The sequence below is a fragment of the Leptodactylus fuscus genome, chromosome 1 (assembly GCF_031893055.1).
Source record: "Leptodactylus fuscus isolate aLepFus1 chromosome 1, aLepFus1.hap2, whole genome shotgun sequence".
NCBI classification, from domain to species: domain Eukaryota; kingdom Metazoa; phylum Chordata; class Amphibia; order Anura; family Leptodactylidae; genus Leptodactylus; species Leptodactylus fuscus.
Genome location: NC_134265.1, coordinates 363,080,811 through 363,152,899, shown reverse-complemented (window position 1 = coordinate 363,152,899; position 72,089 = coordinate 363,080,811). Strand labels below are relative to the sequence as shown.

Sequence of the window (72,089 nt, the reverse complement as noted above, 5' to 3'; positions counted from 1 at the left end):
GGTGCGCGGAGTCCATGCATCCCGGCGGCTCTACTGTCTTGTGCACTAATAGTGTTTTCAGTACTAAGACAATAGAGTTTCAAGGAGATGTCATTGACTTCTAGAATCAGAGATGATTATGATGCTGAGAGTTCTGGGCCTGACCAGGAAATATGTCCAACATCCCATCTGTATCTCAGACCAAACCTGCCTTTGTGAAGCTGATGTAAGGTTTGTAGGGACAGCTCAGCTTCTCAATATCATCCAAATTGTGGGAATTATGGTAAATGATCGACTGACTTGTCTTCTGTTCTAAAAATAAGTCCCGGACTCACATGTCTTACTTCCTTCCTGCATCCTTCTCTTCTTTGCCTCCGTTCTCACCTTCACCCTACCTTCTTTCCTCCTCGTATTCACCCTTCTCTATTTTCTTCTCTCCCTTACCTTATTTCTTCATCCCTCACTTCCTTCCATTATTTTGCTTCCCCCCTTCCTGCTCCTCCATTACTTCTTACCCTCCAACTCTCCCTTTCCTCATCTTGGCTTATATTCTTGTGTCTTTGTTCCTTCCTTGGTTGTCAGTCTTGTTTCTGTCCCTGGTAAACACTGAGATGTTCCTGGGCTATGAATTAACCATTTATGATCCTTGTATCTTCATACAGGTGAAATTCTCATCGAAGTCAGACGTGGAGGTCTCTCCTGGCAAAGCCATACGAGTGGTGGCATCAGTGGTCAAAGCAGATCTTATTGTGCCGTACCAGGCCAGGGTCGGGACCCTCTTTGGGGCTGAGACCGAAGTTACTGGCACCTGGAATGGAGCTACACATTATAATCTGATGGTCAAACAGAAGGATTATAACAAATAGCAGATCCTCCATGTAATGTGAGAGCAGATATAGGAGCTGGCCATAGAGAGGAGATTCTGCTCCATTAAATAATAAGACTTGGCTTAGATTAGAAAATGCAATAATTATTATATTAGACTATTATTATATCGCTTCTGCACTGAATCTAATATGCATACAATGCAGTAATAGTAAAAGTTGGATTATATTATTATTATTTTGTTTAATTCAGCCAGGAATCTAATAGGGTGATGGATTTCTCTGGAGAACCTTTCATCAGAAGAAGACTATCTAAGGGAACCTCATTAAGTAGCAGAGATGGTACAAACCCTCTGATAGTCCTTCATCCAGGTGATACAGATATTTCTACTCCATATGTGAGGCCATCTATAGACAGAACTAGATATAGGGTAGAGCCAGATTATCCAAAGCTTTATAATATCTGCAGGGATGTAGTGACCTGGTGCTCTGTGGTCCTGGTGTTATATCAGTAATGTCCGCTTGTTCAATGATCTGATCATTATATAATGTATACAAATTATCTGCCATCGCTAAACTTACAATAATCTAATAAAATGTTCCCATTCTCTGAGCCTTGTGTTCTTCAATATCTGTGGAAATTCCAAAATATATAACACATATCTTCTATAACGTATTACAGCCTCAGTTATATATCACATCAGCAGTAACATAACGCATCTTCTGAAAAATATCATCTCGGTAACATATTATATGCTCTGTAACATATCACATCTCTAGTAACTTATCACATATTATCTATTCAGTAAAATTTCACATCTTTCATAAGATAATACATTATTAGTAATGTCACATCCTTGGCATAATATCACATTGTAAATAACGTATCCCATCTCTGTAACCTATGATGTCTATAGTGCCATATCACATCGTAGGTAACTTAGGATTATGATTCTGTACAGAGGGACACAGGAATAGAATTTTGGGTGGGAGGGGGGAAGGTTATTGGTACATACAAGTAAACAATTTGCAATGTTCTTCTAAGTTCAGAGAGTGTCTTTTATGGCTGTCTCAGGTCAGTGATTCCTGTAAGATGCCATGAACCCATGTGACAGATTCAACCCTTCCTGGAGTGTGTGAAACAGAGTCATGAGCTTGTACTCATAAATCCTCCTGTCTTTCTTAGACTTCAAATTTCCTCTTAAAACCAAAATTTTCATGCCATTGGTGATATTATGATCTTTATTGCTGAAATGTTTTGACACAGGAGGGTCCATTCTTCATTCTCTAATTGTGTGGTAATGTGAGTTCATCCACATTCTGAGCTTCTGTCTGGTCTCTCCAACATACAGATTTTCAGTGGAACATTTGGTGCACATTATTACATACACTACATTAGGTGTGTTACAGGTGAAGGTACCTGGGATCTTGTATTCCCTGTTAGAATTGGGGATCTTTATCTTGTCGGCAGCACCGCACCTCTAATAAGGCGAGGTGAGTAGAGATGAGCGAACAGTAAAATATTTGTTATTCGTTTCGAATAGCCCCTCAATATTGGACTATTCAAATGAATATCGAACCCCATTATAGTCTATGGGGAAAAAATACTCATTTCAGGGGATCCCACTCTTCAACTCAGGAGAGTCACCAAGTCCACTATGACACCCCAGGAAATGATGCCAACACCTCTGCAATGCAACGGGGACAGCAGGGGAAGCATGTCTGGGGGCATCTAACAAGCCCAAGTCACTGTATTATGTTGCGATCCCTGTCAGCTTGCGTTATGCGCGAGCGGACTTTTTCCCATAGGAATGCATTGACCAGCATTGATTGGTGTGAATTCCCCCTTATAGTGTGATGTACAGATGATAAGGATTAGGTCCAACAACGAGACACAGCTAAAAAAAACACTGGAAAAAAATAGTGCTGAATCACAGTTTGTTTTTTTCCACAGTATTTTTTTTTGAGTTTTTGATGCATTCCCTGCACTTTCTCCCCTACTAATTATATGCGGGAATGCTGGTGATTGCGCAGCTAGAATTCCCCCGCCATAGTGTAAGCGCACACATCTTACAATTTGCAGCATCTTCCACATGTTCTTTTTCCTGCAATGTGAGGATACAGTATATTGATGAGATCTCATTGAGTTCGCTGGTTCTGTAAAACACTGTGTTTCTGCAATGTAGGGTTCTGCCTAAAAATAAAAAAAAAAGGCTACTTTTTTGTTGCAGATTTTGCTGAGGTTTTCTGAGCCAAAGCCAGGAGTGGATTGAGTAGGAGGTAGAAGTGTAAGAGATTCCTTTATATTTCCCATTTCTATTGTGTATTGGAGCCTCAGCGTATAGCGAACCTTTCATGTCCTCAGAGATGGGTGGTATTATATACCACTAGAAAGACCACAGGGCACTGAATTGTACTGCTCCTATTAACCACTTCTTGACATCCACCATACTAGTACAGTGGATGTTGGGAAGTGCTTAATAATACCGCAGATGCCGAGTGTTGAACTTTGGCGGCCGCCATAGCTGCCTTTGTTCTGCCTGAGGTGGACGATCAAAAGACGACACTCCCTCCCCCTTCAGTATTCAGTCCTGGGGGTGTGTGTGTGGGGGTAGTTGTGTCTTTTGATCGGCCGCCTCAGGCAGCAGAGAGGCTAGGTTCACTACTACTTGTCAGTGGTCAGTATGTGCGGGCAGGTTTTGCACCTTTTCTGTCCACATGGGAATGTTCCTGTGTTAGTTGGAGGTGACAGTGAGCTGCTGACAACCCTATTCCTGAGGTTTGGTGTCTGTAGCACAGGAGAGGGGGGTCTGGAAATATGGAAGTTAGACGGTTGTCTTTTTGTAGTAGTGGATGTAATTTGCGTGTGATTCCTCTCAGCGTCTCCAGGTGGGGGTTGTATGTGATGACCAGGGGCACCCGATTGTTCTCCTGTTTGGTGTCGTATCTTAATAACTCCGATCTTGGTATTCTGGTGGCCCTGGTGATTTGGTTATCAGTTGTTCTTGGATGGTAACCCTGCCTCAAGAATGTGTTTTTTGAGGCCTCCAAGTTGTTCGTCTCCATCTGCAAGGTCTGAACATATGCGATGGTATCTGATGGCCTGGAGTTCTTTATGTGTTTGGGATGAAAGCTATCCCATCTTAGGTAGGTTGGGTGGTCAATCGGCTTCCGATACAGCGATGTCCCCATTTTGTTGTCCTGTATCTTGATTACGGCATCCAGGAAGTTAATTTCAGAGAAGGAGTGATTGAGTGTCAGGTTGATGGTGGGATGGAACTGGTGGAATTGTTCATGGAAGGTTTTCAGCTGTTGTTCAGACTCAGTCCAAATGATTAGGATATCGTCAATGAAACGGTAGTAGGCCAGAGGCCTAATGGTGAAGGAGGATAAGAAGTCACTCTCAAGCTTGGCCATGAAGAGATTGGTGAGTAAGGTGGATCCCTGAGACAGGATGGCTCCTACTTCAGAGGTGTCTACTGTCACTGTAAATGAGAACGCATTTTGTCAAAAGACAGAACCACCAATTATAAAATGGTATAAATTTATGAATTATATCAATAAAATGACATCACAAAAATAGAAAATGGAACAAATAAGGAAAGGGGGAGGCCAATGTTACCCTAACTCATCACATATGGAGAAATAGAAACATTAATATGATACAAGGACATAGGTGGTGGTATAATGTATTTATATGCTAACAAGTTGTTAAGGTTGGCGGGGTTTATTAAAAAAACAAAAAAAACAAACATAAACCGTGCGGAGCCCTACTGGACTCTGAACTGCTGAAACAACCTGGTGTGAATACGGTCTGGCAGTTAGCGTCACTGCCAGCCCACTATACCAACCGGGTGTAGTCTGTTAAATCACAGAGAAACCCTGTGCAGATCAGAGCAGCCGCTATAAGAAACAAAACTGTGTAGCCAGAACTCCTGGACTAGACAGAGACCAACTAACCAGTGTGTGTAACCAGCTCCACACAACACACAAGGCAGCTTGCTGCCCAACTAACAGTGGCTTTACTGACTTGGGGATAATTTCTAGCTAAGGCCAACTAAGATTGTTCAGGCTGGAACCCACGCACACGCACACGCACACACACACACACACACACACACACACACACACACACACATATATTTGAAAATGAGGTTTGATCTTAGGGGGCATTCACACTACATAACGCCAGTGTGTATCACAGCTGTACACGCCGGCGTTACAGCAGGGCTGCCGAACACTTCCCATTCATTTCTATGGGAGCCGGCATGCGAGCGCTCCCCATAGAAATGAATGGGCTGCTTCTTTCACTGCGAGCAGTCCCATTGAAGTAAATGGGAAGTGCCGGCGTGTACTGGGTATCCAGTATCCAGATCCATGACAGGTTCCTAACACATTGGCTGCACCTGTGATATGTCTGGAACACTTTGTTTTAGTGTCGCACATCAAGAACCTACAACCGCCCTTATTCACCTGATACAGTGAAGGTAGCGCAGCCCTAAATCATGGTTGTCACCCCTTCATCTGTAGGGTCAGCAGAGATCCTTGAGGTTGGGTGCATGATCATGTGATGATGGAACGCTATGGTAATGTCTCATGTGTCAAAAATGGATAAGACGGTGCAGGATATCCCCGATATTCTCTCATCATAGGATTATTATAAGAGGTCACTTGGTTTAGTCCCCGGCCATATCTGGACCATGGTGCGGACATTACTTTTTGGGTTTTCAGAGAAACCCTTCTTATCACCAAAAGAAAGATTATTCATCTTCTATCCAGTAACTTAGTGTTCCGAGCCCCCGATGGGAAAAACCAGATGGACTTTTACCCCTATTGAGAATCTAGTAGTGAACACAATGGGAGCGCCGGAAATTGCCAAAGTTCACTCTCCAGCGCTCCTACTGAAAGGAATGGAACGGATCCCATTATGTATGGGAGTAACGCCCCTTCTGATTGGATAATCAGATAATTCCCCTTCTATCTTATAGGGAATAGATACTCCATGTTTGTGGCATAACCTTCGTATCGTCACCATTTTCACCTTAGAATCATTTCTTACGATTGATATAATTGTAGAATCTTTTTTATAAAAGCAAATATAAAACGAGAACGGTAAAATTATAACTTTATTGTAGAAGTGAACAAATCCAGGACACGGCTTGTGAGCGTCTCCCCGGAGTAACCAGGTTATTACCTTACTCCACCTGTGTTACACAGTCTGTATGGAGAGGAATAGGAGACATAAGATATATAAACCTCCCCGTCACAGCCATGATAGGAGACGTCACTGCACCATGGACCGTCTGTGCTGCTGTCACTGATGGCTGCCACTGACAGCACACCACACCTGACCATGGCTCCACCTTCTGCTCTTGGCCAGAGACTCTTCTGGATGGTTCTCTTCACTCGGATCAGTCAATGTGATGCTCGGAGATCGGGATGTAAACTGATCACTTATAAATACATCTTTGACTATGAGTATTACCAGGACGGAGACGTCATCATTGGGGGAATCTTCACTGCACATTCTCAGGTCACAAATATACAGTATAAAATGATGGACGTGACGGCGCACAGACCTCATCAATTCTGCTCGTTGTAAGTGGTCGCACCGTCCGGTGTGTAATGTGGCGAAATATCACAACGTCAATCTCATTCCCCCGGTAAATAATAAGAGTTGGGTCAGTAAAATGTTTCAACTAAACCAGAGAAGGTGGCTGTCTATGGAAATAAGGTGTCACATCCAATGGAGATGGATCAGTTCTGGATCTTTGCATTGCCCGATCCCTGATTTTCTTATATGGAGATCTAAGATCCAGGAGAGTAAAATGATAATATTCTGCTTTCCAGGCTCAGGGCGGGTTCCTATTGTTTCATCTATTATTGAATCTGATAGATATTTTACAATCAGGAAGGTTCTCCACATTATCTCATCTTCTCGCCTTCTCCAAATGGAATAATTTTTAAGTCGACAATTAGAGGATTTTTGGTGCTGCTTTAATTTTCCACGTTATTATTTATATTTCAAAAAGTCCTAAAAATCTTATAATTCCATCTCTGGCTACTAAGTCTAAAATCATTTGTGACTTTCTGCTTCCTATAGGATGACCACAATGGTCTGGAGCTAGGGTTGAGCGATCGAGATCGTGAGGAACATGATCTGAAATCGGATGTTAAAATCGATCCTGAAATCTCAAGATCGTCTCAACCTTATCTGGAGCAGATCTATTGACTTCTATGGTAGAGTCTAGGACCTAGGGGCGAGTATATAAGCTGTGGACTGATATGTCTTCTGCAAGTATACATGATAGATGTGATCATCAGTGTGCTGTAAGTGAGGTGACTGCTGTAAAGCATATTTTAGGCATAGAGGTCAGAGCCAGAACTGTAAGATTTTTTGGAATTGTTCTTAAATATAACATGGAAGATTTTTAAAAGTTTTATCAAAAATTCCTTAAAAATATGTTTCACCTAAAACTTGATTAAAAAAATAGGCCATTTTCTGGTCACACATTCCCTTTAAATACAGTACGGCAAGAAACCTTAGCTTGTCTTGTTCAATGGCTTTTGGTGCAGGGAATGCTAAGTGTCAGTAAGATGTAGAGGCTTCCCGATCCTCCTGGAATAAACACAAACTCTTCACTAGCTCCTCCTCCTTGTTCGTCTGTCCGGCCCAACCTACACTGACCTCATTGTTCTCTGCTGAGACATGGAGCTAGGGAGGTGATGGCCCCGAGCCTATGGATTATGTATGGTCCTCCCTGACTCCGCCATTAATACATGCTGTCCTTCTCCAGGACAATCATCTAGTTAAAATGCATCCTACAGATATCTGATCGGTTTACAAGATGCTGAGATCACAGACGAAACGTCTGCTTCTTGGCACAGACGGACATAATGATGTTATAGCATCTTGGCTCTGCTGCCGGGACCCAGATGTCTTATGCGTGGTCACTGCACACAGGGCACATAGTGTAGAATATTCTTCATGTTAAGAACCTGATGCAAGAAATAACTCTGTAAGTCCCGGGCAACTAGAATCCTCAAGCGCTGAGGCAAAAACAGTCCTTGGTGTGCTACACTCTTCTAACCGGAGTAGACCCAGGCCCCGGAGTTCTTCACCAGAGCTCCTGATGGTGGAGTTGGATATATCATACCTATAATACATAGTGTATGACACTGTCAGGACTCCTAGGACTATATATATCTATAATACATAGTGTATGACACTGTCAGGGCTCCTAGGACTATATATATCTATAATACATAGTGTATGACACTGTCAGGGCTCCTAGGACTATATATACCTATAATACATAGTGTATGACACTGTCAGGACTCTTAGGGCTATATATCTATAATACATAGTGTATGACACTGTCAGGGCTCCTAGGACTATATATACATAATACATAGTGTATGACACTGTCAGGGCTCCTAGGACTATATATATCTATAATTCATAGTGTATGACACTGTCAGGGCTCCTAGGACTATATATCTATAATACATAGTGTATGACACTGTCAGGACTCCTAGGACTATATATATATATATATATATATATATATCATAGTGTATGACACTGTCAGGACTCCTAGGACTATATATATATATATATATATATATATATATATATATATATATATATATATCATAGTGTATGACACTGTCAGGACTCCTAGGACTATATATATCTATAATACATAGTGTATGACACTGTCAGGGCTCCTAGGACTATATATACCTATAATACATAGTGTATGACACTGTCAGGACTCTTAGGGCTATATATCTATAATACATAGTGTATGACACTGTCAGGGCTCCTAGGACTATATATATCTATAATTCATAGTGTATGACACTGTCAGGGCTCCTAGGACTATATATCTATAATACATAGTGTATGACACTGTCAGGACTCCTAGGACTATATATATATATATATATATATATATATATATATATATATATATATCATAGTGTATGACACTGTCAGGACTCCTAGGACTATATATATATATAATATATATATATATATATATATATATATATATCATAGTGTATGACACTGTCAGGACTCCTAGGACTATATATATCTATAATACATAGTGTATGACACTGTCAGGGCTCCTAGGACTATATTAATAAAATCAAATAAAAAATGCTTTATTGGCATGTCCGAATAGTTATTTGGCATTGCCAAAGCTAGTAAAGTGGGCGGGGGTGGTGGTGGTGGGGCGTTGGGTTGGGTGGGTGGTGGGTATGGGGGGGGAGTTTGGGTTATAACAGTCCATGGAGTCTCATCTTCCTCTTCGTTGGTGGCTGCTATATGGGGGGGGGGGGATGGAGGTGGGGTGGGGCGGGGCGGTTGGTTTGGGGTATAACAGTCCGTGGAGTCTCGTGTTCCTCTTAGTTGGTGACTGCTGTATGGGGGGTGGGGGGTGTTTTTGGATAAATATAACAGTCCGTGGAGTCTCATCTTCCTCTTGTTTGGTGACAGCTGGTCACGTATTGGGCAGCGATCTCCACAGTGGCCTCTTCTTCTCCCAGTAGGATGTAGAGTTTCCTCTTCTCGTCTGCAGATATGAAGTCTGGGATGTGGGCAGAGAGTCTTTGGTAGTAGACGGCCCTCACAGCTGAGTATTTGGTGCAGTGTAGCAGGAAGTGGGTCTGGTCTTCTAGGGCCCCCTGGTCACAGTGCTGGCACAGTCTCTTCTCCCGTGGCTTGTACGTCTGCCTGTATCGTCCCGTCTCTATCTCTAGGTTGTGGGCGCTCAGTCTGTACCGGCTCAGGGTCTGTCTGTGCTTGGGGTGGCGTATTCTCTCCAGGTAGGTGGCCATGGTGTAGTCCCTTTGTAGGGATTGGTACACGGTGAGTTTCTTGGAGTTATTTATTTCGTTTCTCCATTCTTCAATGTACTGCTCTCTGTTTGCCTCTGTGGTCGCCTTTATTTCGGCCTTGGTTATCGTCTGTTGGTGTTTTTGGTTTGGTGGTTGGCTGTTGTTTGGTTGTTGAATGTCTGGTTTGCTCAGGTGGCTTAGCCATGCTTGGTGGTGGTAGGAGTCGGACTTGCTCACCTGGATGTGTGCCTGGAAAGCTAGCGCCCTCTTCTGTATGGTGAGCCATAGGGGGAGTCTGCCTAGCTCTGCCCTGCAGGCTATGTTGGTGGTGTTGCGATGGACATGGAGCAGGTATTTGCAGAACTCCAGGTGGAAATTCTCTGTTGGGCTGGAATCCCACTTTAACTGGTCTGGGTAGGTGGCTGGGCCCCAGACCTCACTGCCATAGAGAAGGATCGGGGAGATGACTGCGTCAAATCTCTTCAGCCAGACCTTCACCGGTGGTTTGAGGTGGTACAGTTGTCTTCTGATGGCGTAGAAGGTTCTGCAGGCTTTTGCTTTCAGGGTTTCTATTGCTGCTTTGAAGCTTCCTGATTGGCTGAGCTCCAGCCCCAGGTAGGTGTAGCTGTTGGTTTTCTCCAGTGTGGAGCCATTCAGTGTGAATTGTGAGGTGGTGGAGGCTTTATTGTGGCCCTTCTTCTGGAATACCATGACTTTGGTCTTCTTCTGGTTGATGGGTAGGGCCCATGTGGTGCTGAGTTTTTCCAGCACTGACAGGCTTTCTTGGAGGTCTTTCTCGGTGGGGGCCAGGAGTAGGAGGTCATCGGCATACAGCAGGAACTTCACCTCTCGATTGTTCAGGGTGAGGCCTGGGGTTGATGAGGTCTCCAGGGCTGTAGCCAGTTCATTGATGTAGATGTTGAAGAGCGTTGGGCTCAGGCTACAGCCTTGTCTGACCCCTCGGGCCTGTTGGAAGTATGCGGTCCTTTTCCCATTCACCTTCACACTGCACTGGTTTCCGGTGTAGGAGCTCTTGATGACGTCGTACGTTCTTCCTCCTATTCCACTCTCTAGGAGTTTTAGAAGTAGGCCTGGGTGCCATACTGAGTCGAACGCCTTCTTAAAGTCCACGAAGCAGGCGAATATCTTGCCTCTTCTGGTGTTGTGGACGTGCATCTTAATGAGGCTGTGCAGGGTGTAGATTGGAAGATTATAAAGATAATCTGTTTTCCCTTAGCCCAAACAGCAGCACAAGATGGGGTATTCCTGCCCCTGTGTGCTGTTAGGACAGGTGGAACTTTTAATTAGCTAACAGTTTTTCCCCCTATAAGAGGCCAGAGCGACCTCCTCCCCCCTGTGTTAGTCAAAAAGTATAAAAGGCAATATAACAATACAAACATTACCATAAACAATGGGAGGGAGCCTTGTGCTGCTGTTTGGGCTAAGGGAAAACAGATTATCTTTATAATCTTCCATTCCCCCTACGCCAAACAGCAGCACAAGATGGGGATCTAGCAAGTAAAATCCCAACTAGGGTGGGAGATCTTGGCAAGCAGATGCCAAGACAGAATGTCCGAAGGCTGTGGCCTCTGAGCTGCGCCAGTCCAATCTGCAGTGTCTGGTGAACATCAGATGAAAACTCCAGGAAGCAGCGGAACATATCTGCTCTAAGGAGAGCGAGCGTCTCTCTGACCGGGAAGTTGGTCCAATTCCGGTACTGGTAGGTCTTGAGCGCGAAGAGAGCAAGCGATGGCCTCCCTGATCAATCTTGACAGGGTGGCTTTAACACCTTTGTTACGGCCGTAGGTATTGATGAGCAGGTTCTTCGAAAGGAAGCTGTACAATCCAAATATATGTGCAGATATATGCGACCCTAGGACAAAATCCCTGGATGAACCCAAGTTGAACCCTATGAGGGAAAAAGGTAATGAATGGCTCCGAGGCAGCCAAAGCTTGTAATTCTCCAATCCTTTTGGCAGAGGTAATTGCCAACAAGAAGGTTACCTTGTAGGAGAGATATCTCCAGTCCACTTCTGTTAAGAGTTCAAACGGGGGAGAACAAAGCCCCTGAAGAACCGCAGCCAAGTCCCATTGCGGGACAGGGGGCTGCATCTGAGGGCGGAGCCTAGAGGCCCCTTTAAGGAATTACTTTAATAGAGGATCTTGTTATAACCAGGTCCCTAGAAGAGCGGAAAGTGCTGAAACATGAACCTTCAGGGTAGCTGGAGTTAGCCCCTTATCCAGGTCACTCTGTAGGAACTCCAAGACCGATTCGATAGCAGAGTTATTAAGCTGCCTATCCGAGATCCTTTGGTAACTCCTGTTAGTTGAATCCGCTCTTGAATGGGCCAACGTTCTTAGAACGGCCTGGGATAATCGTCTATCTCCGTATACGATGCGGTCAACCTCCAGGCCATGAGGTTGAACCTGTCCAGGTCCTGGCAGAGCTGTCAGTTCAGAATTACCAGGTTTTGGACTTGTGGAAGCCTCCAGTAGGTCCCTTGACTCATTAGGATGAGGTGGGTAAACCATGCCCTTTTTTGGCCAGAACGGCATGATCACTATTGCCGAAGTCTGGTCCTGCCTGAGTTTCGCCAATACCTTCGGAATCATCAGAATAGGAGGAAAAACGTATGCCAGTTTGAACCTCCAAGGTATTGACAGGGCATCTACCGCCAAAGGATTGTCTTCCCGGTAGAGGGAGCAAAACCTCGTCACTTTGGCGTTGTATTGGGTGGCCATCAGGTCCACCTCGGGGAGACCCCACATCTCAGTGAGATGATGAAAGATGTCCGGATTTAGGGACCATTCGCCTGTCATCACCAGGCCTCTGCTTAGCTGATCCGCAAGGATGTTCAGCCCACCTTGAATATGAACCGCTGATAGTTGTGAAAGATTCCTCTCCACCAGGAGAATATTAGATTTGTCACCTGCAGAAGCGAGGGGGATCTGGTTCCCCCCTTGTTTGCTGATATATCGGACTGCTGTTAAGTTGTCTGTTTCACTCTCACAGCTTTCCCTTGCAGGTGGGGTGCAAACATTAGAAGCACACGGTGCACCGCAGTGAGCTCTCGCCAGTTGGACAAATGAGCCTTCTCTAAGCTGGTTCCAGGTCCCACGTACCGGGATCTCCCCCAGAAGCACTCCCCATCTTGTGAGGGAGGCATCTGTGGTCAACAGGGTCCAGGATGTCTGGACCGTGGATTTCCCGTCTCTGAGCTGGGACCACCAAGCCAGTGATCGACGGGTTCTGATGGATAACTGGATAGGCTTCTGTAGCCCCGAAGGACTGTGGTTCCCGACTCTCAGGATCTCACACTGTAAGGGGCGCATGTGCCATAGGGCCCACAGAACTGCCTTGATGGCTGCGGACATGAGACCTAGGACCTTCATGGCGGTCCTGATAGTAACCTTCCGGGTTGTGGATAGGTGATGAGCCGCTTGACCAATCTTCTCCTTCCAAGGAGGAGGCAGGGAGATCATCATGCTGAGAGAATCCAAGATAAACCCAGAAATTGAATCGGGGTAGATGGAACCACTACCAACTTCTGCCAGTTTATTAGCCAGCCCAGCTCATTTAGGAAAGCCACAGTGGATTCCAACTGTGTGGCAAGCACCTCCTTTGACCGGGCTTTTAGGAGCCATTCGTCTAGTTATGGGACAATAAGATCCCTTGGAGGCGCAGGGCGGCTACGACCGGGGCCACTACCTTTGTGAAGGTGTGGGGGGCCAAGGATTTGCCGAATGGGAGAGCTGTCTAGATAAAGTTGCTTGATGCCCTTGAGAGGGAGGGTCCTTACGTATTTGTCTGGCTTGAACAAGTTGAAGGACCGATGGATCTTGGATAAGCCGTGATCAGGCGGACATATGATGAGACCAAATAGCCTACCCAGCCGATCTAGATGTGCTCTCCTCAGAGAGGGAGGCATAGGTAGTCAACAGGGTCTGGCGTTAGATGGACCATGGCCACTCTCCACCAGAGAGGGATGCATCAGTGGTCAACAGGGTCCAGGTAAACTGGACCGTGGACTCTACATTTAATTTCATGTTCCTCCTATGGAATGCTTCTCTAGATGTGCTCTCCACCAGAGAGGGAGACATAGGTAGTCAACAGGGTCCGGCCTTAGCTGGACCGTGGACACTCTCCACCAGAGAGGGATACATCAGTGGGCAACAGGGTCCAGATAAATTGGACCGTGGACTCTACATTCAATTTCATGTTCCTCCTATGGAACGCTTATCTGGATGTTCTCTCCACCAGAGAGGGAGACATAGGTAGTCAACAGGGTCCGGCCTTAGCTGGACCGTGGCCACTCTCCACCAGAGAGGGATGCATCAGTGGGCAACAGGGTCCAGATAAATTGGACCGTGGACTCTACATTCAATTTCATGTTCCTCCTATGGAACGCTTATCTGGATGTTCTCTCCACCAGAGAGGGAGACATAGGTAGTCAACAGGGTCCGGCCTTAGCTGGACCGTGGACACTCTCCACCAGAGAGGGATGCATCAGTGGTCAACAGGGTCCAGATAAATTGGACCGTGGACTCTACATTCAATTTCATGTTCCTCCTATGGAACGCTTATCTGGATGTTCTCTCCACCAGAGAGGGAGACATAGGTAGTCAACAGGGTCCGGCCTTAGCTGGACCGTGGACACTCTCCACCAGAGAGGGATGCATCAGTGGGCAACAGGGTCCAGATAAATTGGACCGTGGACTCTACATTCAATTTCATGTTCCTCCTATGGAACGCTTATCTGGATGTTCTCTCCACCAGAGAGGGAGACATAGGTAGTCAACAGGGTCCGGCCTTAGCTGGACCGTGGACACTCTCCACCAGAGAGGGATGCATCAGTGGTCAACAGGGTCCAGATAAATTGGACCGTGGACTCTACATTCAATTTCATGTTCCTCCTATGGAACGCTTATCTGGATGTGCTCTCCACCAGAGAGGGAGACATAGGTAGTCAACAGGTTCCAGCCTTAGCTGGACCGTGGACACTCTGCACCAGAGAGGGATGCATCAGTGGGCAACAGGGTCCAGGTAAACTGGACCATGAACTCTTCATCCAATTCCACTTTATTCCTATGGAACTTTTCTCTAGATTCGCCCCACTAGTGAGAGAGGGGCGTTTATAGTCAACAGGGTCCAGCGCTAGCTGGACCATGGACATCCCGTCCTTAAGATGGAACACCACCTGGATGAAAGACAAATTTTGAGGAATAACTAAATTGGCTTGACCCAGACTGCTGAGTTTTTTGTCAGCTGGATGACACAGCCTCCTCCATCCAATTCCTCATTGCCCGTATGGGAATCTCCTGTAGATGCGCTCTAAAATGAAGCCCCTCCAGGCCCCACGGGTTGTGATTCCAGGCCTCAGACTTACCTTCTGCAGGCCGCATGCGCTATATGGCCCAAGGGACTGCAACTGCAGACCCTGACATAAGATCCAGTAACCTTTGGCAGTTAGGATGGAAACCCGCTGTATTACCTATAAATAACGCACTGCTGATATGATCTTTTCCCACCTAGAGGAGGGAGATTTTCAAGCAGACAGAGTCTAGCATGAAGTTTAGAGACTTTCTCCATGTGAATGGACCATGAGAACCACAAGTACCTTATTAACTTTTTTTTTTTTTTTTTTTTTTTTTTTTTTTTAATATCACAAATGCAAAGTGCAACTGGGATTGAACCCAGGATACTGTGGATTCAGGCATACAAGTCTGTAACCCTACAGCTTGAGCCACTAGGGCTTCTATTTCTAAGTAAGACCTCTTATGAAAACTGGGAGAGGGAACCTTACCAGAAATCTGCATGTACTCCTTCACCCAGGAGATGACAACAATAAATGAAGGGCTCCTAGCTGGAGGACCCCGTACTGACAGCAGTGCAGACATGCATAACCTTACAACAAATTGCCTTAGAGCATCCACCATCATGTGAGCAATAAGCAAATATGCACCTAATAAGTAATGATAGTACATAGGTATATAAACCCTTCTTTTAGGTTCACAGCATATAGTCCCCGCTTAGGAATTAAATGCACATTGAAGAACCGCAAGAAATACAAAAAATATTTGGTTGGATCTTACCATAATGGCGGTGAATCGACTTCGATATTGTGAAGTTGACAGAGTGCCCATAGCAATAGAAATTAGTGCTTTTAGTCTCTGCAGTGAACACAGAGGGAAAGCTGAAAGAGGACACGGCTTACCTTACTGCAGGGCAATAAATGAACTGCAGCTGAAAAAGTCAGTAACCTGCACAAGGCAGGTAAGACAAAAGACTGCAGTATAAACCTAGAGCTTTCACTCAGAAAGAAGGGAAAGAGAAGAAAGGATCTAAGACACCTTATTCTAAACCATAGAGGAGGCCACAGCCTCCTCCACCTGTCCAGTCGCACAGGACAGAAAAAAACACAGGGGGGAGGAGGTCGCTCTGGCCTCTTATAGGGGGAAAAACTGTTAGCTAATTAAAAGTTCCAACTGTCCTAACAGCACACAGGGGCAGGAATACCCCATCTTGTGTTGCTGTTTGGCGTAGGGGGAAATGGTCTGTGGTGCGGTGGTTTGGCATGAACCCTGCTTGGCTCTTGCTGAGGACCCCGTGTTGTGTGAGGAAGGTGAAGATTCTGTTATTGATGATGCTGTTGTACAGTTTCCCCAGCTATGTGCTGCTGACGCAGATCCCTCTGTAGTTGTTGGGGTCATATTGGTCCCCATTCTTGTAGATGGGGGTTATGAGCCCTTTGTTCCAGTCTTCGGGGAAGTGTCCGCGTGTATTGCTGGAGGGTTGTATTTGATCATCTCTGGTAGGATGCCGTCAGGGCCACTGGCCTTTTTGCCTTTCAGCAGGGCAATTCTTTCTTGTATATCTTTTATGGTGATTGGCGAGTCCAGAGGGTTCTGGAAGTCTTTGATGACTTTCTCCATGTCCCTCAGTTTGGTGATTATTTGTTGCTGTTCTGGAGTTAGGTCTTCTTCTGGGATGTTTTTGTAGAGACCTCTGAAGTAGTTGAGCCAGATATTGCCATTTTGGATGTGGAGAGAGTTTTTCTTGGGCTTTGTGCCCATGTGGTGCCAGGTCTCCCAGAATGAGCTGTCCTGGAGGGAGTCCTCTAGTTGTTCTATTTTGTGGGAGAGGTACCTCTGTTTCTTCTCTCTGAGGGTGCCCTTGTATTGCTTGCATAGATTGTTGTAGGCTTCCCTCACCTCATATCTATAATACATAGTGTATGACACTGTCAGGGCTCCTAGGACTATATATATCTATAATACATAGTGTATGACACTGTCAGGGCTCCTAGGACTATATATCTATAATACATAGTGAATGACACTGTCATGGCTCCTAGGACTATATATCTATAATACATAGTGTATGACACTGTCAGGGCTCCTAGGACTATATATATCTATAATACATAGTGTATGACACTGTCAGGGCTCCTAGGACTACATATATCTATAATACACAGTGTATGACACTGTCAGGGCTCCTAAGACTATATATCTATAATACATAGTGTATGACACTGTCAGGGCTCCTAGGACTATATATCTATAATACATAGTGTATGACACTGTCAGGACTCCTAGGACTATATATATATATATATATATATATATATATATATATATATATATATATATATATATATATATATAATACATAGTGTATGACACTGTCATGGCTCCTAGGACTATATATATATATATAATGCATAGTGTATGACACGGTCAGGGCTCCTAGGACTATATATATCTATAATACATAGTGTATGACACTGTCAGGGCTCCTAGGACTATATATATCTATAATACATAGTGTATGACACTGTCAGGGCTCCTAGGACTATATATATCTATAATGCATAGTGTATGACACGGTCAGGGCTCCTAGGACTATATATATCTATAATACATAGTGTATGACACTGTCAGGGCTCCTAGGACTATATATATCTATAATACATAGCGTATGACACTGTCAGGGCTCCTAGGACTATATATATCTATAATACATAGTGTATGAAACTGTCAGGACTCCTAGGACTATATATCTATAATACATAGTGTATGACACTGTCAGGGCTCCTAGGACTATATATATCTATAATACATAGTGTATGACACGGTCAGGGCTCCTAGGACTATATATATCTATAATACATAGTGTATGACACTGTCAGGGCTCCTAGGACTATATATATATCTATAATACATAGTGTATGACACTGTCAGGACTCCTAGGACTATATATATATCTATAATACATAGTGTATGACACTGTCAGGGCTCCTAGGACTATATATATCTATAATACATAGTGTATGACACTGTCAGGACTCCTAGGACTATATATATCTATAATACATAGTGTATGACACTGTCAGGGCTCCTAGGACTATATATATATATCTATAATACATAGTGTATGACACTGTCAGGGCTCCTAGGACTATATATATATATATATATATATATATATATATATATATATATATATATATATATCTATAATACATAGTGTATGACACTGTCAGGGCTCCTAGGACTATATACATCTATAATACATAGTGTATGACACTGTCAGGGCTCCTAGGACTATATATATCTATAATACATAGTGTATGACACTGTCAGGGCTCCTAGGACTATATATCTATAATACATAGTGTATGACACTGTCAGGGCTTCTAGGACTATATATATCTATAATACATAGTGTATGACACTGTCATGGCTCCTAGGACTATATATATCTATAATACATAGTGTATGACACTGTCAGGGCTCCTAGGACTATATATATCTATAATACATAGTGTATGACACTGTCAGGGCTCCTAAGACTATATATCTATAATACATAGTGTATGACACTGTCAGGGCTCCTAGGACTATATATATCTATAATACATAGTGTATGACACTGTCATGGCTCCTAGGTCTATATATCTATAATACATAGTGTATGACACTGTCAGGGCTTCTAGGACTATATATATATCTATAATACATAGTGTATGACACTGTCAGGGCTCCTAGGACTATATATATCTATAATACATAGTGTATGACACTGTCAGGGCTCCTAGGACTATATATATCTATAATACATAGTGTATGACACTTTCAGGGCTCCTAACACTATATATCTATAATACATAGTGTATGACACTGTCAGGGCTCCTAGGACTATATATATATATATATATATATATATATATATATATATATATATATATACATATATATATATATATATATATATATATATATATATATATATATATAATATATATAATACATAGTGTATGACACTGTCATGGCTCCCAGGACTATATATATCTATAATACATAGTGTATGACACTGTCAGGGCTCCTAGGACTATATATATCTATAATACATAGTGTATGACACTGTCATGGCTCCTAGGACTATATATCTATAATACATAGTGTATGACACTGTCAGGGCTCCTAGGACTATATATATCTAGAATACATAGTGTATGACACTGTCAGGGCTCCTAGGACTATATATATCTATAATACATAGTGTATGACACTGTCAGGACTCCTAGGACTATATATATATATATATATATATATATATATATATATATATATATATATATATATATATATATATATAATACATAGTGTATGACACTGTCATGGCTCCTAGGACTATATATATCTATGATACATAGTGTATGACACTGTCATGGCTCCTAGGACTATATATATATATATATATATATATATATATATATATATATATATATATTACATAGATACTTTGGTCATTTGAATTTAGTTCTATCATCCATTCGCAGAAGCCATTTTAGTTCGTCTGAGGAGGCAGAACAGTGGTTTCCCAGAGAACGCTGCTCCTATTATTGTTTACATGTCTGATGTTGCGCTGCTCACTATATTTATATCTCTTTAATATATATGAGGAACTGTTGCAGTAACCATAATGATTGCTATCAAGAATAAATTGTGGGGAGTTGGTAGAGGGCGCTATTCAAAGTATGTATTGGGGCCCACAGGACTTACGTTGTGTTACGTAAATGCAATTGAAGTAAGTTATGATCATTTGCCGCGGAAAATATAAAGTGACCTGCAGGTTTAATATGCAAATTATTGATGTGGATTTTACTATGATTGTATTTGAACCACATTCCTGCCTGTTTGCCGGTATGTCAGTTTGTCTTTCTGTTTCTCTGCCTGTCTGTCTTTCTGTCTGTCTTTCTGCCTGTCTGTCTCTCTGCCTGTCTGTCTGTATTTCTGCCTTTCTGCTTGTCTGCCTGTATGTCAGCTTATATTTCTGCCTGTCTGTCTCTCTGCCTGTCTGCCTTTCTGCTTATCTGCCTGTCTGTCTCTCTGTCTGCCTGTCTGTCTGTCTTTCTGCTTATCTGCCTGTCTGTCTCTCTGTCTGCCTGTCTATCTCTCTGCCTGTCTGTCTGCTTACCTGCCTGTCTGTCTCTCTGTCTGTCTTTCTTTCTGCCTTTCTGCTTGTCTTTCTGTATGTCAGTTTGTATTTCTGCCTGTCTATCTATCTGTCTGTCTGTCTCTCTGTCTGTTTGTCTCTCTGCCTTTCTGCTTATCTGCCTGTCTGTCTTTCTGCCTTTCTGCTTATCTGCCTGTCTGTCTCTCTGTCTGCCTGTCTGTCTCTCTGCCTGTCTGTCTGTCTTTCTGCCTTTCTGCTTATCTGCCTGTCTGTCTTTCTGCTTATCTGCCTGTCTGTCTCTCTGCCTGTCTGTTTGTCTCTCTGCCTTTCTGCTTATCTGCCTGTATGTCAGTTTGTATTTCTGCCTGTCTATCTGTCTGTCTATATGCCATTCTTCAGAGCCTGCAGGTCGCTCCTTTGCATTCTTAGACTCCTGTATGGCATTACTCCAGTATATACAATATGTTCCTGGCTGATGTGGAATCTTCTTCTCCCGCAGTGTAAGTATCAGAGAATATCAGCAGCTGATGGCTTTTATTTTTGTCATTGATGAGATTAACAGGAGCCCCGATATCCTTCCTAATGTCACCCTGGGGTATCATGTGTTTGACTCCTGTGGACATATAAATAAAGTTATTAAAGATGTTCTACGTATAATGTCCGGGATATGGAGCGCCATAGAGATTCCTAACTATTCTTATAAAAGTGATGGTGCACTGGCCGGTTACATCGGAGATCTCCATCCACTTACTACGAACCCAATGGCCCAATTACTCAGCATTTTCGGCTACACCCAGGTAAGTCACTTCTCTGGATTTTTAAGAATATCTGCACTGAAACCTGCCCCTATAGAGACTGTGTGCCAGATTATAGCAGTACAGTGACCCGCTGTACCGATGGGACTAATCCAGATAGTCGGTCCCCACATTGGCAAAAAATGAGCATCAAAAACAACCATGGGCAGATGATCCATTCAGGATCAACTAAGGATAGGCCATAAATAAAAAAAATATCCTGGACAACCCCGTTAAAGGGAATTTGTCACGACTAGTGGTGGTCAATCCTCATGTACGTGTGTTTAAGGGGTTGACCAGTAAGTTTAGATTAATTTACCTGATCTGGTGGACTTTTGATGATGGACCCGAGGGTTCCAGCCTAGATATGACCCAGTTGACGTGATTGGAACCAGTTTCTGCCTCCCAGGTTGCTCCGTCCACTCCCTCCACCACTGATCTCACAGGTAATTACCGATGCTATGGGGGATGATGTCATAGTTAATCTGATGCTAGCCCCAATAGCACATCTAACCTGTGAGATCAGGAGTGAAGGGAGATGTGGAGCCACCTCGAGGGTAATTCTTATCTTGTGACCCAGGTGTCGAATCCAGTCTGCAACCCCGGATTCATCATTAAGTGCCTCACAAATCAGATTGAATCTAAGCTCCCCAGACACCCCCTTTTTGGTGCATACATTTTTGTGATCCTCAATAAGATGAAAAAGAATCAGAAATTTTTGAAACAAACTTGGCATGTGTGTATTCACCCTAAATAGACATGGCCCCATCTCATGGCCCCATCTCATTATACTCGCATTCTGGAATGTGCACAACCAGACCAAAGCTTATTACAGGAGATGTAACTCCCAGGATACATTTTTAGTAGTTGATCCCTTTAAAACATGGTCGAGGAGGGTCCCCTTATACAAGTATTTTTTTTTTTTTTTTATTGAAAAATTTTATGGAAGTTTTCAAAGGTAAACAGAAACAGACATGGATAAGGCATGCATGTGATGTACAACATATACAATGCATCACAGTAGTCAGAACAATGATGGTATGACCCGGCACATAGGTAGGCTAAGCATTGAATGGTGATGTCAGAGTTATTGTTATGTCATAGTTAGTGTGATGTCAAAGTTATTGTGATGTCATAGTTAGTGTGATGTCGGAGTTATTGTTATGTCATAGTGTGATGTCAGAGTTATTGTGATGTCATAGTTAGTGTGATGTCGAAGTTAGTGTGATGTCAGAGTTATTGTGATGTCATAGTTAGTGTGATGTCAAAGTTATTGTGATGTCATAGTGTGATGTTGAAGTTATTGTGATGTCAGAGTTATTGTGATGTCAGAGTTATTGTGATGTCATAGTTAGTGTGATGTCAGAGTTATTGTGATGTCAGAGTTATTGTGATGTCATAGTTAGTGTGATGTCAGAGTTAGTGTGATGTCATAGTTAGTGTGATGTCGGAGTTAGTGTGATAGTAGAAGAAAAGTTGGACCGTCCTCCTTGCGGAAGATGAAGGAAAATACCGCGCTCGCCCAGATGAGGTGAAAAGGCTTTATTTCGCACAACGCGTTTTGAGCAAAAGTGCTCTTTTTCAAGTGCATACAATTTACCTTCCCAGACTGAGAATTAGTACATGAGGAATACGCTAGGAAGCAAGCTATTTAAGCCGGAAGGTAAATTGTATGCACTTGGAAAAGAGCACTTTTGCTTGAAACGCGTTGTGCGAAATAAAGCCTTTTCACCTCATTTGGGCGAGCGCGGTATTTTCCTTCATCTTCCGCAAGGAGGATGGTCCATCTTTTCTTCTACTATCTTGACGTCTTGTGGCGTTTCCTCCAGCAGCTGCCCGCACCGAATTGTTGCACCTTTGTTCTACACGCCTTAGGGTTGTTGTGTCCCACACAACCCAGTCAGGTGAGCGGCCATTTCTCTGCTTACCTTGTCCTATTCCTGTTATTACTATTCATTGGTCAGCTCGGTGCCTCTTTTTGTCTTTTTTGGAGTTAGTGTGATGTCAGAGTTAGTGTGATGTCGAAGTTAGTGTGATGTTGGAGTGAGTGACCTTATGAATACAATCTTGTATCTCAGACCAGAAAGGATGAATAACTGGGCAAGTCCTCCACGTGTGCAAATCAGGGCTCGTTCACATCTGCGTCCGGGGTCTCCGTTATATAGGTTTCCGTTTCCTGGCCGAAACTGGGCAGGAGACGGAAACCTGCCGGCATTTTACAAAACCATTCAAATGAATGAAAAGTGTGCGGCCGTGAGCGCCGGTGAGCGTTTTGGACTCTCCGCAGTGAAACCGTATTTTGTTTAGTCGAACATTTAGTTGGGAAATCCTTCAGTCCCCCCCTGAACTGTCATTGTGGATGTGTGTGATGTGGTAAGACCTTCCAAAATTCACTTTTATGGCCCTTAACGTGAGCCCTTCCAAATGAAGTTCCAGGCCCTTAAGCTGAGCTACCAGCAGAGATTGAGGCCCTTCAGGTGACTTCAGCCTCTACCTGCAGAGTTTTAGGCCCTTTGGGTGAGTTGAGCCTTGCACCAGCAGAGTGTTAGCCTCTTTAAAATTCTTAGCCCCTAAAACGGTGGTTCTAGAACCATCGCTCTCATTGTGTTGGATTGATGCAGTGGATTGGACTGAGGACCCAGACATTGACCTTGATTTTGATTGTGAAATTGATAACATTTTGGCATCAAATCCTGGGGGTAACTTTTATTTAGAGGACCGCAAAGGTGGAGAATTGGCTGCAACCACTACTAGCGGTAATGGTCCTCTAATATCGGACTCTACATTACCTCTACTGGGTTCTGATCAGGTGTTAATAGTCCAAACAACATGCTCCAGTACTTTAGCTGTAGATCAGAAACCACTTTCCCTTCCGACACCAGAGTTAACCAAGCTTCACCATCATCATCCTGCTGAGATGGAGCCACTAAAGCAAACCTTGCTTTCAAAGGCCTGTCCTGGAGCTGTGACTGAGCCAAATCTAAACACAGAGTCCTTTGGAACTGAACAAAATTCACCAGCAGTGTTTTTTGCCCTTAGGGTGAGTTGAGCCTTGCACCAGCATGTGTCCCATAACATCAGGCGGACCCTAAGTTCTGCGCTTTGCACAAAGTTCCACTTGACCACCGACGCGTGGACAAGTGCATGCGGCCAGGGACGCTACATCTCAATCACGGCACACTGCCTGAATGTAATTGAGGCTGGGATCGGGTCGCAAACTGTGGCAGCCTGCCTTGTCTCCCCGCCCAATATTCCTGGCAGGAGTGCTGAAACACCACCCTCCCCCTCCTCCTCTGTTAAATCGACCACAGCTACAAGCTGGAAATGCTGCAACACTGGTGTGAGGAGACGTCAGCAGGCCGTGCTGAAGCTCATCAGCTTGGGGGACAGACAGCACACTGCCTCTGAGGTGAGGGATGCCATCCTGGCTGAGATGGCAATGTGGCTTTCCCTGCTGCACCTGGGGTCAGGCATTTTTGTCGTGTGTGATAATGGACTGAACCTGGTAGCGGCTCTGGAGCTTGCCAGTCTCCAACATGGTCCATTCCTGGCCCACGTTTTCAACTTATTGGTGCAACGGTCTTTAAAAACGTACCACAATGTTCTTCAACTACTGGTGAAAGTGTGGCGCTTGTGCTCCCACTTTGGCAAGTCTACAGTAGCTGCTGCTAGCCTCAATACACTCCAGCAATGCCTACATCAGTCTGAAGCACCAGCTGTTGTGCGAGGTCACCACACATTGAAACCCTAGATACCATATGTTGAGCAGGGTGTGTGAGTTGCGGAGACCTTTGATGGAGTTCCATCTCCAAAACCCAAGGGTTCAGCAAAGTCAGCTCCCTCAGTTTCTGCACCATGAGTGCCCATGGGTGGCAAACTTATGTGAAATCCTATCCCATCCTTTCCACTGGACACTTTACAAACTTACTAGAACCTCTATGAAAGTGGATAAATTATTGGAAAACTTCTTTCCTCTACATTAATATGGACAGAAACATAACTTTAAACCGAAAGAAACATTAGCATGAGCTCATCACAATTCCTGATATGACAGCTGTGTTAAGCAGGGTACAACGCAGACCAGGCCCGAGCACCAGGAACAGGTGTTACAATGGCTAGCGGATAATGCTTCCAGCTGCTTTTCCACCAGCGGTCAGCCACTACCTGCAGTCTTGTTCATACCCAAGAGTCTGCCCCTCCTTCCTCCCAACATGCCCAATCTTCCCAACAGAGTCATGCCACCCTTGCCCCCTCCCAGGATCTCTTTTCTGGTCCTTTTACTGTTTCTCCCTCTGTTGAACCACTTCCCAAATCCCAGGACTACTAGACGATTTTGTGTGTCCTGATGCCAAAATACTGGAGCATCCGCCATTTCCTGCCATTTTTGTGGTTGTGGACCTGCAACCGGCGTTTCTGGGCCTCAGTGATGATGACGAGACAAAACTCGCCCATGTTGGCAGACTTATTCCTCCAACAGGCTAACAACTGCCATCCGGTCCATACCCACTAGGGGCACACTCTCCAAGGTCTGGGACACGTTAATGGCACCCTCTGGCCAAACTACCGCCACTGAGGGGCCTAGTGTCACCAGGAGGGACAAGTATAGGCGCATGTTGCGGGAGTACCTGGCCAACCCCAGCCCTGTCCTCTCCGATCCCTCTGCGGCCTATACTTATTGGGTCTCCAGGTTGGATTTGTGGCTGGAACTTGCGCTGTACGCATTGGAGGTCCTTTCCTGCTCTGACGCCATCGTGCTATCGGAAAGGGTCTTCAGTGCGGCCGGTGGCATCATCATGGATAAGCATAGCCAGCTGTCAGCTGACAGTGCTGACCGGCTGACTTTCATCAAAATGAACAGCCACTGGATAGTCCCATCATTTTCATGTCAGTTACATGACAAATTTAGTGCAGTTTGCACACTTTGCAAGTCTAAACTGAGTAGGGGCTCTGAAAAGAGTAACCTTACCATCTTTTGCGTGTGCTGTCATTTGGAAGGCAAGCCCTGGTCTCAGTGGGAGAGAGCAAACGCAGGACAATCGTCGCCCAGCGTTGCCAACACTGTCTCTTCCACTGTTTACACCAGCCTCGACACCTACACATCTGTCTCTGACACTTTGGGGAGTTCACCCTCATCCGCACTTTTTGCCTGCACTATCTTCCCAGCCACTCCCCATCTCCCAGGTGTTTTATTGCAGGTAGAAGTACAGCGCAAGCAACCCACATGCCCAAGCCTTCAAGGGCCTCATCTAAAAACTTCTGGCCCTGGAGATGTTGGCGTTTATGCGTCTGGATACCCAGGCCTTCCGTCACCAGATGGCAGCCGGGGCACCTCCCTATGCTGGGCCTAGCCGTTACTACTTCTCTTGGTGTGCTGTCCCTGCCTTGCACCTGCACGTGTCCCATAACATCAGTCGGGCCCAGAGCTCCGCACTTTGCTGCAAGGTCCACTTGACTACATCGACAAGTGCCTGTGGTCAGGGATGTTGTTTCTCTGTAATGACAGGCCGGGTGAGTCTGGGCCTGGGTGCCTGGGAGTCTGGGCCCGGGGTGCAAACTGGGGTGCCCTATCTCCTCTCCCGGCCCAAAATCCATGGCAGGGGTTCTCTGAAAGCCTACTCCTGCGCTGCAACCTCGACCCCAGCTACGAGCTGGAAATGCTGTAACACTGGCGTGGGGAGATGTCAGCAGGCGGTGCTGAAGCTCATCAGCTTGGGGGACAGACAGCACAGTGCCTCCGAGGTCAGGGATGCCATCCTGGATGATATGGCAATATGGTTTTCCCCGCTGCACCTGGGCCCAGGCATGTTTGTCTTGTGTGATAATGGCTGGAACCTGGTAGCAGATCTGGAGCTTGCCAGAATCAAACACGGTCCACACATGGCCCACGTTCTCAACTTGTTGGTGCAATGGTTCTTTGAAACCTACACCATGGTGCCTGATATACAGGTCAAAGTGGGGCCATTTTCGTAAGTGAGAACTAGCCTCTGCTAGGCAGAAAACATTCAGAGCACACTCCTCTCATCTTCGCACCGTTGGCTGGCAGAGGAAGACGAGGGGGATGGAGTGGCATCTGATGTCCCTGTCCCACATGAGGCTTGAGGGTGCACTTCAGTGCATCCCATTGCTTCACCACAGATGGTGTGAAGGGGAGTGGAAAATGGAGGAAATGGAGAGTGACCCTTACAGTTGGGGCCAGCAAAGGCATGCCAAGTAACACACTGGCACACATGGCTGACTTCATGTTGGGTTGCCTTTCAAAAGATAAAGGCATAGTTCACATAATGGAGAGCAACCAATACTGGATTGACCAAAAATTGGATTGAGCTGATATAGCGTGACTGAATTGCTGTGTATCACACTTAGCTTTGGGGGGTACAGCATTAAAAACAGGTTTGACCATACATGGACTGAATGAATGGCTGTCTCCCACTTCGCTTTGGGGGGTACAGCTGAGGAAAGCTGGATGTTGCGTATATGGACTGACTGAATTGCTGTGTATCCTGCTTAGCTTTGGGGGGTAGACCCTTAAGAATTGTATTGAGCTTATATAGCTTGATTGAATTGGTGTGTTCCCAGGTAGGTTTTGGGGTTACACACCATGAAAAACTGGATTGAGTGTATATAGCCTGACTGAATTTCTGTGTATCCCACCTCGGTTTTGGGGTTACACACCGTGAATATCTGGATTGAGCGGACATAGCCGGACCTAATTGCTCTGTATACCTGTTTTCGGGGGACACCACCTAGGAAACTGGGTTGAGTGTATATCGCTGGACTGAATTGCATTGTATCCCTGTTAGGTGTTTGGGGGGACACTGCCTGCAAAGCTGGATTGAGCGTCTATCGGCCGATGTTCTTATAAGTCAGAGGTCACATGTTTTCAGCAGCCAATGTTTTTTTTTTTTTCACTGCCTCCGCTGTTGTAGTTCCCGTCCCACCTCCCCTGCACAGTTATTGGAGCAAAAAAAGCACCAGGAAGGTGAGAGGGGATACAAATTTTTACTGCGTATGCGGCCTGGTATTCCATTGGAAACGAATACCTCGAACAGCCTGATATTCGATCGAACAGCATTTGCTCATCTCTAATGAAGACCTATTCTGCATGCCGAGTCTCTCTGTAGGGTTAGAGTCAATTTAGCACTGTCAGAGTCGACAGGTGACCTATGTTAATGAAAAATACACAATAGATCCCGAATCCCTTCATTGTTCTCTGATTCATGAAATAATTTTGTGTTTATAGATCAGTTATGGGGCCAGGGATCCTCGTCTGAGTAATAGAAGGCTGTACCCAAACTTTTTCCGAACAGTTCAAGACTATGAGACACAAAATGAAGGAACTGCAAAGCTAATCAAAACTTTTGGATGGAACTGGGTCGGGATAATAACAACAGATGACGACCCCGGAGAACGTGAAGCTGAACATATGAGCCAAACACTCCGGAAATTTGGAATTTGCATCGAATTTAAATTTAAGGTTTCTCTAGAAGATTCTTATGTAACAAAACAGCAATATCAGTTGCCTTTAACCTGTGAGATTATTATTATATGTGGGACGTATTCCTTCCAGTATATGAGGTCACTTACTCCATTAGCACCATTTCTGAAGCAAAGAACAATCCTTCTTCCCGTATCGTGGTCGTTTTCTACAGAACTCGTAAGACAGATTGCTGGAGACAAACTAGATCGTAGTTTGGTGTTCTCTCCACCACCACGCCACGTCCCTGGATTAAAGGAACTTTTATATACTTTTCATCCATCCAACCGACCGGATGACAAGTTACTGGAGGACATCTGGATCTCGTTCCAATTTTGCCTATCAGGAAATAAAATCAAAAATAAACTCTTCACTGCGGTTTCTCATGCAACCCTTAGAAACTGTACAGGAGGGGAGACCTATAAAGGGCTGTTAAGTTATTTTGGAGACTCAATGACCTACAATGTGTATGTGTCAGCCCTGAGCATGGCGCACGCTCTACATGATTTATACACCTTCTTAAATAGAACAGGAGGAAAACAATTGGAACCCATTACATTTCAACATAAAGTGAGTAGAAGTTCATGAATTCTGTATACAAGACTTCTACTGGTCCTTGCTATAAGCTTTTTGTGCACAAGATTACTGTTATTTACTTTAACACTTTCCCGCCACCGCAATTTTTCAGTTTTACAGTACTGGTTGGGGTTGAGCCGATCTTGAAATTTCAGGATCGATTTTAAAATACGATTTCTGTTCATTTTCCAGCTCATCCCAATCATGAAATTTGCTCGATCGCCGATCGGCATCCGATCTTTCCCAATCCCGATCATTCAACCCTAATGTTACCTTTTACCACAATGATTGCCCACGATCAGTGCAAGCACTAGAACAGCAGACACCCGGCGGCTACCCTGCTCCTGAGTGGCCGCCATCTTTAAACATCCAGCATCCACTGTACTAGAACGGTGGATATTGGGAAAGGGCTAAGTAAGGACAATTCTGCACATGCACATTATATAGGGTTGAGCTGATCTTGAGATTTCAGGATCAATTTTATAATCCGATTTCCGATCATTTTCTTTTTTTTTTTTTTTTTTTAAATTTAGATTGTGAGCCCCACATAGGTAAAATGTACATTGTGAGCTCTATCAGTCTGTCTTTGAAATATGGGATGGAAATCCATGCAAACACGGGGAACACACAGAAACTCCTTGCAGATGGTTTTATGCCCTTGGTGGGATTTGAACACCAGGTCCCAGGGCTGCAAGGCTGCAGTGCTAACCACTGAGCCACCGTGTGGCCCGATTTTTTTCAGCCAATCGCGATCCTTTTCACAATCGTGAAATTTGCTCAATCGTCGAGATCCGATCTTTCCCGATCCCGATCGCTCAACCCTGATGTTAGCTTTTCCCACAATGATTGTCCAGTAGCCAAGCATTGTGGGAAATAACCTTCAAACTCGATCCCGCCAGAAAAGATCAGGATCGGAATTCCAATCGCAATCGTGAAATTCCGATAGCCGATCAGAATCCGATCTTTTCCGATCCTGATCGCTCAACCCTACTATTATAGCAATAATTAGAGACGTTTTGGTATCAAACCATTGGAAATGGAAAGTGAAATGTTTTCTAATTTTCTAATTTTTTTTTAAAGCTGAGAATATTTATGAAGAAATTGAAATTTTTTGGCAAGTACAATGAACCTTTGAACTTCAATGAGAGGGGAGAGATGCCGGAATATCTAGAGATTGAAAATTGGGTGAAAAGAGAAAGCAATGTATACAATACTACTCAATACATTGGTTGTTGGGATCACGTGGGCTACTTTAATCCATCAGTGCTGGAACATGAACAGCTGGTTATATATCCACAGAAGATAACGTGGAAACATGGAAAGGTGAGAAGAAAAGTCCAAACACTCCAACTATAATAGATATTCACAGAGAAACATTTCCTTACAAGGCTTGTCCCAAGACAAACATTTGGTTACTTTGTTTACTATCCACAAACAAGGTGATATATGGATGAGAGCTGGGCATCTCAGTACTGGGACCTCACAGGTGTGTGACTGGGGTGGTGGTCATGTATGTGCCCTGAAACTCCATTCAATGTCTACAGGACTGAGCTAGCTGAGAGCTATACTACACAGTCCAGTCCTATTAATGTGACCACCGCTTTTGACATCAACGTTAAATAACTAATAGCAGAAGGCGCGTGTCATCAGCCATCTGGGTGCACTCATCATTGTGGAAGGCACGATGGAGCAACACAAGTATACATCTCTCCTTGCAGACCATGTTCACCCCTACATGCCAATTGTTTTTCCTCAGGATGATGGCATCTACCAGCAGGACAATGCGACGTGTCATAAAGCTTGCAGTGTACGTGCGTGGTTTGAGGAGCACCAGGATGAGTTTACTGTACTCCCCTAGCCAGCATATTCCCCGGACTTGAACCCAATCGAGAATCTGTGGGACCACCTCGATCGGATTGTTCGTGCCATGGATGCTCAACCACGTAACCTAGTGCAGCCGGCCACAAAACACGAAGTCGGCATGGCTCAACATCCCAGTGACATCATCACAACATCCCCTCTCCTCCTGTACGTCTCGCAGCGGTCCGCTCTGCCAAAGGGGGTTATTCTGGATTTTGACAGGTGGTCGCATTAATGTGAATGGACTTTGTATGTGGCACAGACCAAGGAGGACTCTTCTCTGCAACCATGAGAAAGACTACAAGGTGTATGTTCCGCCCAACTCTCAGGCTACGAATTGAGAACAAAAACACCTGAATATCACACCCATGCAGCATTGATAGTCAGCAAGTGCATAGCATGGTGTACAAGAGTAGAATATTTGAACTCGCATCTGATGACATGCTCCAGAGTGAAAGCTTATAACAAAAGGCATTGAGACTGTCTCTATATTTTGCTACGCTATAGAAATTAGTGACATTCGTTACCCTTTCTCTTGGATGGACATATCCAGAGCCAGTGTGGAAAATTTGCAATCCCCTCTATGATGAAAAACTGATTTGTCCAGTGTGTTCAACACCATCAGCCAGGAATACTGAGGGAGAAGCTGAACCTTGGTAGAGTGGACCATCACCTGTCCAACACGATCCTAGACTACCTGACAAACCGCCCTCAGTATGTGAGAGCCCAGGACTGTGTGTCTGACACTGTGATCTGTAGTACGGGGGCACCACAAGGTCCAGCTCTCGCCCCATTTCTCTTCACACTGTACACTGCTGACTTTAGGCACAACTCCTCCAGCTGTTACTTACAGAAGTCCTCCGATGACTCTGCTATAGTCGGCCTTATCACTGATGGCGACTATAGGGAATACAGAGACTTAAACTGGGATTTTGTTGAATGGTGCCAGCAGAACCACCTCAGGATTAATGCTGGGAAGACCAAGGAGATGGTGGTGGACTTTAGTAAACGGAGAAGTGCTCCGACCCCGGTGGAGATCCAAGGAACATGTATTGAGATAGTCAGGACCTATAAGTATCTGGGCGTGATCCTCAATAATAAACTAGACTGGGCTGACCACCTGGAGGCGCTGCACAGAAAGGGCCACAGCAGACTCTACCTGCTCAGGAGGCTGAGGGCCTTCGGAGTCCGGGGGACACTTCTTAGGGCCGGGAGTCCAGGGGACACTTCCTAGGGCCTTCGGAGTCCAGGGGACACTTCTTAGGGCCTTCTTCAACTCTGTGGTTGCCTCAGCCATCTTTTTCGGTGTGGCCTGCTGGGGGAGCAGTATATCAACCAGGGACAGAAATAGACTTGACAGGCTGATCAGGAGGGCCAGCTCTGTCCTGGGGAGCCCCTTGGACCCAGTACAGGTGGTGGGTGACAGAAGGATACTGTCTGTGGTGACCTCCATGCGGGAGAACAAATCCCACCCCATGTATGGGACCCTGATGGGACTTGGCAGCCCTGTAAGCGACCGTCTGCTTCACCCCAAGTGTGAGAAGGAGCGCTATCGCAGGTCCTTCCTTCCAACCGCGACCAGGCTGTATAATCTACATCAGACCATGCGAAGACACTCCGCACAGAGAACTAATGACTATGACTATGAAGTCTTCCTTCTTTCTTCCTCTGTTTCTTAGCTACTGTGGACTCCTAGTCAGGGCCGGCTCCAGGTTTGTGTGGGCCCTTGGGCAACAGAGCCTCATTGGCCTCTTTTTGGAGAAACCCATGTGCACTATAGCAAAATGAGTAACCAAAATTGGGTGTGTTTTTTGCTCAGACCATTCCATACAAGTAGAGAGAACCTGTGCAGACATCAAAAAGTAAAGAGGAATTTTAGACAGACCTCTGTCTCAGATTCCTCTTTATTTTCTGCACCCCCCTGGCTCACGGTGGTTAGGCCTAAATAAATGAGTCTAACCAGTGGGGAGTCTAAAGCTGCGACCTCTGGATCCACTGCAGAATCTGCGGCAAAATCCATGTCCTGCACTAATTGTTTTCAATGGGAGTCAGAATAAGGGAAGAATTGGCTGTCTGAATGAACCGTGGTATATGTGTAACCGTGACCCCTTCTCTGTTTACACAGTGTCATTCATCTCATTTCAGCCATGCTGGAAAACTTCTTAAGCCTAAGGCCCCATGAGGAGTCCTGCATCAAAAAAGCGCTGTGGTAAAAACCGTGGCCATGACGCACCGTATGTCTTTCTGCAGTCCTTTGGACAGAAAGTTTGCAGAGCTTTCCTCTGTGTACTTTCTGCTTCAATTATATCTAATATATATCTAATATTTTGGAAATTTCATTGTGTATTTTATTTTACCGCAAAGTGGGGATGTGGCCTCACGTGGCAAAAACGCCACGGGAAAACCCAACACTTTATAGTTCCTTCTTGCAAACCCCATCCACACATTGTGGAAAAATATCTGCAGTGGACACGCTGCGATCTCCAAAACCATTGGAGTTTTGTAAATTGCAGCATATCAATTATATCTACAAAAACACCACGGGTCTATGATGGAAGCAGAAAGTGAAGAGCGCTTCGGGAACAAAACCACAATGCATTACTGCCGCAGGTTTTCCAGCAGTGCCATTTTGTCTGCTTGGGGACGACCTCAACGGAAAACTACATACATTAAAAGGCAGATATATATATAATCATACCCCACAGCAGCCCCTGCAGCATATATTATACCCCGCAGTGGCACAATAGACTGTGGGACATAATAGAGGTTGCAGGGGCCACAGTGGACCCTTCATGCTCTATTATTATACTCAGGGGTCTTTTCAGACCCCCGAGTATAATAATCAGAGCCCCAGGGAAGATTAGAGAACATAAACACTGTTACTCACCTCTCCGGGACCCGATGTTAGAGGACCTTTCATGGGTTTGGGCACAGGCAGTTCTTTTTTTTTTATAAATTCTTTATTTATGAAAACAAGATCACAGAGGAGAGAAAATAAAAGATATATAAAACAAAAACGATCACATAACAAAACACGGGGGACCCAGCTACGATGAGGGTCGCCCGACAAATTCAAAGGCCGTACCTCACCACCACCAACAATACGGGGGAGGAGCGGCCGACACAGTGTCAATGCGTAAAATGAAAGAGGACGAAGGTTGGACAGAAAGAAACGGGGGAAAATCATCTGAGGGGGGGGGGGACAAGAGGTAAGAAAGGAATAGGGAAAAAGAAGAAGGGGGGGGGAGTCCCGGGACACACCCACTCCAGAACCTCACCCACAGCCCACTATGGACCTGTATTGGCCAGACACTGAGGAAGGATTGTTATCTGAAACGCGTCTGTCTGACGCAGGCTTTTCCTGTGCATTGCGTGCTGTTTTATTTACATTGCGATAACAAGAAATAAAGAAGACTTATATTGGACTTTCTTATCTCATTGCTGGATGATCCTTTGTATTCTATTTTGCTGTATTGGCCAGAGCCTTGGAAGAGGATCCAAGGGGTCCAGGCCTCAAGGAAGACATCATAGGCGTCCCGTAAGGACGCCGTGAGATCCTCCATAGCTTGGAGGTCCTCCACTTTGCGAATCCAGTGGCGAAGAGACGGGGGATTAGGGGATTTCCATAAGGCCGGGATGCAAGCCCTAGCTGCGTTAATCAGGTGTCGAACTGCAGACCTTCGGTAGGCCTTGCGGGAGAACCCAGACAGATGAAGGAGGAAGCAGGCCGGGGTATTAGGCAGATCAGTCTGAAAAATCTGGGACGTTAAACGATGGACACCATCCCAGAACTCTCTCAGAACTGGGCAGCTCCAGAAAACATGGAGAAGTGTCCCCTCCTCCGAACCACACCGCCAGCAAAGGGGAGAGGCAGACGGGAAAAATTTATGCAGAAGGGAAGGGACATGGTACCACCTGGTAAGAATCTTGTAGCCCGCCTCTTGGTATTTACAGGCCAACGAGCTCTTATGAGCAAGCTCCAAAATTCTAGAGCAGTCCGCGTCCGAAAAGGAGAGGTTAAGATCAGCCTCCCATTTAGAAAGGAAAGAGGGTCTGTGGCCCGGAGGAGGGGAGACCAAAAGGGCATAAAACTCTGACAGGGAGTGGCGTTGAAGACCAGTGCCAACACAGGCTTTCTCAAAGCTCGTAAGAGGTCTATCAAAGGAGGTCGGGTCAACGTAGGAGGAAAGAAAGTGGGTGAGCTGCAGCCCTCTCCAGGGCCCCACCTACCCGAGTTGTCCGAAAGGGCTGCTCGATATTTCCAAGCCACCGAACGCCCAATAAAAATGCTAACTCCCCTAGACTTGGATTCAGAAAAACAGCTATGATATACATCAGGGTATCTTAGAGAGGAAAGAGAGGGGACAGAGCCCTCCCTAAAGTGTGTCTCCTGCACGAAAGCCACAGTTGTCCTCTTACTCCAGAGCAATCGCAAGATGGAGGACCTCTTTTCAGGGGTATTCAGCCCATTCACATTAATGGAGGAAAAGGTCAAGGAATCCATGGCAAGGGGCCCGGGACCACCCCCAGGGGGAAGGGAGAGGGGGAAAGGCAAGGGGGGAAACAGATGAGGGAGGGGGGGGAGGGAGTCAGGGAAGAAGAGTGGGAGGAAAGGGCGGGAGGAGGGGAAAGGGAGAGGGGGAGCGAAGAGAGACAAGAGGGGCAAAAGTAGACAAACAAACAAAAACAAGAGGACAAAAAGCAAACACCTGCTAGAACCGAGCTTAGCTAGCCCAAGCTCGGGAAAACACCAAACAGTGGGGGAAATCCCACTACAGCAGGTCTCAGGGGCACGCCGCAGAATTCGCCCAGAGAGCCGCTAGAACTATCTAAGTTGGGGAGAGGTAGTTCAGGAACCAGAACTACCCATTCCCACACCGGCAACACAGCAACAAGGGAAAAAGAAAAGGGGGTCGCGATTGAAAGCCAGCTAAAGGGCCAGCCACAATTATAGAGAAGCAAACAGCCCACCCCCAAGCCAACCCGAGCGCACCGTGGACGAGGCAAACAAAAGGAGCACACCTTAGCAGACCACCGTACGGCGAAGCCTCAAAATGTAGAGACAACGACGCAGGGAGGGCGTACACGGAGCTACCCTGGCAGGCCGGGGGGCAGGAAGGAGGGCGGGCAACGCCGTGAACACGTGGGGGGGGGCAGTGGGGGAGAGGAGGAACCAGCAGCAGATAGAGGGGACGGGAGTGGGAACTCCAGCCAATCCGGTAAAGTTAAGTCAGAGATGTCAAGAAAATGGGCTAGATCCTCCACCTGGTCAGGGGAATGTAAAGCGAAGTTGGCGCCATTTCGGCAGATCAGGAGATGAAAGGGGTGACCCCAGCGATAAGTAGCTCCAGAGTCCAGGATTTTGCGGAGAGTAGGCTTCAGAAGGCGCCTCATCGCCAGAGTGCGGCGGGAAACATCAGGGAGAAGGGTAATAGAGCCATCCAGGAACGGAACCGGTCCATGGTGCCAGGCTGCCTGAAGAATGTCCTCTTTCTCTTTGTAAAAATGCACCCAGCATAGGACATCCCTAGGATCGGAGGAGGAGGTCCTTTTGGGTCCGAGCACACGGTGGATCCTATCAATATTGATCTCCGTATCCATTGGTCTAGACAAAACAGTGTTGAAAACCGAAACCGCAATAGAGCGGAGCTCTTTGGTGGCAACAGCATCAGGGATGCCCCTCAGTTTAATGTTGTTCCGGCGACCCCTATTCTCCTGATCGTCTACTTGTAGGATGAGATGGCGATTAAACGTGCGTTGAGTAGATAAAGAGTTCTCCACTGCAAGGAGTCGTTGATCGATGGAATCCGTGCGTTGCTGTTGAGACGTAACAGTAGTCGAAAGGGAGTGAAGGTCCGCCTTGAACCCAGTCAGAATCTTGTCTTGTTTCTCCTCCACTCTGCGCACCATAGCCTCTATGTCTTGTTTAGTGGGCATAGCACGGAGCAATTCCAAGATATCCGATAACTTAGGGCGTTTAGATCTCCCCTGAGACAGGGAGGCATGTGAGGAAGAACCAGAGGAATCAGAGTCTGCGGGGGCCCGAAGGGCCGCTGGAGTAGAAGAAAAATCCAAATCACAATCCGGGGGTCGCCGAGGCCTTTGGGGGTCATCCCAGGTGGATAGGGAGGAATGCGGAGTCAGAGAGACTGTCCCAGGAGGGGTCCCAGGGGGGAGAACCACAGGCAGAATGGAGGAGGTCTGGGGGTCCAGGACCTGGGGTACCGGAGCCAAGGGACCATCAGGGCCAGGAACCAGAGCTGTGGAGGGGGCCAGGAGAGGAGGCGTTCCAGCAGTATCAGGAGGGAGAGGGGAGCCATGTTCCTGGGGCATCTCACCACACTGGGGCACATTGGTAGCAGGGAGCGACACAGGACAGCCAGGGCCAGGCTCAGTGGGGAGTGAGTGGGGGAGGGGGGCCGCTATGTGGTCAGAGGAGACAGTCCCAGAGGTAAGGTATACCTTGTCAGTAGCTGTCCCAGGAGTCCCCACGCCAGGGGAGAGCAGAGCGGAGGCAGGAGAGGAGCTGGACAGGTCCGCAGCTGGAGCCGAAGCAGACGGACGGAGCGAGGAGGGAGCCGGAGCTTCAGGCTGCTGGCAGGGGGCACGCGCCGGCGCCATTTTGGAAATCCCTGCCGGAGAGCTGGAAGAGGCTGCAGCGAGGAGAAACCTCGCTATCGGAGGTTCCATGCGGACCGGAGTGGAGGACTTTCGTGGGCACAGGCAGTTCTATATACCGCTGGAAATCTGACAGTGTGCTGAGTTCAGCGCACTGTCGGCTTTCCCGATCTGTGCCCCGGGTGAGGAGCTAGCGGTGCCAGTACTGTAGCTCTTCACAGTCAGAAGGGCGTTCCTCACAGTCAGTCAGGTACATCCTTCTTCCAAGCAGCGCCTATAGCGCTGTACAGTGGGGAGGGGGCGTTCCTCCCCGCTCACACTGTACAGCGCTATAGGCGCTGCTGTGGAGAAGGACGGTCTGGAATTAGGCTGTCTGCTTTCCGGCGGTATATAGAACTGCATGTGCCCCAAACCCATGAAAAGTCCTCTTTAATCCTAGCAGGCTTCGGGTCTATATGGTACTGCTAGCACAGGCTTTGGGCCTATATGTTAATATACCAGACCATGTGATGTCTGGGCATTACTTTATAGGGAGTCTTATTTTTACACGTGTATTTTGCAAAAATACACACGCGTTTACTCCATGTGAAGGATCTCCTTAGGGCCTAAACATGAGGTGTTAAGGGCCCCAACCTATCATGAAACCAGTATAATTCACAACACTGCACCGGATGGTGACGAGCAGACACATTCAGCATATTACTTTGTGATACAATATTACACAATCTTGTTTTGTAAAGCTGCTCATCTTATGACACGACTATCAGGACACGTCCTACCACAATACAGCAAAAAGTAGACAGTCAAGTATATCATTTCTAAGAATGAAAGTCAATGTGCAGACGGATGTATTTGTGCGGCATCGGGTCGGTTACATTTCAGTTTCTTTGAATGCAGTTCACTCTCTATAAAAAAGTAACATAATCCATAGATCTCACTTGTATGAACGTGGTAGAAAAGACAACCTGACCATATACTAATGGTGACACCGTGTAACATGCTGTTTATGTCCCTTAGATTCCCTTAGGTTTGTGCTCTGAATCTTGTTTTCCTGGAACTCTACAATCTCCAAAAGAAAGCCATCCGTCCTGCTGCCATGATTGTCTCGCATGTCCAGCCGGACAAATCTCCAACATATCTGGTAAATATCTCCGGCTCCACATCTGTGTAAATGATATCAGGAGTAGGAAAGGGATATCCAGTCAGATAAAAGTTGGTCAAGAAGACAAATGTTGAAGGATGTCCTATGTCTTCAGCATATGCTAGCTCATCCTGAAATGAACTGGGGACCCAAGCCACCGAACCAAAAGACGAAACAAAGCTTGAGAGCCTTGCCCATCTCTAATCACATGTTCTATTGTGCTTCAAGCTCACGCAGTACATGGCCTGGTTGGAAAGTACAATTGTCCATACTTACTGCTCCTAGGACTTCCAGTTTCCTCTTTGGTCCTGACACCAATTTTTAGAGAGACACCAGTGCACCGAAGGCGCGGGGAGTCCTAAGAGCAGTAAGAACCAGTCCATCTTTGGCCCTGCTGTAACTAATGAACATTTCCATCACTAATGACCATCATCCAAGACAATGGTTCGGTTCTGACCATCATCAGTATAAACCACCCGCTTATATACACCCATGCCTGCAGATATCATAAATGTCTTTACATCTTGTGGCCATATTGTGTTGTAGGAAGCAAGACTGAGAAATGGCAAGAATATAACAATTGGGTTGAACATTTCTTTAGACCAGTGTATGGTGTGGAGAACAGACAATGGGTGATGAAGGGAAAATCGACAACAAGTAAAAGCTTGCTGACAATTGTTTATGTAACTCCTTATGTGCCTTATGTTGCTGAACATGTTTCATGTATTTTTTTATGTTGTTTATAGATAGTGAGACTTGTCTAAAGTGTCCTGATGACCAATGGCCAAATGAGTACAGAGATGAGTGTATGCCAAAAATTATAGAGTATCTCTCTTATGAGCAGGACACCATGGCTGTGGTTTTGTCCTCCATGTTTGGACTATTTCTTATCATAACCATCTCTGTGTCAGTGATTTTCATTATATTCTTGGACACTCCTATAGTAAAAGCCAATAATCGGAACATCAGCTTCATTCTTCTTCTGTCCCTCAAGTTGAGTTTATTATGTGTCTTCCTGTTCATTGGTCGTCCAGATGATATAACCTGCAGGCTACGTCAGATCTCCACTGGTGTCGCCTTCACCGTTGCGGTGTCTTCTATCCTTGCCAAGTCCATTACGGTTTCCATTGCTTTCAAAGCCACCAGACCTGGCAGCCCCTGGAGGAGATATCTGGGGGTTAGACTGCCTTATTCTGTAGTATTGGTCGGCTCCTTCTTTCAGCTTCTGAATGGCATTATTTGGCTGTCGGTTTCTCCTCCATTTCAGGAGCTGGACATAGACTCTTATCCTGGAAGGATCATCATTCAGTGTAATGAAGGTTCTGTTCTGGCCTTTTATGTCATGTTGGGTTATTTGGGGGTTTTAGCGGCTGTGAGTTTTGTTCTTGCTTTCATGGTGAGGACATTACCTGATATCTACAATGAAGCCAAGTACATCACCTTCAGCATGCTGGTCTTCTGCAGTGTCTGGATCTGTGCCATCCCAGCGTATCTGAGCAGTAAGGGGAAGAACATGGTCATGGTGGAGATATTCTCTATATTGGCCTCAGAAATGGGGATTTTGGGCTGTATATTTCTTCCTAAATGCTACAATATTATTATGAGGCCGGAGATGAGCAGTAGAAGAAAGTTCCTGGAGAGACAATAATTCATCTACGCTTTATATTTATAGATCTTTATACTTAGTACGTTGTGGCCATTTAACATTATTTTGCACAATAAAATTCTAGAAAGCAGTATCCATATCATACAGGTAAATATTTCAGATATACTTATTGCAGTAAAATAGAAGAGATTCTCAATGCGGAGACCTTGGCTTCAGAAACAATGGTCATGACTTGCTAGTAAAGTGGTGGACGGTGTTGCAGACCAAAGTACTGAATGGCAGATGAAAAGTTTTTACCAAACGTGTCGGTGGATCAGGCTGTCAGAACGCAACTCTGAGACATGAAACAGGGTCCACAGCGCAACGCCATTCACAGTAGCCCCCGCACAGGTTCTCTAAGCGATGATCAATGATTCCACCTTAGTTTGCTACAGAACTTTACACTATAAGGGGGCATTCACACGGAGTAACGCCGGGCGTGTATCACAGCCGTACACGCTGGCGTTATCAAATATGGAACCCCATTATAGTCTATGGGAGAAAATGCTTCGTTTCAGGGGATCCCACCATTCGTCTCAGGAGGGTCTCCAAGTCCACTATGACACCCCAGGAAATGATGCCAACACCTCTGCAATGTAACTGAGACAGCAGGGGGCGCATGTCTGGGGGCATCTAACACACCAAAGCCCCTCTATTACCCCAACATCACAGCCTAACAACTACACACTATACACACTCACTACAACCGCTATCACAGTGGGGGAAATACCTGGAAACCTTCTTTACTCCCCAAATGGAGGGACACAAACCCCAATGTAAGCTCCACAAACATTACCAAGCCCCCCTTTATATCACGTTCCCCATGACAACCACAGATGGAATAGACAATGGGAAATCCATCAGTCCCCCCCTGACCTGTCATTGTGGATGTGTGTGATGTGTATATATGTATATATATGTATATGTGTGTGATGTGTATGTATGTATGTATGTGTGTGTGTGTGTGTGTGTGCGTGTGTTGTGGTAAGACCTTCCAAAATTCACTTTTCTAGCCCTTAACATGAGCCCTTCCAAATGAAGTTCCAGGCCCTTAAGCTGAGCTCCCAGCAGAGATTGAGGCCCTTCAGGTGACTTCAGCCTCTACCTGCAGAGATTTAGGCCCTTTGGGTGAGTTGAGCCTTGCACCAGCAGAGTGTTAGCCCCTTTAAAATTCTTAGCCCCTAAAACGGTGGTTCCAGAACCATCACTCTCATTGTGTTGGATTGATGCAGTGGATTGGACTGAGGACCCAGACATTGACCTTGATTTTGATTGTGAAATTGCTAACATTTTGGCATCAAATCCTGGGGGTAACTTTTATTTAGAGGACTGCAAAGGTGGAGAATTGGCTGCAGCCACTACTAGCGGTAATGGTCCTCTAATATGGGACTCTACATTACCTCTACAGGGTTCTGATCAGGTGTTAATAGTCCAAACAACATGCTCCAGTACTTTACATGTAGATCAGAAAACACAGAGACCAGAGACCTTGGTCCACGTGCAGGTTGGCGTATGTGATAATGGCCGGAACCAGGTAGCAGATCTGGAGCTTGCCAGACTCAAACACGGTCCACACATGGCCCACGTTTTCAAATTATTGGTGCAACGGTTTCTTACAACCTACCCCAATTTACACAAGCTACTGATGAAAGTGCAGTGCTTGTGCTCCCACTTTGGCAAGTCTACAGTACCTGGTGCTAGCCGCAATACACTCCAACAACGCCTACATCTGCCTGAAGCACCGGCTGTTGTGTGAGGTCACCAAACGCTGAAACCCTAGATACCGTATGTTGAGCAGGGTGTGTGAGCAGCAGAGACCTTTGATGTAGTTCCATCTACAAAACCCAAAGGTTCATCAAAGTCAGCTCCCGCAGTTTCTGCACCATGAGTGCCCATGGGTGGCAGACTTATGTGAAATCCTATCCCATCCTTTCCACTGGACAAGAAACATTAGCATGTGCTCATCACAAATGCTGATATAACATCTGCGTTAAGCAGGGTGCAGGGTACAACACAGACCAGGTCCGAGCACCAGGAACAGGTGTTACAATGGCTAGTGGATAATGCTTCCAGCTGCTTTTCCAGCAGCCAGTCAGCCACTACCTGCAGTCGTGTTCATACCCAAGAGTCTGCCCCTCCTTCTTCCCAACATGCCCAATCTCCTCAACAGAGTCAATTGTTATTCCTTGCTGTACTACCACTCATGTTGTCACAGCTACCACCATTCAAACATTTCATACCACCAAGTCCGACATGTCCAGCGGCCTGGTCCATTACATTTATTGTACCCTTCAACACCATTGCTATTTTTATTTTTTATTTTTTCATTTTTTTTCATTTTCATTTGTTATTTCGTTTTATTTTGTTATGTGCTGTGTAATCTTTATAATCTTTCTGTAGGTTGTAAAACAAATCTCTCTCTATTTCACTTGTAAAATTCTGTCTAATAGAAGATACATTTCAATTGCTGAGGTTGAATGGATCTTATCATATATCTTATATTAGAAAGATTCCACAAAGATCCCGTCTCCGGCACGATTATTGTATGTAACATTGTATCGATTTATTTTATTACATTAATACAAAGACACGGAGAAACCTTTATTCAACGATTATTCATCATTGCACTGTTGTGACAGATGAGTTACAAGATATTTCAGTGTGTAATTCCCGATCTGCAGAAAGTTGTAAATAAGTAAAAGTTTCTCGTTGTTCTCTCCAGTCCTGACCCCAGAGACAATACGGTTCCTGCCCTGTAATTATGATAGTGAATGACGGCATATGGCGGGGGAATTCTACACTGGGCGGCATTGTGAGATGTGAGGAGGGGGCCGCTCCTCTCACCTCAGTCACTCTTACTATAGACTTTGATTCTTTGTGTCTCCTGTATAATTATGTATCCAGGTGACTGACTCCGAGATGTATTACAGATTTATCCATGTAGTGAGGGAGGGGGAGCGGAGGGCGACAGCTGGGACTGCAGGTCTGACCTGTCATCTGGTTATACACCAGGAGTCAGTGTCATGTCTAATGCTGGGAATAATACGATAAAATCATAGAATGTATAATACAATGAATAATACAATGAACTTATACATTAATTCATATAATAATATATATATATATATATATATATATATATATATATATATATATAATATGAAACAATAAACTCATACAATAAACAATACAATGAAATCATCTAATTAATAAACCAGTAGAGTCATAAAATAAATAATACAATAATATAATACAGTTATTTATACAATTACACAATGAATAATATCATACAATAAATGATGTGATAATACCATATAATGACTAATGCAATCATAACATACAATGAATAATACAATAATAACATAGAATGAGTAATTAAATAAAATCATTACAAGAATACAATAAAATCATATAATAATAATAATAATAATAATAATAATAATAATAAAAAAATATAATAGTAGTAGTAGTAATAATAATAATAATAATAATAATAATAATAATAATATAAATAATATGAAAAACTTATACAATAATCAGTGAAATGACTGATACAATAAAATCATAAAATAAATGATATAATGAAATCCTACAGTGACTAATACAATAATATCATACATTACATAATGCAAGAAATTCATATAATAAATAATATATTAGCTCGTACAATAAATAACACAGTGACTAATACAAAAAAAATCACACAATAAATAATACATTAAAATGATACAAAAAAAACCCTCAAAGGATCGGACTCTTCAGGTTACAATAAAATGAATCTTACAATAACCTCCTGGGCCTGGACTATACAATAGATAATACAGTACAATCAGACAACTAATAAGACAACCTACTAATAGATTTGGATTCTACAAGTTACAATCAGAGATGAGCAAACCAGTTTGTCAAAAATCCCAGTTTATTGCAAATTTACCAAAAATTTGGGGTTTGGCAAAAACCTAAATCGTTAAAATGATTTCATAATTCATTGCACAATTTTAAAAAATAAACTTTTTATATAACCCCTTCCCGCCCCAGCTGGTTTTTGCCTTCCTGGATTTTTCCAATCTGACCAGTGTCACTTTATACTGTAATAACTTTTATCTCATGAAAGTAATTTTGAGATTGTTTTCTCGTGACACATTGTACTTTGTCTTAATAGTAAATTTTGGTTGATATGTTTTAGGAAATTTGGTGAAAATTTAGAAAAATATGCACAATTCACAATTCACAGAATTGGGCCATAGCAATGGAAAATGACATTCTTATCTATTCGATATATAACCCAAAATGTTTCATTTTTACAAGGAGTTAATGGAGAAATCCCCCCCACACACACAATTTCTTAAGCAATTTCTCCCGACTATAGAAGTGCCGCATATGTGGATATACATCTCTGTATTAGCAAACAGCATGGAAGGAGAACCATTGAGGTTTTCAGAGGGCAGATTCTGCAGGAATTGGTTTCAGGCCCCATGTCTCTCCCCATGAACTCTCATAAACTGTAAATCTGGGGTTCCCCATATATACATGTATATTCCCTTCCTGCTGCAGCCAGTTGTGTCCTAATGTTTTGGCGATTTTGGGAGGATTTGCGATGTGGCCATATGAGGGCTTGATGTTTGCGGTATGAGGGAGCATTCACACGGAGTAACGCGCGTGCATTTTTGCAAAATACACGTGTAAAAATAAGGGTCCATTCACACAGAGTAACGTGCCACGTGACCTGGTACGTATACGGCGTGTGAGATTTTGAGTGCTGTAAAAGCTCCCATTGATTTCAGTGGGAGCCCGGATCGTATATGCGGCAAAATCACGGCCGCGGCGTATACGATCCAGGCTCCCACTGAAATCAATGGGAGCTATTACGGTGCTCAAAATCTCACACGCCGTATACATGCCAGGTCACGCGGCACGTTACTCTGTGTGAATGGACCCTAAGACTCCCATTGACTTCAATGATATTTTTTACATGTCATTGAAGTCAATGAGAGTCTTATTTTTACTTGTGTATTTTTCAAAAATACACGCGCGTTTACTCCGTGTGAAAGCTCCCTGAGAGATGGACTTTTCAATGACACCATTTTGGGGCCTGTAACTTATTGACTACATTTTATTAACTCTTTCTGGGTGGGATGTAAAAGGAAACATCAATTCTGGCATTGCTTTTAGCATTTATTATTTTTCCCTGTGCAGCGTACAGTATACGTAACATGTTCCCTTTATTCTGCGGGTCGGTACGATTACAGCGATATCACATTTATATTATAATTCCCGTGCAGCGTACAGTATAGGTAACATGTGATCTTTATTCTGCGGGTCAGTATGGTTACGGCGTGCAGTGTACCGTACAGTGTAAGTAACATGTGACCTTTATTCTGCGGGTCGGTACGGTTACGGCGTGCAGTGTACAGTGTAAGTAACATGTGACCTTTATTCTGCGGGTCGGTACGGTTACGGCGTGCAGTGTACAGTATAAGTAACATGTGACCTATATTCTGCGGGTCGGTACGGTTACGGCGTGCAGTGTACAGTATATGTAACATGACCTTTATTCCGTTGGTCGATACGGTTAAGGCGTGCAGTGTACAGTATAAGTAATGTGACCTTTATTCTGCGGGTCGGTACGGTTATGGCGTGCAGTGTACAGAATAGGTAACATGTGGCCTTTATTCTGCGGGTCGGTACGGTTACGGCGTGCAGTGTACAGTATAAATAACATGTGACCTTTATTCTGTAGGTCGATACAGTTACAGCGTGCAGTGTACAGTATGTTACATGTGACCTTTATTCTTCGGGTCGGTATGGTTACGGCGTGCAGTGTACAGTACAAGTAAAATGTGGCCTTTATTCTGCGGGTCGGTACAGTTACGGCGTGCAGTGTACAGTATAAATAACATGTGACCTTTATTCTGTGGGTCGATACAGTTACAGCGTGCAGTGTACAGTATGTTACATGTGACCTTTATTCTTCGGGTCGGTACGGTTACAAAGTGCAGTGTACAGTATAAGTAACATGTGACCTTTATTCTGCGGGTCGGTACGGTTACGGCGTGTAGTGTACAGTATAAGTAACATGTGACCTTTATTCTGCGGGTCGGTACGGTTACGGCGTGCAGCATACAGTATAAGTAACATGTGACCTTTATTCTGCGGGTCGGTATGGTTACGGCGTGCAGTGTACAGTACAAGTAACATGTGAACTTTATTCTGCGGGTCGGTACGGTTACGGCGTGCAGTGTACAGTATAAGTAACATGTGACCTTTATTCTGCGGGTCGGTATGGTTACGGCGTGCAGTGTACAGTATAAGTAACGTGACCTTTATTCTGTAGGTCGGTACGGTTACGGTGTGCAGTGTACAGTATAAGTAACATGTGACCTTTATTCTGCGGGTCGGTACGGTTACAAAGTGCAGTGTACAGTATAAGTAACATGTGACCTTTATTCTGCGGGTCGGTACGGTTACGGCGTGCAGTGTACAGTATAAGTAACATGTGACCTTTATTCTGCGGGTCGGTACGGTTACGGCGTGCAGTGTACAGTATAAGTAACATGTGACCTTTATTCTGCGGGTCGGTACGGTTACGGCGTGCAGTGTACAGTATAAGTAACATGTGACCTTTATTCTGCGGGTCGGTACGGTTACGGCGTGCAGCATACAGTATAAGTAACATGTGACCTTTATTCTGCGGGTCGGTATGGTTACGGCGTGCAGTGTACAGTACAAGTAACATGTGACCTTTATTCTGCGGGTCGGTACGGTTACGGCGTGCAGCATACAGTATAAGTAACATGTGACCTTTATTCTGCGGGTCGGTATGGTTACGGCGTGCAGCATACAGTACAAGTAACATGTGACCTTTATTCTGCGGGTCGGTACGGTTACGGCGTGCAGTGTACAGTACAAGCAACATGTGACCATTATTCTGCGGGTCGGTACGGTTACGGCGTGCAGTGTACAGTATAAGTAACATGTTACCTTTATTCTGCGGGTCGGTACGGTTACGGCGTGCAGTGTACAGTATAAATAACATGTGACCTTTATTCTGCGGGTCGGTACGGTTACGGCGTGCAGTGTACAGTATAAATAACATGTGACCTTTATTCTGCGGGTCGGTACGGTTACGGCGTGCAGTGTACAGTATAAATAACATGTGATCTTTATTCTGCGGGTCGGTACGGTTACGGCGTGCAGTGTACAGTATAAATAACATGTGACCTTTATTCTGCGGGTCGGTATGGTTACGGCGTGCAGTGTACAGTGTAAGTAACATGTGACCTTTATTCTGCGGGTCGGTACGGTTACGGCGTGCAGTGTACAGTATAAGTAACATGTGACCTTTATTCTGCGGGTCGGTACGGTTACGGCGTGCAGTGTACAGTACAAGTAACATGTGACCTTTATTCTGCGGGTCGGTACGGTTACGGCGTGCAGTGTACAGTACAAGTAACATGTGACCTTTATTCTGCGGGTCGGTACGGTTACGGCGTGCAGTGTACAGTATAAGTAACATGTGCCCTTTATTCTGCGGGTCGATACGGTTACGGCGTGCAGTGTACAGTATAAGTAACATGTGACCTTTATTCTGCGGGTCGGTACGGTTACGGCGTGCAGTGTACAGTGTAAGTAACATGTGACCTTTATTCTGCGGGTCGGTACTGTTAAGGTGTGCAGTTTACAGTATAAGTAACATGGGATCTTTATTCTGTAGGTCGGTAAAGTTATGGCGTGCAGTGTACAGTACAAGTAACATGTGACCTTTATTCTGCGGGTCGGTACGGTTACGGCGTGCAGTGTACAGTATAAATAACATGTGACCTTTATTCTGCGGGTCGGTACGGTTACAGGGTGCAGTGTACAGTATAAATAACATGTGACCTTTATTCTGTAGGTCGGTACGGTTGCGGCGTGCAGTGTACAGTATAAGAAACATGTGCCCTTTATTCTGCGGGTCGATACGGTTACGGCGTGCAGTGTACAGTATAAGTAACATGTGCCCTTTATTCTGCGGGTCGGTATGGTTACGGCGTGCAGTGTACAGTATAAGTAACATGTGGGCTTTATTCTGCGGATCGGTACGGTTACGGCGTGCAGTGTACAGTATAAGAAACATGTGACCTTTATTCTGCGGGTCGGTACGGTTACGGCGTGCAGTGTACAGTATAAGTAACATGTTACCTTTATTCTGCGGGTCGGTACAGTTACGGCGTGCATTGTACAGTACAAGTAACATGTGACCTTTATTCTGCGGGTCGGTACAATTACGGTGTGCAGTGTACAGTGTAAGTAACATGTTACCTTTATTCTGCGGGTCGGTACCGTTAAGGTGTGCAGTGTACAGTATACGTAACATGTAACCTTTATTCTGCGGGTCGGTACGGTTACGGTGTGCAGTGTACAGTATAAGTAACATGGGATCTTTATTCTGTAGGTCGGTAAAGTTATGGCGTGCAGTGTACAGTATAAGTAACATGTGACCTTTATTCTGCAGGTCGGTACGGTTACGGCGTGCAGTGTACAGTATAAGTAACATGTGACCTTTATTCTGCGGGTCGGTACGGTTACGGCGTGCAGTGTACAGTATAAGTAACATGTGACCTTCATTCTGCACGTCGGTACGGTTACAGCGTGCAGCATACAGTACAAGTAACATGTGACCTTTATTCTGCGGGTCGGTACGGTTACGGCGTGCAGTGTACAGTACAAGTAACATGTGACCTTTATTCTGCGGGTCGGTACGGTTACGGCGTGCAGTGTACAGTATAAATAACATGTGACCTTTATTCTGCGGGTCGATACGGTTACGGCGTGCAGTGTACAGTATAAGAAACATGTGCCCTTTATTCTGCGGGTCGATACGGTTACGGCGTGCAGTGTACAGTATAAGTAACATGTGGCCTTTATTCTGCGGGTCGGTACGGTTACGGCGTGCAGTGTACAGTATAAGTAACATGTGACCTTTATTCTGCGGGTCGGTATGGTTACGGCGTGCAGTGTACAGTACAAGTAACATGTGACCTTTATTCTGCGGGTCGGTACGGTTACGGCGTGCAGTGTACAGTATAAGTAACATGTTACCTTTATTCTGCGGGTCGGTACGGTTACGGCGTGCAGTGTACAGTACAAGTAACATGTGACCTTTATTCTGCGGGTCGGTACGGTTACGGCGTGCAGTGTACAGTATAAATAACATGTAAACTTTATTCTGCGGGTCGGTATGGTTACGGCGTGCAGTGTACAGTATAGGTAACATGTGATCTTTATTCTGCGGGTCGGTATGGTTACGGCGTGCAGTGTACCGTACAGTGTAAGTAACATGTGACCTTTATTCTGCGGGTCGGTACGGTTACGGCGTGCAGTGTACAGTGTAAGTAACATGTGACCTATATTCTGCGGGTCGGTACGGTTACGGCGTGCAGTGTACAGTATATGTAACATGACCTTTATTCCGTTGGTCGATACGGTTAAGGCGTGCAGTGTACAGTATAAGTAATGTGACCTTTAATCTGCGGGTCGGTACGGTTATGGCGTGCAGTGTACAGAATAGGTAACATGTGGCCTTTATTCTGCGGGTCGGTATGGTTACGGCGTGCAGTGTACAGTATAAATAACATGTGACCTTTATTCTGTAGGTCGATACAGTTACAGCGTGCAGTGTACAGTATGTTACATGTGACCTTTATTCTTCGGGTCGGTATGGTTACGGCGTGCAGTGTACAGTACAAGTAAAATGTGGCCTTTATTCTGCGGGTCGGTACAGTTACGGCGTGCAGTGTACAGTATAAATAACATGTGACCTTTATTCTGTGGGTCGATACAGTTACAGCGTGCAGTGTACAGTATGTTACATGTGACCTTTATTCTTCGGGTCGGTACGGTTACAAAGTGCAGTGTACAGTATAAGTAACATGTGACCTTTATTCTGCGGGTCGGTACGGTTACAAAGTGCAGTGTACAGTATAAGTAACATGTGACCTTTATTCTGCGGGTCGGTACGGTTACGGCGTGCAGTGTACAGTATAAGTAACATGTGAACTTTATTCTGCGGGTCGGTATGGTTACGGCGTGCAGTGTACAGTACAAGTAACATGTGACCTTTATTCTGCGGGTCGGTACGGTTACGGCGTGCAGTGTACAGTATAAATAACATGTGACCTTTATTCTGCGGGTCGGTACGGTTACGGCGTGCAGTGTACAGTATAAGTAACATGTGCCCTTTATTCTGCAGGTCGATACGGTTACGGCGTGCAGTGTACAGTATAAGTAACATGTGACCTTTATTCTGCGGGTCGGTATGGTTACGGCGTGCAGTGTACAGTACAAGCAACATGTGACCATTATTCTGCGGGTCGGTACGGTTACGGCGTGCAGTGTACAGTATAAGTAACATGTTACCTTTATTCTGCGGGTCGGTACGGTTACGGCGTGCAGTGTACAGTATAAATAACATGTGACCTTTATTCTGCGGGTCGGTACGGTTACGGCGTGCAGTGTACAGTGTAAGTAACATGTGACCTTTATTCTTCGGGTCGGTACGGTTACGGCGTGCAGTGTACAGTATAAGTAACATGTGACCTTTATTCTGCGGGTCGGTACGGTTACGGCGTGCAGTGTACAGTACAAGTAACATGTGACCTTTATTCTGCGGGTCGGTACGGTTACGGCGTGCAGTGTACAGTATAAGTAACATGTGCCCTTTATTCTGCGGGTCGATACGGTTACGGCGTGCAGTGTACAGTATAAGTAACATGTGCCCTTTATTCTGCGGGTCGGTATGGTTACGGCGTGCAGTGTACAGTATAAGTAACATGTGGCCTTTTTTCTGCGGGTCGGTATGGTTACGGCGTGCAGTGTACAGTATAAGTAACATGTGACCTTTATTCTGCGGGTCGGTATGGTTACGGCGTGCAGTGTACAGTACAAGTAACATGTGACCTTTATTCTGCGGGTCGGTACGGTTACGGCGTGCAGTGTACAGTATAAGTAACATGTTACCTTTATTCTGCGGGTCGCTACGGTTACGGCGTGCAGTGTACAGTGTAAGTAACATGTGACCTTTATTCTGCGGGTCGGTACCGTTAAGGTGTGCAGTGTACAGTATAAGTAACATGTAACCTTTATTCTGCGGGTCGGTACGGTTACGGTGTGCAGTGTACAGTATAAGTAAAATGTGACCTTTATTCTGCAGGTTGGTACAGTTACGGCATGCAGTGCACAGTACAAGTAACATGTGACCTTTATTCTGCGGGTCGGTACCGTTACGACGTGCAGTGTACAGTATAAGTAACATGTGACCTTTATTCTGCGGGTCGGTACGGTTACGGCGTGCAGTGTACAGTATAAGTAACATGGGATCTTTATTCTGTAGGTCGGTAAAGTTACGGCGTGCAGTGTACAGTACAAGTAACATGTGACCTTTATTCTGCGGGTCGGTACGGTTACGGCGTGCAGTGTACAGTATAAGTAACATGTGACCTTCATTCTGCACGTCGGTACGGTTACAGCGTGCAGCATAGAGTACAAGTAACATGTGACCTTTATTCTGCGGGTCGGTACGGTTACGGCGTGCAGTGTACAGTACAAGTAACATGTGACCTTTATTCTGCGGGTCGGTACGGTTACGGCGTGCAGTGTACAGTATAAATAACATGTGACCTTTATTCTGCGGGTCGGTACGGTTACGGCGTGCAGTGTACAGTATAAGAAACATGTGCCCTTTATTCTGCGGGTCGATACGGTTACGGCGTGCAGTGTACAGTATAAGTAACATGTGGCCTTTATTCTGCGGGTCGGTACGGTTACGGCGTGCAGTGTACAGTATAAGTAACATGTGACCTTTATTCTGCGGGTCGGTACCGTTAAGGTGTGCAGTGTACAGTATAAGTAACATGTAACCTTTATTCTGCGGGTCGGTACGGTTACGGTGTGCAGTGTACAGTATAAGTAAAATGGGATCTTTATTCTGTAGGTCGGTAAAGTTATGGCGTGCAGTGTACAGTATAAGTAACATGTGACCTTTATTCTGCAGGTTGGTACAGTTACGGCATGCAGTGCACAGTACAAGTAACATGTGACCTTTATTCTGCGGGTCGGTACCGTTACGACGTGCAGTGTACAGTATAAGTAACATGTGACCTTTATTCTGCGGGTCGGTACGGTTACGGCGTGCAGTGTACAGTATAAGTAACATGGGATCTTTATTCTGTAGGTCGGTAAAGTTACGGCGTGCAGTGTACAGTACAAGTAACATGTGACCTTTATTCTACGGGTCGGTACGGTTACGGCGTGCAGTGTACAGTATAAGTAACATGTGACCTTCATTCTGCACGTCGGTACGGTTACAGCGTGCAGCATAGAGTACAAGTAACATGTGACCTTTATTCTGCGGGTCGGTACGGTTACGGCGTGCAGTGTACAGTACAAGTAACATGTGACCTTTATTCTGCGGGTCGGTACGGTTACGGCGTGCAGTGTACAGTATAAATAACATGTGACCTTTATTCTGCGGGTCGATACGGTTACGGCGTGCAGTGTACAGTATAAGTAACATGTGACCTTTATTCTGCGGGTCGGTATGGTTACGGCGTGCAGTGTACAGTATAAGTAACATGTGGCCTTTATTCTGCGGGTCGGTACGGTTACGGCGTGCAGTGTACAGTATAAGTAACATGTGACCTTTATTCTGCGGGTCGGTATGGTTACGGCGTGCAGTGTACAGTACAAGTAACATGTGACCTTTATTCTGCGGGTCGGTACAGTTACGGCGTGCAGTGTACAGTATAAGTAACATGTTACCTTTATTCTGCGGGTCGGTACGGTTACGGCATGCAGTGTAAAGTACAAGTAACATGTGACCTTTATTCTGCGGGTCGGTACAGTTACGGCGTGCAGTGTACAGTATAAGTAACATGTTACCTTTATTCTGCGGGTCGGTACGGTTACGGCATGCAGTGTACAGTACAAGTAACATGTGACCTTTATTCTGCGGGTCGGTACGGTTATGGCGTGCAGTGTGCAGTATAAATAACATGTAAACTTTATTCTGCGGGTCGGTATGGTTACGGCGTGCAGTGTACAGTATAGGTAACATGTGATCTTTATTCTGCGGGTCGGTATGGTTACGGCGTGCAGTGTACCGTACAGTGTAAGTAACATGTGACCTTTATTCTGCGGGTCGGTACGGTTACGGCGTGCAGTGTACAGTGTAAGTAACATGTGACCTATATTCTGCGGGTCGGTACGGTTACGGCGTGCAGTGTACAGTATAAGTAATGTGACCTTTATTCTGCGGGTCGGTACGGTTATGGCGTGCAGTGTACAGAATAGGTAACATGTGGCCTTTATTCTGCGGGTCGGTATGGTTACGGCGTGCAGTGTACAGTATAAATAACATGTGACCTTTATTCTGTAGGTCGATACAGTTACAGCGTGCAGTGTACAGTATGTTACATGTGACCTTTATTCTTCGGGTCGGTATGGTTACGGCGTGCAGTGTACAGTACAAGTAAAATTTGGCCTTTATTCTGCGGGTCGGTACAGTTACGGCGTGCAGTGTACAGTATAAATAACATGAGACCTTTATTCTGTGGGTCGATACAGTTACAGCGTGCAGTGTACAGTATAAGTAACATGTGGCCTTTATTCTGCGGGTCGGTACGGTTACAAAGTGCAGTGTACAGTATAAGTAACATGTGACCTTTATTCTGCGGGTCGGTACGGTTACGGCGTGCAGTGTACAGTATAAGTAACATGTGACCTTTATTCTGCGGGTCGGTATGGTTACGGCGTGCAGTGTACAGTACAAGTAACATGTGACCTTTATTCTGCGGGTCGGTACGGTTACGGCGTGCAGTGTACAGTATAAATAACATGTGACCTCTATTCTGCGGGTCGGTACGGTTACGGCGTGCAGTGTACAGTATAAGTAACATGTGCCCTTTATTCTGCGGGTCGATACGGTTACGGCGTGCAGTGTACAGTATAAGTAACAAGTGCCCTTTATTCTGCGGGTCGGTATGGTTACGGCGTGCAGTGTACAGTATAAGTAACATGTGGCCTTTATTCTGCGGGTCGGTACGGTTACGGCGTGCAGTGTACAGTACAAGTAACATGTGACCTTTATTCTGCGGGTCGGTACGGTTACGGCGTGCAGTGTACAGTATAAGTAACATTTGACCTTTATTCTTCGGGTCGGTACGGTTACGGTGTGCAGCATACAGTATAAGTAACATGTAACCTTTATTCTGCGGGTCGATACGGTTACGGCGTGCAGTGTACAGTATAAGTAACATGTAACCTTTATTCTGCGGGTCGATACGGTTACGGCGTGCAGTGTACAGTATAAGTAACATGTGCCCTTTATTCTGCGGGTCGATACGGTTACGGCGTGCAGTGTACAGTATAAGTAACATGTGCCCTTTATTCTGCGGGTCGGTATGGTTACGGCGTGCAGTGTACAGTATAAGTAACATGTGGCCTTTTTTCTGCGGGTCGGTATGGTTACGGCGTGCAGTGTACAGTACAAGTAACATGTGACCTTTATTCTGCGGGTCGGTACGGTTATGGCGTGCAGTGTGCAGTATAAATAACATGTAAACTTTATTCTGCGGGTCGGTATGGTTACGGCGTGCAGTGTACAGTATAGGTAACATGTGATCTTTATTCTGCGGGTCGGTATGGTTACGGCGTGCAGTGTACCGTACAGTGTAAGTAACATGTGACCTTTATTCTGCGGGTCGGTACGGTTACGGCGTGCAGTGTACAGTGTAAGTAACATGTGACCTATATTCTGCGGGTCGGTACGGTTACGGCGTGCAGTGTACAGTATAAGTAATGTGACCTTTATTCTGCGGGTCGGTATGGTTATGGCGTGCAGTGTACAGAATAGGTAACATGTGGCCTTTATTCTGCGGGTCGGTATGGTTACGGCGTGCAGTGTACAGTATAAATAACATGTGACCTTTATTCTGTAGGTCGATACAGTTACAGCGTGCAGTGTACAGTATGTTACATGTGACCTTTATTCTTCGGGTCGGTATGGTTACGGCGTGCAGTGTACAGTACAAGTAAAATTTGGCCTTTATTCTGCGGGTCGGTACAGTTACGGCGTGCAGTGTACAGTATAAATAACATGAGACCTTTATTCTGTGGGTCGATACAGTTACAGCGTGCAGTGTACAGTATAAGTAACATGTGGCCTTTATTCTGCGGGTCGGTACGGTTACAAAGTGCAGTGTACAGTATAAGTAACATGTGACCTTTATTCTGCGGGTCGGTACGGTTACGGCGTGCAGTGTACAGTATAAGTAACATGTGACCTTTATTCTGCGGGTCGGTATGGTTACGGCGTGCAGTGTACAGTACAAGTAACATGTGACCTTTATTCTGCGGGTCGGTACGGTTACGGCGTGCAGTGTACAGTATAAATAACATGTGACCTCTATTCTGCGGGTCGGTACGGTTACGGCGTGCAGTGTACAGTATAAGTAACATGTGCCCTTTATTCTGCGGGTCGATACGGTTACGGCGTGCAGTGTACAGTATAAGTAACAAGTGCCCTTTATTCTGCGGGTCGGTATGGTTACGGCGTGCAGTGTACAGTATAAGTAACATGTGGCCTTTATTCTGCGGGTCGGTACGGTTACGGCGTGCAGTGTACAGTACAAGTAACATGTGACCTTTATTCTGCGGGTCGGTACGGTTACGGCGTGCAGTGTACAGTATAAGTAACATTTGACCTTTATTCTTCGGGTCGGTACGGTTACGGTGTGCAGCATACAGTATAAGTAACATGTAACCTTTATTCTGCGGGTCGATACGGTTACGGCGTGCAGTGTACAGTATAAGTAACATGTGCCCTTTATTCTGCGGGTCGATACGGTTACGGCGTGCAGTGTACAGTACAAGTAACATGTGCCCTTTATTCTGCGGGTCGGTATGGTTACGGCGTGCAGTGTACAGTATAAGTAACATGTGGCCTTTTTTCTGCGGGTCGGTATGGTTACGGCGTGCAGTGTACAGTATAAGTAACATGTTACCTTTATTCTGCGGGTCGGTACGGTTACGGCGTGCAGTGTACAGTACAAGTAACATGTGACCTTTATTCTGCGGGTCGGTACGGTTACGGCGTGCAGTGTACAGTGTAAGTAACCTGTGACCTTTATTCTGCGGGTCAGTACAGTTAAGGTGTGCAGTGTACAGTATACGTAACATGTAACCTTTATTCTGCGGGTCGGTACGGTTACGGTGTGCAGTGTACAGTATAAGTAACATGGGATCTTTATTCTGTAGGTCGGTAAAGTTATGGCGTGCAGTGTACAGTATAAGTAACATGTGACCTTTATTCTGCAGGTTGGTACGGTTACGGCATGCAGTGCACAGTACAAGTAACATGTGACCTTTATTCTGTGGGTCGGTACCGTTACGGCGTGCAGTGTACAGTATAAGTAACATGTGACCTTTATTCTGCGGGTCGGTACGGTTACGGCGTGCAGTGTACAGTATAAGTAACATGGGATCTTTATTCTGTAGGTCGGTAAAGTTACGGAGTGCAGTGTACAGTACAAGTAACATGTGACCTTTATTCTGCGGGTCGGTACGGTTACGGCGTGCAGTGTACAGTATAAGTAACATGTGACCTTCATTCTGCACGTCGGTACGGTTACAGCGTGCAGCATACAGTACAAGTAACATGTGACCTTTATTCTGCGGGTCGGTACGGTTACGGCGTGCAGTGTACAGTACAAGTAACATGTGACCTTTATTCTGCGGGTCGGTACGGTTACGGCGTGCAGTGTACAGTATAAATAACATGTGACCTTTATTCTGCGGGTCGGTACGGTTACGGCGTGCAGTGTACAGTATAAGTAACATGTGACCTTTATTCTGCGGGTCGGTACGGTTACGGCGTGCAGTGTACAGTATAAATAACATGTGACCTTTATTCTGCGGGTCGGTACGGTTACGGCGTGCAGTGTACAGTATAAGTAACATGTGACCTTTATTATGCGGGTCGGTATGGTTACGGCGTGCAGTGTACAGTATAAGTAACATGTGACCTTTATTCTGCAGGTCGATACGGTTACGGCGTGCAGTGTACAGTATAAATAACATGTGACCTTTATTCTGCGGGTCGGTACGGTTACGGCGTGCAGTGTACAGTATAAGTAACATGTGACCTTTATTCTGCGGGTCGGTACGGTTACAGCGTGCAGTGTACAGTATAAGAAACATGTGCCCTTTATTCTGCGGGTCGATACGGTTACGGCGTGCAGTGTACAGTATAAGTAACATGTGACCTTTATTCTGCGGGTCGGTATGGTTACGGCGTGCAGTGTACAGTATAAGTAACATGTGGCCTTTATTCTGCGGGACGGTACGGTTACGGCGTGCAGTGTACAGTATAAGTAACATGTGACCTTTATTCTGCGGGTCGGTATGGTTACGGCGTGCAGTGTACAGTACAAGTAATATGTGACCTTTATTCTGCGGGTCGGTACAGTTACGGCGTGCAGTGTACAGTATAAGTAACATGTTACCTTTATTCTGCGGGTCGGTACGGTTACGGCGTGCAGTAAACAGTACAAGTAACATGTGACCTTTATTCTGCGGGTCGGTACGGTTACGGCGTGCAGTGTACAGTACAAGTAACATGTGACCTTTATTCTGCGGGTCGGTACAATTACGGCGTGCAGTGTACAGTGTAAGTAACATGTGACCTTTATTCTGCGGGTCGGTACCGTTAAGGTGTGCAGTGTACAGTATACGTAACATGTAACCTTTATTCTGCGGGTCGGTACGGTTACGGTGTGCAGTGTACAGTATAAGTAACATGGGATCTTTATTCTGTAGGTCGGTAGAGTTATGGCGTGCAGTGTACAGTATAAGTAACATGTGACCTTTATTCTGCAGGTCGGTACGGTTACGGCGTGCAGTGCACAGTACAAGTAACATGTGACCTTTATTCTGCGGGTCGGTACCGTTACGGCGTGCAGTGTACAGTATAAGTAACATGTGACCTTTATTCTGCGGGTCGGTACGGTTACGGCGTGCAGTGTACAGTATAAATAACATGTGAACTTTATTCTGCGGGTCGGTACGGTTACGGCGTGCAGTGTACAGTATAAGTAACATGTGGCCTTTATTCTGCGGGTCGGTACGGTTACGGCGTGCAGTGTACAGTATAAGTAACATGTGACCTTTATTCTGCGGGTCGGTATGGTTACGGCGTGCAGTGTACAGTACAAGTAACATGTGACCTTTATTCTGCGGGTCGGTACGGTTACGGCGTGCAGTGTACAGTATAAGTAACATGTGACCTTTATTCTGCGGGTCGGTACGGTTACGGCGTGCAGTGTACAGTACAAGTAACATGTGACCTTTATTCTGCGGGTCGGTACGGTTACGGCGTGCAGTGTACAGTATAAGTAACATGTGCCCTTTATTCTGCGGGTCGGTATGGTTACGGCGTGCAGTGTACAGTATAAGTAACATGTGCCCTTTATTCTGCGGGTCGGTATGGTTACGGCGTGCAGTGTACAGTATAAGTAACATGTGACCTTTATTCTGCGGGTCGGTACGGTTACGGCGTGCAGTGTACAGTATAAGTAACATGTGACCTTTATTCTGCGGGTCGGTATGGTTACGGCGTGCAGTGTACAGTACAAGTAACATGTGACCTTTATTCTGCGGGTCGGTACGGTTACGGCGTGCAGTGTACAGTATAAGTAACATGTTACCTTTATTCTGCGGGTCGGTACGGTTACGGTGTGCAGTGTACAGTATAAGTAACATGGGATCTTTATTCTGTAGGTCGGTAAAGTTATGGCGTGCAGTGTACAGTATAAGTAACATGTGACCTTTATTCTGCGGGTCGGTACGGTTACGGCGTGCAGTGTACAGTACAAGTAACATGTGACCTTTATTCTGCGGGTCGATACGGTTACGGAGTGCAGTGTACAGTATAAGTAACATGTGACCTTTATTCTGCGGGTCGGTATGGTTACGGCGTGCAGTGTACAGTATAAGTAACATGTGGCCTTTATTCTGCGGGTCGGTACGGTTACGGCGTGCAGTGTACAGTACAAGTAACATGTGACCTTTATTCTGCGGGTCGGTACAGTTACGGCGTGCAGTGTACAGTATAAGTAACATGTGACCTTTATTCTGCGGGTCGGTATGGTTACGGCGTGCAGTGTACAGTACAAGTAACATGTGACCTTTATTCTGCGGGTCGGTACGGTTACGGCGTGCAGTGTACAGTACAAGTAACATGTGACCTTTATTCTGCGGGTCGGTACGGTTACGGCGTGCAGTGTACAGGGTAAGTAACATGTGACCTTTATTCCGCGGGTCGGTACCGCTAAGGTGTGCAGTGTACAGTATACGTAACATGTAACCTTTATTCTGCGGGTCGGTACGGTTACGGTGTGCAGTGTACAGTATAAGTAACATGGGATCTTTATTCTGTAGGTCGGTAAAGTTTTGGCGTGCAGTGTACAGTATAAGTAACATGTGACCTTTATTCTGCAGGTCGGTACGGTTACGGCGTGCAGTGCACAGTACAAGTAACATGTGACCTTTATTCTGCGGGTCGGTACCGTTACGGCGTGCAGTGTACAGTATAAGTAACATGTGACCTTTATTCTGCGGGTCGGTACGGTTACGGCGTGCAGTGTACAGTATAAGTAACATGGGATCTTTATTCTGTAGGTCGGTAAAGTTACGGCGTGCAGTGTACAGTACAAGTAACATGTGACCTTTATTCTGCGGGTCGGTACGGTTACAAAGTGCAGTGTACAGTATAAGTAACATGTGACCTTTATTCTGCGGGTCGGTACGGTTACGGCGTGCAGTGTACAGTATAAGTAACATGGGATCTTTATTCTGTAGGTCGGTAAAGTTACGGCGTGCAGTGTACAGTACAAGTAACATGTGACCTTTATTCTGCGGGTCGGTATGGTTACGGCGTGCAGTGTACAGTACAAGTAACATGTGACCTTTATTCTGCGGGTCGGTACGGTTACGGCGTGCAGTGTACAGTATAAGTAACATGTGACCTTTATTCTGCGGGTCGGTACGGTTACGGCGTGCAGTGTACAGTACAAGTAACATGTGACCTTTATTCTGCGGGTCGGTACGGTTACGGCTTGCAGTGTACAGTATAAGTAACATGTGCCCTTTATTCTGCGGGTCGATACGGTTACGGCGTGCAGTATACAGTATAAGTAACATGTGCCCTTTATTCTGCGGGTCGGTATGGTTACGGCGTGCAGTGTACAGTATAAGTAACATGGGATCTTTATTCTGCGGGTCGGTACGGTTACGGCGTGCAGTGCACAGTATAAGTAACATGTGACCTTTATTCTGCGGGTCGGTACGGTTACGGCGTGCAGTGTACAGTATAAGTAACATGTGACCTTTATTCTGCGGGTCGGTATGGTTACGGCGTGCAGTGTACAGTATAAGTAACATGTGACCTTTATTCTGCGGGTCGGTATGGTTACGGCGTGCAGTGTCTAGTATAAGTAACATGTGACCTTTATTCTGCGGGTCGGTACGGTTACGGCGTGCAGTGTACAGTATAAGTAACATGTTACCTTTATTCTGCGGGTCGGTACGGTTACGGTGTGCAGTGTACAGTATAAGTAACATGGGATCTTTATTCTGTAGGTCGGTAAAGTTATGGCGTGCAGTGTACAGTATAAGTAACATGTGACCTTTATTCTGCGGGTCGGTACGGTTACGGCGTGCAGTGTACAGTACAAGTAACATGTGACCTTTATTCTGCGGGTCGGTACGGTTACGGCGTGCAGTGTACAGTATAAATAACATGTGACCTTTATTCTGCGGGTCGGTATGGTTACGGCGTGCAGTGTACAGTATAAGAAACATGTGCCCTTTATTCTGCGGGTCGGTATGGTTACGGCGTGCAGTGTACAGTATAAGTAACATGTGGCCTTTATTCTGCGGGTCGGTACGGTTACGGCGTGCAGTGTACAGTACAAGTAACATGTGACCTTTATTCTGCGGGTCGGTACAGTTACGGCGTGCAGTGTACAGTATAAGTAACATGTGACCTTTATTCTGCGGGTCGGTATGGTTACGGCGTGCAGTGTACAGTACAAGTAACATGTGACCTTTATTCTGCGGGTCGGTACGGTTACGGCGTGCAGTGTACAGTACAAGTAACATGTGACCTTTATTCTGCGGGTCGGTACGGTTACGGCGTGCAGTGTACAGGGTAAGTAACATGTGACCTTCATTCTGCACGTCGGTACGGTTACAGCGTGCAGCATACAGTACAAGTAACATGTGACCTTTATTCTGCGGGTCGGTACGGTTACGGCGTGCAGTGTACAGTACAAGTAACATGTGACCTTTATTCTGCGGGTCGGTACGGTTACGGCGTGCAGTGTACAGTATAAGTAACATGTGACCTTTATTCTGCGGGTGGGTACGGTTACGGCGTGCAGTGTACAGTATAAGAAACATGTGCCCTTTATTCTGCGGGTCGATACGTTACGGCGTGCAGTTTACAGTATAAGTAACATGTGCCCTTTATTCTGCGGGTCGGTATGGTTACGGCGTGCAGTGTACAGTATAAGTAACATGTGGCCTTTATACTGCGGGTCGGTACGGTTACGGCGTGCAGTGTACAGTATAAGTAACATGTGACCTTTATTCTGCGGGTCGGTACGGTTACGGCGTGCAGTGTACAGTATAAGAAACATGTGCCCTTTATTCTGCGGGTCGATACGTTACGGCGTGCAGTTTACAGTATAAGTAACATGTGCCCTTTATTCTGCGGGTCGGTATGGTTACGGCGTGCAGTGTACAGTATAAGTAACATGTGGCCTTTATACTGCGGGTCGGTACGGTTACGGCGTGCAGTGTACAGTATAAGTAACATGTGACCTTTATTCTGCGGGTCGGTATGGTTACGGCGTGCAGTGTACAGTATAAGTAACATGTGACCTTTATTCTGCGGGTCGATATGGTTACGGCGTGCAGCATACAGTACAAGTAACATGTTACCTTTATTCTGCGGGTCGGTACGGTTACGGCGTGCAGTGTACAGTACAAGTAACATGTGACCTTTATTCTGCGGGTCGGTACGGTTACGGCGTGCAGTGTACAGTATAAATAACATGTAAACTTTATTCTGCGGGTCGGTATGGTTACGGCGTGCAGTGTACAGTACAAGTAACATGTGACCTTTATTCTGCGGGTCGGTACAGTTACGGCGTGCAGTGTACAGTATAAGTAACATGTGACCTTTATTCTGCAGGTCGGTACGGTTACGGCGTGCAGTGCACAGTACAAGTAACATGTGACCTTTATTCTGCGGGTCGGTACCGTTACGGCGTGCAGTGTACAGTATAAGTAACATGTGACCTTTATTCTGCGGGTCGGTACGGTTACGGCGTGCAGTGTACAGTATAAGTAACATGGGATCTTTATTCTGTAGGTCGGTAAAGTTACGGCGTGCAGTGTACAGTACAAGTAACATGTGGCCTTTATTCTGCGGGTGGGTACGGTTACGGCGTGCAGTGTACAGAATAAATAACATGTGACCTTTATTCTGCAGGTCGGTACGGTTACGGCGTGCAGTGTACAGTATAAGAAACATGTGCCTTTTATTCTGCGGGTCGATACGGTTACGGCGTGCAGCATACAGTACAAGTAACATGTGACCTTTATTCTGCGGGTCGGTACGGTTACGGCGTGCAGTGTACAGTATAAATAACATGTTACCTTTATTCTGCGGGTCGGTACGGTTACGGCGTGCAGTGTACAGTACAAGTAACATGTGACCTTTATTCTGCGGGTCGGTACGGTTACGGCGTGCAGTGTACAGTATAAATAACATGTAAACTTTATTCTGCGGGTCGGTACGGTTACGGCGTGCAGTGTACAGTGTAAGTAACATGTGACCTTTATTCTGCGGGTCGGTACCGTTAAGGTGTGCAGTGTACAGTATACGTAACATGTAACCTTTATTCTGCGGGTCGGTACGGTTACGGCGTGCAGTGTACAGTATAAGTAACATGTGACCTTTATTCTGCGGGTCGGTACGGTTACGGCGTGCAGTGTACAGTACAAGTAACATGTGACCTTTATTCTGCGGGTCGGTACGGTTACGGCGTGCAGTGTACAGTATAAATAACATGTGACCTTTATTCTGCGGGTCGGTACGGTTACGGCGTGCAGTGTACAGTATAAGAAACATGTGCCCTTTATTCTGCGGGTCGATACGGTTACGGCGTGCAGTGTACAGTATAAGTAACATGTGCCCTTTATTCTGCGGGTCGGTATGGTTACGGCGTGCAGTGTACAGTATAAGTAACATGTGGCCTTTATTCTGCGGGTCGGTACGGTTACGGCGTGCAGTGTACAGTACAAGTAACATGTGACCTTTATTCTGCGGGTCGGTACAGTTACGGCGTGCAGTGTACAGTATAAGTAACATGTGACCTTTATTCTGCGGGTCGGTATGGTTACGGCGTGCAGTGTACAGTACAAGTAACATGTGACCTTTATTCTGCGGGTCGGTACGGTTACGGCGTGCAGTGTACAGTACAAGTAACATGTGACCTTTATTCTGCGGGTCGGTACAATTACGGCGTGCAGTGTACAGTGTAAGTAACATGTGACCTTTATTCTGCGGGTCGGTACCGTTAAGGTGTGCAGTGTACAGTATACGTAACATGTAACCTTTATTCTGCGGGTCGGTACGGTTACGGTGTGCAGTGTACAGTATAAGTAACATGAGATCTTTATTCTGTAGGTCGGTAAAGTTATGGCGTGCAGTGTACAGTATAAGTAACATGTGACCTTTATTCTGCAGGTCGGTACGGTTACGGCGTGCAGTGCACAGTACAAGTAACATGTGACCTTTATTCTGCGGGTCGGTACCGTTACGGCGTGCAGTGTACAGTATAAGTAACATGTGACCTTTATTCTGCGGGTCGGTACGGTTACGGCGTGCAGTGTACAGTATAAGTAACATTGGATCTTTATTCTGTAGGTCGGTAAAGTCACGGCGTGCAGTGTACAGTACAAATAACATGTGACCTTTATTCTGCGGGTCGGTACGGTTACGGCGTGCAGTGTACAGTATAAGTAACATGGGATCTTTATTCTGTAGGTCGGTAAAGTTACGGCGTGCAGTGTACAGTACAAATAACATGTGACCTTTATTCTGCGGGTCGGTACGGTTACGGCGTGCAGTGTACAGTATAAGAAACATGTGCCCTTTATTCTGCGGGTCGATACGGTTACGGCGTGCAGTGTACAGTATAAGTAACATGTGCCCTTTATTCTGCGGGTCGGTATGGTTACGGCGTGCAGTGTACAGTATAAGTAACATGTGGCCTTTATTCTGCGGGTCGGTACGGTTACGGCGTGCAGTGTACAGTATAAGTAACATGTGGCCTTTATTCTGCGGGTCGGTACGGTTACGGCGTGCAGTGTACAGTATAAGTAACATGTGACCATTATTCTGCGGGTCGGTATGGTTACGGCGTGCAGCATACAGTACAAGTAACATGTGACCTTTATTCTGCGGGTCGGTACGGTTACGGCGTGCAGTGTACAGTATAAATAACATGTAAACTTTATTCTGCGGGTCGGTATGGTTACGGCGTGCAGTGTACAGTGTAAGTAACATGTGACCTTTATTCTGCGGGTCGGTACCGTTAAGGTGTGCAGTGTACAGTATACGTAACATGTAACCTTTATTCTGCGGGTCGGTACGGTTACGGCGTGCAGTGTACAGTATAAGTAACATGGGATCTTTATTCTGTAGGTCGGTAAAGTTACGGCGTGCAGTGTACAGTACAAGTAACATGTGACCTTTATTCTGCGGGTTGGTACGGTTACGGCGTGCAGTGTACAGTATAAGTAACATGTGACCTTCATTCTGCACGTCGGTACGGTTACAGCGTGCAGCATACAGTATAAGTAACATGTGACCTTTATTCTGAAGGTCGGTACGGTTACAGCGTGCAGTGTACAGTACAAGTAACATGTGACCTTTATTCTGCGGGTCGGTACGGATACGGCGTGCAGTGTACAGTACAAGTAACATGTGACCTTTATTCTGCGGGTCGGTACCGTTACGGTGTGCAGTGTACAGTATACGTAACATGTTCCCTTTATTCTGCGGGTCGGTACGATTACAGCGATATCACATTTATATTATAATTCCCGTGCAGTGTACAGTATAGGTAACATGTGATCTTTATTCTGCGGGTCGGTACGGTTACGGCGTGCAGTGTACAGTATAAGTAACATGTGACCTTTATTCTGCGGGTCGGTATGGTTACGGCGTGCAGTGTACTGTACAGTGTAAGTAACATGTGACCTTTATTCTGCGGGTCGGTACGGTTACAGTGTGCAGTGTACAGTATAAGTAACATGTAACCTTTATTCTGCGGGTCGGTACGGTTACAGTGTGCAGTGTACAGTATAAGTAACATGTGACCTTTATTCTGCGGGTTGGTATGGTTACGGCGTGCAGTGTACAGTATAAGTAACGTGACCTTTATTCTGCAGGTCGGTATGGTTACGGCGTGCAGTCTACAGTACAAGTAACATGTGCCCTTTATTCTGCGGGTCGGTATGGTGACGGCGTGCAGTGTACAGTATAAGTAACATGTGACCTTTATTCTGCGGGTCGGTACGGTGACGGCGTGCAGTGTACAGTATAAGTAACATGTGACTTTTATTCTGCTGGTCTGTACAGTTACGGCGTGCAGTGTACAGTATAAGTAACATGTGCCCTTTATTCTGCGTGTCGGTATGGTTACGGCGTGCAGTGTACAGTACAAGTAACATGTGACTTTTATTCTGCGGGTCGGTACGGTTACGGCGTGCAGTGTACAGTATAAGTAACATGTGACCTTTATTCTGCGGGTCGGTATGGTTACGGCGTGCAGTGTACAGTACAAGTAACATGTGACCTTTATTCTGCGGGTCGGTACGGTTACGGCGTGCAGTGTACAGTATAAGTAACATGTGACCTTTATTCTGCGGGTCGGTACGGTGACGGCGTGCAGTGTACAGTACAAGTAACATGTGACTTTTATTCTGCGGGTCGGTACGGTTACGGCGTGCAGTCTACAGTACAAGTAACATGTGCCCTTTATTCTGCGTGTCGGTATGGTTACGGCGTGCAGTGTACAGTACAAGTAACATGTGACTTTTATTCTGCGGGTCGGTACGGTTACGGCGTGCAGTGTACAGTATAAGTAACATGTGACCTTTATTCTGCGGGTCGGTATGGTTACGGCGTGCAGTGTACAGTACAAGTAACATGTGACCTTTATTCTGCGGGTCGGTACGGTTACGGCGTGCAGTGTACAGTATAAGTAACATGTGACCTTTATTCTGCGGGTCGGTACGGTTACGGCGTGCAGTGTACAGTACAAGTAACATGTGACCTTTATTCTGCGGGTCTGTACGGTTACGGCGTGCAGTGTACAGTATAAGTAACATGTGCCCTTTATTCTGCGGGTCGGTATGGTTACGGCGTGCAGTGTACAGTATAAGTAACATGTGCCCTTTATTCTGCGGGTCGGTATGGTTACGGCGTGCAGTGTACAGTATAAGTAACATGTGACCTTTATTCTGCGGGTCGGTATGGTTACGGCGTGCAGTGTACAGTACAAGTAACATGTGACCTTTATTCTGCGGGTCGGTACGGTTACGGCGTGCAGTGTACAGTATAAGTAACATGTTACCTTTATTCTGCGGGTCGGTACGGTTACGGTGTGCAGTGTACAGTATAAGTAACATGGGATCTTTATTCTGTAGGTCGGTAAAGTTATGGCGTGCAGTGTACAGTATAAGTAACATGTGACCTTTATTCTGCGGGTCGGTACGGTTACGGCGTGCAGTGTACAGTACAAGTAACATGTGACCTTTATTCTGCGGGTCGGTACGGTTACGGCGTGCAGTGTACAGTATAAGTAACATGTGACCTTTATTCTGCGGGTCGGTATGGTTACGGCGTGCAGTGTACAGTACAAGTAACATGTGACCTTTATTCTGCGGGTCGGTACGGTTACGGCGTGCAGTGTACAGTATAAATAACATGTGACCTTTATTCTGCGGGTCGGTATGGTTACGGCGTGCAGTGTACAGTATAAGAAACATGTGCCCTTTATTCTGCGGGTCGATACGGTTACGGAGTGCAGTGTACAGTATAAGTAACATGTGACCTTTATTCTGCGGGTCGGTATGGTTACGGCGTGCAGTGTACAGTATAAGTAACATGTGGCCTTTATTCTGCGGGTCGGTACGGTTACGGCGTGCAGTGTACAGTACAAGTAACATGTGACCTTTATTCTGCGGGTCGGTACAGTTATGGCGTGCAGTGTACAGTATAAGTAACATGTGACCTTTATTCTGCGGGTCGGTATGGTTACGGCGTGCAGTGTACAGTACAAGTAACATGTGACCTTTATTCTGCGGGTCGGTACGGTTACGGCGTGCAGTGTACAGTACAAGTAACATGTGACCTTTATTCTGTGGGTCGGTACGGTTACGGCGTGCAGTGTACAGGGTAAGTAACATGTGACCTTTATTCCGCGGGTCGGTACCGTTAAGGTGTGCAGTTTACAGTATACGTAACATGTAACCTTTATTCTGCGGGTCGGTACGGTTACGGTGTGCAGTGTACAGTATAAGTAACATGGGATCTTTATTCTGTAGGTCGGTAAAGTTATGGCGTGCAGTGTACAGTATAAGTAACATGTGACCTTTATTCTGCAGGTCGGTACGGTTACGGCGTGCAGTGCACAGTACAAGTAACATGTGACCTTTATTCTGCGGGTCGGTACCGTTACGGCGTGCAGTGTACAGTATAAGTAACATGTGACCTTTATTCTGCGGGTCGGTACGGTTACGGCGTGCAGTGTACAGTATAAGTAACATGGGATCTTTATTCTGTAGGTCGGTAAAGTTACGGCGTGCAGTGTACAGTACAAGTAACATGTGACCTTTATTCTGCGGGTTGGTACGGTTACGGCGTGCAGTCTACAGTATAAGTAACATGTGACCTTTATTCTGCGGGTCGGTATGGTTACGGCGTGCAGTGTACAGTACAAGTAACATGTGACCTTTATTCTGCGGGTCGGTACGGTTACGGCGTGCAGTGTACAGTATAAGTAACATGTGACCTTTATTCTGCGGGTCGGTACGGTTACGGCGTGCAGTGTACAGTACAAGTAACATGTGACCTTTATTCTGCGGGTCGGTACGGTTACGGCGTGCAGTGTACAGTATAAGTAACATGTGCCCTTTATTCTGCGGGTCGATACGGTTACGGCGTGCAGTGTACAGTATAAGTAACATGTGCCCTTTATTCTGCGGGTCGGTATGGTTACGGCGTGCAGTGTACAGTATAAGTAACATGTGACCTTTATTCTGCGGGTCGGTACGGTTACGGCGTGCAGTGTACAGTATAAGTAACATGTGACCTTTATTCTGCGGGTCGGTATGGTTACGGCGTGCAGTGTACAGTACAAGTAACATGTGACCTTTATTTTGCGGGTCGGTACAGTTACGGCGTGCAGTGTACAGTATAAGTAACATGTTACCTTTATTCTGCGGGTCGGTACGGTTACGGTGTGCAGTGTACAGTATAAGTAACATGGGATCTTTATTCTGTAGGTCGGTAAAGTTATGGCGTGCAGTGTACAGTATAAGTAACATGTGACCTTTATTCTGCGGGTCGGTACGGTTACGGCGTGCAGTGTACAGTACAAGTAACATGTGACCTTTATTCTGCGGGTCGGTACGGTTACGGCGTGCAGTGTACAGTATAAATAACATGTGACCTTTATTCTGCGGGTCGGTATGGTTACGGCGTGCAGTGTACAGTATAAGAAACATGTGCCCTTTATTCTGCGGGTCGATACGGTTACGGCGTGCAGTGTACAGTATAAGTAACATGTGACCTTTATTCTGCAGGTCGGTACGGTTACGGCGTGCAGTGTACAGTATAAGTAACATGTGGCCTTTATTCTGCGGTTCGGTACGGTTACGGCGTGCAGTGTACAGTACAAGTAACATGTGACCTTTATTCTGCGGGTCGGTACAGTTACGGCGTGCAGTGTACAGTATAAGTAACATGTGACCTTTATTCTGCGGGTCGGTACGGTTACGGCGTGCAGTGTACAGTACAAGTAACATGTGACCTTTATTCTGCGGGTCGGTACGGTTACGGCGTGCAGTGTACAGTACAAGTAACATGTGACCTTTATTCTGCGGGTCGGTACGGTTACGGCGTGCAGCATACAGTACAAGTAACATGTGACCTTTATTCTGCGGGTCGGTACGGTTACGGCGTGCAGTGTACAGTACAAGTAACATGTGACCTTTATTCTGCGGGTCGGTACGGTTACGGCGTGCAGTGTACAGTATAAGTAACATGTGACCTTTATTCTGCGGGTGGGTACGGTTACGGCGTGCAGTGTACAGTATAAATAACATGTGACCTTTATTCTGCGGGTCGGTACGGTTACGGCGTGCAGTGTACAGTATAAGAAACATGTGCCCTTTATTCTGCGGGTCGATACGGTTACGGCGTGCAGTTTACAGTATAAGTAACAGGTGCCCTTTATTCTGCGGGTCGGTATGGTTACGGCGTGCAGTGTACAGTATAAGTAACATGTGGCCTTTATACTGCGGGTCGGTACGGTTACGGCGTGCAGTGTACAGTATAAGTAACATGTGACCTTTATTCTGCGGGTCGGTATGGTTACGGCGTGCAGTGTACAGTATAAGTAACATGTGACCTTTATTCTGCGGGTCGATATGGTTACGGCGTGCAGCATACAGTACAAGTAACATGTGACCTTTATTCTGCGGGTCGGTACGGTTACGGCGTGCAGTGTACAGTATAAGTAACATGTTACCTTTATTCTGCGGGTCGGTACGGTTACGGCGTGCAGTGTACAGTACAAGTAACATGTGACCTTTATTCTGCGGGTCGGTACGGTTACGGCGTGCAGTGTACAGTATAAATAACATGTAAACTTTATTCTGCGGGTCGGTATGGTTACGGCGTGCAGTGTACAGTATAAGTAACATGTGGCCTTTATTCTGCGGGTCGGTACGGTTACGGCGTGCAGTGTACAGTACAAGTAACATGTGACCTTTATTCTGCGGGTCGGTACAGTTACGGCGTGCAGTGTACAGTATAAGTAACATGTGACCTTTATTCTGCGGGTCGGTATAGTTACGGCGTGCAGTGTACAGTACAAGTAACATGTGACCTTTATTCTGCGGGTCGGTACGGTTACGGCGTGCAGTGTACAGTACAAGTAACATGTGACCTTTATTCTGCGGGTCGGTACGGTTACGGCGTGCAGTGTACAGGGTAAGTAACATGTGACCTTTATTCTGCGGGTCGGTACCGTTAAGGTGTGCAGTGTACAGTATACGTAACATGTAACCTTTATTCTGCGGGTCGGTACGGTTACGGTGTGCAGTGTACAGTATAAGTAACATGGGATCTTTATTCTGTAGGTCGGTAAAGTTATGGCGTGCAGTGTACAGTATAAGTAACATGTGACCTTTATTCTGCAGGTCGGTACGGTTACGGCGTGCAGTGCACAGTACAAGTAACATGTGACCTTTATTCTGCGGGTCGGTACCGTTACGGCGTGCAGTGTACAGTATAAGTAACATGTGACCTTTATTCTGCGGGTCGGTACGGTTACGGCGAGCAGTGTACAGTATAAGTAACATGGGATCTTTATTCTGTAGGTCGGTAAAGTTACGGCGTGCAGTGTACAGTACAAGTAACATGTGGCCTTTATTCTGCGGGTGGGTACGGTTACGGCGTGCAGTGTACAGAATAAATAACATGTGACCTTTATTCTGCAGGTCGGTACGGTTACGGCGTGCAGTGTACAGTATAAGAAACATGTGCCCTTTATTCTGCGGGTCGATACGGTTACGGCGTGCAGCATACAGTACAAGTAACATGTGACCTTTATTCTGCGGGTCGGTACGGTTACGGCGTGCAGTGTACAGTATAAATAACATGTTACCTTTATTCTGCGGGTCGGTAAGGTTACGGCGTGCAGTGTACAGTACAAGTAACATGTGACCTTTATTCTGCGGGTCGGTACGGTTACGGCGTGCAGTGTACAGTATAAATAACATGTAAACTTTATTCTGCGGGTCGGTACGGTTACAACGTGCAGTGTACAGTGTAAGTAACATGTGACCTTTATTCTGCGGGTCGGTACCGTTAAGGTGTGCAGTGTACAGTATACGTAACATGTAACCTTTATTCTGCGGGTCGGTACGGTTACGGCGTGCAGTGTACAGTATAAGTAACATGTGACCTTTATTCTGCGGGTCGGTACGGTTACGGCGTGCAGTGTACAGTACAAGTAACATGTGACCTTTATTCTGCGGGTCGGTACGGTTACGGCGTGCAGTGTACAGTATAAATAACATGTGACCTTTATTCTGCGGGTCGGTACGGTTACGGCGTGCAGTGTACAGTATAAGAAACATGTGCCCTTTATTCTGCGGGTCGATACGGTTACGGCGTGCAGTGTACAGTATAAGTAACATGTGCCCTTTATTCTGCGGGTCGGTATGGTTACGGCGTGCAGTGTACAGTATAAGTAACATGTGGCCTTTATTCTGCGGGTCGGTACGGTTACGGCGTGCAGTGTACAGTACAAGTAACATGTGACCTTTATTCTGCGGGTCGGTACAGTTACGGCGTGCAGTGTACAGTATAAGTAACATGTGACCTTTATTCTGCGGGTCGGTATGGTTACGGCGTGCAGTGTACAGTACAAGTAACATGTGACCTTTATTCTGCGGGTCGGTACG

The 72,089-nt window shown here is 45.7% G+C and overlaps 2 protein-coding genes across 2 annotated transcripts in view; both read left to right on the top strand.

The window, feature by feature from the left end:
* The window catches only part of LOC142218520 (uncharacterized), a 16,574-nt gene extending 15,729 nt beyond the window's left edge, over positions 1–845 (top strand). The window contains exon 5 of the mRNA XM_075287701.1: positions 642–845. Within this exon, the coding sequence (XP_075143802.1) occupies positions 642–845 (204 nt within the window). The remainder of the gene's footprint in view (positions 1–641) is intronic.
* Positions 846–19,638: 18,793 nt separating this feature from the next.
* On the top strand, positions 19,639–40,223 carry LOC142186722 (vomeronasal type-2 receptor 26-like). The gene is made up of 7 exons (XM_075261359.1): positions 19,639–19,691; positions 20,612–20,909; positions 28,147–28,950; positions 30,037–30,279; positions 38,452–38,575; positions 39,122–39,232; positions 39,322–40,223. The coding sequence occupies exons 1-7, from the start codon at positions 19,639–19,641 to the stop codon at positions 40,221–40,223; spliced, it is 2,535 nt and encodes an 844-aa protein (XP_075117460.1).
* Positions 40,224–72,089: the final 31,866 nt, after the last annotated feature.

Excerpts from the sequence above, each read along its gene's own strand:
- LOC142186722 (XM_075261359.1), top strand. The coding sequence starts at position 19,639 with ATGATTGCTATCAAGAATAAATTGTGGGGAGTTGGTAGAGGGCGCTAT. Across the intron at positions 20,910-28,146 it reads GCATTTTCGGCTACACCCAG|ATCAGTTATGGGGCCAGGGA; the intron begins GTAAGTCACTTC and ends TTGTGTTTATAG. Across the intron at positions 28,951-30,036 it reads CCATTACATTTCAACATAAA|CTGAGAATATTTATGAAGAA; the intron begins GTGAGTAGAAGT and ends TTTTTTTTAAAG.